The following is a 72,089-nucleotide window of genomic DNA, read 5'->3' as shown; positions in this document are numbered from 1 at the left end:
TGAGATGTACAGAAAATAAGTGATTCCTCACTGTCCCCTCCAAAGGAAGGGGCAATCATCACCTCCATTACACAACTGCTCTTCCCAGAGCTGACCACCTGAGTGCACAATTAGCTATAAACCTCCCACTTATTGGGACACGGGAAAACAAAATAGTGGGAAGACTAAGGCTGTTATTTTGTTCTTTCCTCTGTGGGGAGAGGAAGAATAGCCTCAGAGCTTTCCCACACCCAGGAAGATGAATATTTCCCTGGATCTTCTGAAGCAAAGACCTCAGTTTAGTACAACCATGCCTGCGTGTCTGAGGCTTATAAACCAATATTTGAATCCACATTATTGGTGATTGGCAAATCCAAACCTAAACACATTTTCTATCATCATGTGTGAAGTTATAAGCTATAGCCAAAATGAGGAACATCTTTTGCTTCACTGGGAGCAAAAGCATTCTGAAGTTGTTTTAGAAATATACATATATATCTTAGCTAGCATCCAACATCATCATCAAATAGAAAATGCATTTGTGACTTCAAGCAGATGGAGACACCTCCAGCCCACCCACCTACTGATGTCGCTTCATGGGGAAGACATGCAACGTGGTAGGAGTTCCAAATTGCCACCATCGGTTTGAAAGGGTCCCAAAGCTGAGAACACAGTGCAACGTGAAATATATTTGCAACCTATTGTCTATTCTGTGTGTCCAATTAGAGGAAATGGAAAATGAGAGTTCAGCCCTTGATTTCTCTTCCTCTTCCATCTGTCTGCCTTTTTACCAGTTGATGGGACACATCACCACGGCATCTAGGATCTTGGCACCATGGAGCAGGTGAGCCTGCTTACAAGGAAAAAAAGCCAGCCTGTCCTCAGCTTCCTCTCTGATCTGATGAGGAAAAATGGTTCTATTGTCTGTGACTCTAACGAACAGTGCAGAAATAATATCCAGGTAGACAAGAAATGAGCAATCAGCACCTCCAGCCAGGATAAATCATCTAAGATCAGGCATCAGACACACAAGGTCCCCACGACATTCATGCATCTTTCTGCCATCACAAGTTCAAACATGAGCTTCCCTTTTTCTTTAAACTTTTTATTTGGAGATAATTGTAGATTCACAAGCAGTCATAAGAAATAATACAGAAAGATCCCTGTACCATACCCGGTCTTCACCAGTTAGGTAACATCTGGCGAGGGTACTGACATTGATGTAATCCAGAAACATGCATTATGCTTTCAAAATCAGTGTAACCCTTTGAAAAAGGAGAGAATCCATAAAAATGTCTCAGATTGGACAAATAATCTTTAGGTGATGTTTTGTATATTTATGAACAGACTTCTTCATTTGTTGAGGGAGGCATGGCAGGCACTGTTAACTCACTGAACTGCCAGTTTTTTGACTGGATCAAAGATCTCTCTCACTGACAGCACTTTCTGTGGAGGAGCAATTTCTTTGAATTTTGTTTCATTTTAGGATTTCCTAAAATTAAGGTAATAGAGTGTCCAGAGTGGTATGAACCAACCCACAAGATGCAGAACAGAAATATGAAGCTTCTAAAGTTGAAAATTTGAGAAAAGAGCAAAGCAGCTGTCATGGAGAGGCAGAGATAGAGGACCAGAAAGGACAGGACAGAGAGAAGAGTGCTGATGTGCACGTGTGTGCAAGGGTTCCTGGGGCCTGTTGCTGTGTTTCTCATCTGTAAGGTGTGTCTCCCCAGGGAAAATATCAAGAGCAGAGAAGAAGTAAGGAAGATAAGTAATGGCAATGAGAACTCAGCGAAAAGAAAGGCAAACTGTAAAGCAGGTATTTCTTTGATTTGAGTGGTTGCATTTGGGGAGAAAAGGCCCAGGAAGGGTTCTTTGGAAAATATCCATCTATGTTTGTTGTGGAAAACAGCCATGCTAGATGCATATAGTGGTGACTCAAGTATCAGCCAAGGAACCAACTTGGATATACTCATCTTCAACCAGAAGACTGGGTGAGCAATGGTGGCAATCTTGGCACAGTAGAAAAGGCTGAGCCATGTGTCAAATCAAAGTCCCGATTCATTAATAAATGTGAGAATTACGAGCTTCTCAGCAAGCTGAGGGAATTCAATCAAGGAAACAACAGCCAGGTTAACATAGAAGATGGCTAGCTGCAGACAAATCCTGGAACTCGCCAGACAGGAAACAAGGAGATCCAATGAAATTATCTTTCTCTGCTTGATCAAGTGAGTGCCATTCACAACCACAATGATGCCATTTACTAAAACCCCAACGAGAAGTTGTGTCACTGCCAAACAAAGGTGGCTAGAGATCCGGAGGAAGATGGCGGAAGAGTAAGACGCAGAGATCACCTTCCTCCCCACAGATACATCAGAAATTCATCTACACGTGGAACAACTCCTACAGAACACCTACTGAACGCTGACATAAGACCTCAGACTCCCCCAAAGGCAAGAAACTCCCCACGTACCTGGGTAGGGCAAGAGAAAAAAGAATAAACAGAGACAAAAGGATATGGACGGGACCTGCACCAGTGGGAGGGAGCCGTGAAGGACGAAAGGTTTCCACACACTAGAAGACCCTTTGCGGGCGGAGACTGGGGGTGGCGGAGGGGGAAAGGTTCGGAGTAGCCGAGGAGAGCACAGCAACAGGGGTGCGAAGGGCAAGGCGGAGAGATTCCTCACAAAGGATCGGTGCCCTCAGGCACACACCAGCCCGAGAGGCGTGTCTGCTAGGCCGCCGGGGCGGGCGGGGCTGGGAGCTGAGGGTCGGGTATCGGGTTTTGGTCGGAGCGCAGGGAGAGGACTGAGGCTGGCGGCAGGAAGAGAGCCTGAAGGGGTTGGTGCGCTGCGGCTAGCGCGGAGGAAGTCCGGGGAAAAAGTCTGGAGCTGCTGAAGAGGCAAGAGACTTTTCCTTCCCTTTTGTTTCCTGGTGCGCGAGGAGAGGGCATTAAGAGCACTGCTTAAAGAAGCTCCAGAGACGGGCGCGAGCCGCGGCTGAAGGCGCGGACCCCAGAGACGGGCGTGGGATGCTGGGGCTGCTGCTGCCGCCACCACAAGGCCTGTGTGTGAGCGCAGGTCACTGTCCACCCACCCTTCCGGGGAGCCTGTGCAGCCCGCCACTGCCGGGGTCCCGGGACCCAGGGACGGCTTCCCCGGGAAAGCGCACGGAGCGCCTCAGGCTGCTGCAATGTCACGCCGGCCTCTGCCGCCACAGGCCCGCCGCGCACTGCGTGCCCCTCCCTCCCCTCGGCCGGAGTGAGCCAGAGCCCCCGAATCAGCGGCACCTTTAAGCCCGTCCTGTCTGAGCGAAGAACGGACACCCTCCGGCGACCTACGCACAGAGGTGGGGCCAAGTCCAAGGCTGAGACCCGGGAGATGGGAGAGCAGAGAAGAGACAGGGAAATCTCTCTGTGCAGCCTCGGAGGCAGCGGATTAAAGCTCCACGGTCCGCTTGATGTGCCCTGCATCTGTGGAGTGCATGAATGGACAGCGAATCATCCCAAATTGACGAGGTGGACTTTGAGGACAAGCTTTAAGATTTTTTCCCCGTTTCCTCTTTTTACAACGAATTATCCCAAATTGAGGAGGTGGACTTTGAATGCAAGATTTTCGATTTTTTCCCCCTGTTCTCTTTTTGTGAATGTGTATGTGTATGCTTCTGTGTGAGATTTTCTCTGTATAGCTTTGCTTCCACCATAGGTCCCAGGGTTCTATCCGTCCATTTTTTTTCAATAATTACTTTTTTATATTTAATAACGATACTATATTTTATACTTTATTCTATTTTATTTTATCTTCTCTCTTTCTTTTTTTCCTACCTTCCTTTCCTCCCTCCCTCCACCCCTTTCTTTCTTTCTTTCCTTCCTCCCTCCTGTCTGTCTTTCTTCCTTTCTTTCCTTCCTCCCTCTCTCCCTCCCTTCTCCCTTTCACTCTTTCTTATTCTTTCCTTCCTCCCTTCCTTGCTCCTTTCTTTCTTTCTTTCTTTCCGTCCTTCATCCCTCCCTCGCTCCTTTCTTTCTTCCTTCCTTCCTTCCTTCCTTCGTTCCTTTCTTTCCTTCTTCCTTTCTTTCTCTCTCTCTTTCTTTCTTCTACTAATTCTTTCTTCTACTTTTTCTCCCTTTTATTCTGAGCCGGGTACATGAAAGGCTCTTGGTGCTGCACCCAGGAGTCAGTGCAGTGCCTCTGAAGTGAGAGACCCAACTTCAGGACACGGGTCCACAAGAGACCTCCCAGCTCCACATAATATCAAGTGGCGAAAATCTCCCAGAGATCTCCATCTCAACACAAGCAACCAGATTCAGTCAACGACCAGCAAGCTACAGTGCTGGTCACCCTATTCCAAGCAAGTAGCAAGACAGAAACACAACCCCACCCATTAGCAGAGAGGCTGCCTGAAAACATAATAAGGTTACAGGCACCCCAAAACACACCACCAGACGTGGACCTGTCCACCAAAAAGACGAGGTCGAGCCTCAACCACCAGAACACAGGCACTAGTCCCACCCACCAGGAAGCCTACACAACCTACTGAACAACATAAGCCACTGGGGAGAGACACCAAAAACAATGGGAATTACGAATCTGCAGCCTGAAAAAGTAGACCCCAAACACAGTAAGATAAGCAAAATGAGAAGACAGAAAAACACACAGCAGGTGAAGGAGCAAGATAAAAACCTACCAGACCTAACAAATGAAGAGGTAATAGGCAGTCTACCTGAAAAAGAATTCAGAATAATGATAGTAAAGATGATCCAAGATTCTATTTCCAAGATCCAAAATCTTGGAAATAGAATAGACAAAATGCAAGAAACAGTTAACAAGGACCTAGAAGAACTAAAGATGAATCAAGCATCGATTAAAAACACAATAAATGAAATGAAAAATACTCTAGATGTGATCAATAGGAGAATAACTGAGGCAGAAGAATGGATAAGTGAGGTGGAAGATAAAATAGTGGAAATAACTGCTGCAGAGCAAAATAAAGAAAAAAGAATGAAAAGAACAGAGGACAGTCTCAGAGACCTCTGGGACAACATTAAATGCACCAACATTTGCATTATAAGGGTTCCAGAAGAAGAAGAGAAAAAGAAAGGGACTGAGAAAATATTTGAAGAGATTATAGTTGAAAACTTCCTAATATGGGAAAGGAAATAGTTAATCAAGTCCAGGAGGCACAGAGAGTCCCATACAGAATAAATCCAAGGAGAAATATGCCAAGACACATATGAATCAAACTGTCAAAAATTAAACACAAAGAAATCATATTAAAAGCAGCAAGGGAAAAACAACAAATAACACACAAGGGAATCCCCATCAGGTTAACAGCTGATCTCTCAGCAGAAACTCTACAAGCCAGAAGGGAGTGGCAGGACATAATTAAAGTGATGAAGGAGAAAAACCTGCAACCAAGATTACTCTACCCAGCAAGGATCTCATTCAGATTTGATGGAGAAATTAAAACGTTTACAGACAAGCAAAAGCTGAGAGAGTTCAGCACCACCAAACCAGCTTTACAACAAATGCTAAAGGAACTTCTCTAGGCAAGAAACACAACAGAAGGAAAATACCTACAATAACGAAGCCAAAACAATTAAGGATATGGGAATAGGAACATACATATCAATAATTACCTTAAATGTAAATGGACTAAATGCTCCCACCAAAAGACAAAGATTGGCTGAGTGGATACAAAAACAAGACCCATATATATGCTGTCTACAAGAGACCCAATTCAGACCTAGAGACACATACAGATTGAAAGTAAGGGGATGGAAAAAGATATTCCATGCAAATGGAAATCAAAAGAAAGCTGGAGTAGCAATTCTTATATCAGACAAAATAGACTTTAAAATAAAGACTATTAGAAGAGACAAAGAAGGACACTACATAATGATCAATGGATCGATCCAAGAAGAAGATATAACAATTGTAAATATTTATGCACCCAACATAGGAGCACCTCAATACATAAGGCAAATACTAACAGCCATAAAAGGGGAAATCAACAGTAACACACTCATAGTAGGGGACTTTAACACCCCACTTTCACCAATGGACAAATCGTCCAAAATGAAAATAAATAAGGAAACACAAGCTTTAAATGATGCATTACACAAGATGGACTTAATTGACATTTATAGGACATTCCATCCAAAAAGAACAGAATACACATTTTTCTAAAGTGCTCATGGAACATTCTCCAGGATAGATCATATCTTGGGTCACAAATCAAGCCTTGATAAGTTTAAGAAAACTGAAATCATATCAAGTATCTTTTCTGACCACAATGCTATGAGACTAGACATCAATTACAGGAAAAAGATCTGTAAAAAATACAAACACATAGAGGCTAAACAATACACTACTCAATAAGGAAGTGATCACTGAAGAAATCAAAGAGGAAATTAAAAAATACCTAGGAACAAATGACAATGGAGACATAACGACCCAAAACCTATGGGATGCAGTAAAAGCAGTTCTAAGGGGGAAGTTTATAGCAATACAATCCCACCTTAAGAAACAGGGAACATCTTCAATAAACAACCTGACCCTGCACCTAAAGCAATTAGAGGAAGAAGAACAAAAAACCCTCAAAGTTAGCAGAAGGAAAGAAATCATAAAGATCAGATCAGAAATAAATGAAAAAGAAATGAAGGAAACGATAGCAAAGATCAATAAAACTAAAATCTGGTTCTTTGAGAAGATAAACAAAATTGATAAATCATTAACCAGACTCATCAAGAAAAAAAGGGAGAAGACTCAAATCAATAGAATTAGAAACGAAAAAGGAGAAGTAACAACTGACACTGCAGAAATACAAAAGATCATGAGAGATTACTACAAGCAAATCTATGCCAATAAAATGGACAACCTGGAAGAAATGGACAAATTCTTAAAAATGCACAAGCTGCCAAGACTGACTCAGGAAGAAATAGAAAATATGAATAGACCAATCACAAGCACTGAAATTGAAACTGTGATTAAAAACCTTCCGACAAACCAAAGCCCAGGACCAGATGGCTTCACAGGTGAATTCTATCAAACATTTAGAGAAGAGCTAACACCTATCCTTCTCAAACTCTTCCAAAATATAGCAGAGGGAGTAGCACTCCCAAACTCATTCTACGAGACCACCATCACCTTGATAGCAAAACCAGGCAACGATGTCACAAAGAAAGAAAACTACAGGCCAATATCACTGATGAACATAGATGCAAAAATCCTCAACAAAATACTAGCAAATAGAATCCAACAGCACATTAAAAGGATCATACACCATGATCAAGTGAGGTTTATTCCAGGAATGCAAGGATTCTTCAATATACGCAAATCAATCAATGTGATAAACCATATTAACAAATTGAAGAAGAAAAACCATATGATCATCTCAATAGATGCAGAGAAAGCTTTCGACAGAATTCAACACCCATTTATGATAAAAACCCTGCAGAAAGTAGGCATAGAGGGAACTTTCCTCAACATAATAAAGGCCATATATGACAAACCCACAGCCAACATCATCCTCAATGGTAAAAAACTGAAACCATTTCCACTAAGATCAGGAACAAGACAAGGCTGCCCACTCTCACCACTCTTATTCAACTTAATTTTGGAAGCTTTAGCCACGGCAATCAGAGAAGAAAAGGAAATAAACGGAATCCAAATTGGAAAAGAAGAAGTAAAGCTGTCACTGTTTGCAGATGACATGATACTATACGTAGAGAATCCTAAAGATGCTACCAGAAAACTACTAGAGCTAATCAATGAATTTGGTAAAGCAGCAGGATACAAAATTAATGCACAGAAATCTCTGGCATTCCTGTACACTAATGATGAAAAATCTGAAAATGAAATCAAGAAAACACTCCTATTTACCATTGCAATAAAAAGAATAAAATATCTAGGAATAAACCTACCTAAGGATACAAATGACCTGTATGCAGAAAATTATAGGACACTGATGAAAGAAATTAAAGATGTTACAAATAGTTGGAGAGATATACCATGCTCCTGGATTAGAAGAATCAATATTGTGAGAATGACTCTACTACCCAAAGCAATCTACAGATTCAATGCAATCCCTATCAAACTACCACTGGCATTTTTCACAGAACTAGAACAAAAAATTTCAAAATTTGTTTGGAAAAACAAAAGACCCCGAATAGCCAAGCAATCTTGAGAACGAAAAATGGAGCTGGAGGAATCAGGCTCCCTGAGTTCAGACTATACTACAAAGATACAGTAATCAAGACAGTGTGGTACTGGCACAAAAACAGAAAGATAGATCAATGGAACAGGATAGAAAGCCCAGAGATAAACCCACGCACATATGGTCAACTTATCTTTGATAAAGGAGGCAGGAATGTACAGTGGAGAAAGGACAGCCTCTTCAATAAGTGATGCTGGGAAAACTGTACAGGGACATGTAAAAGTATGAGATTAGATCATTCCCTAACACCATACACAAAAATAAGTTCAAAATGGATTAAAGACCTAAATGTAAGGCCAGAAACTATCAAACTCTTAGAGGAAAACATAAGCAGAACACTCTATGACATACATTACAGCCAGATCCTTTTGGACCCACTTTCTAGAGAAATGGAAATAAAAACAAAGATAAACAAATGGTACCTAATGAAACTTCAAAGCTTTTGCACAGCAAAGGAAACCATAAACAAGACCAAAAGAGAACCCTCAGAATGGGAGAAAATATTTGCAAATGAAGCAACTGACAAAGGATTAATCTCCAAAATTTATAAGCTGCTCATGCAGCTCAATAACAAACAACCCAATCCAATAATGGGCAGAAGACCTAAATAGACATTTCTCCACAGAAGATATACAGACTGCCAACAAACACATGAAAGAATGCTCAACATCATTAATCATTAGAGAAATGCAAATCAAACCTACAATGAGATATCATCTCACACCAGTCAGAATGGCCATCATCAAGAAATCTAGAAACAATAAATGCTGGAGAGGGTGTGGAGAAAAGGGAACACTCTTGCACTGTTGGTGGGAATGTGAATTGGTACAGCCGCTATGGAGAACAGTATGGAGGTTCCTTAAAAAACTAAAAATAGAACTACCATGTGACCCAGCAATCCCACTGCTATGCATATACCCTGAGAAAACCATAATTCAAAAAGAGACATGTACCAAAATGTTCGTTGCAGCTCTATTCACAATAACCCAGAGATGGAAACAACCCAAGTGTCCATCATCGGATGAATGGATAAAGAAGATGTGGCACATATATACAATGGAATATTACTCAGCCATAAAAAGAAACGAAACTGAGCTATTTGTAATGAGGTGGATAGACCTAGAGTCTGTCATACAGATTGAAGTAAGTCAGAAAGAGAAAGACAAATACCGTATGCTAACACATATATATGGAATTTAAGGGAAAAAATGTCATGAAGAACTTAGTGGTAAAACAGGAATAGAGACACAGACCTACTAGGGGTGGGCTTGGGGATATGGGCGGGGGGCTGTGACGGGGCGGGGGAGAGACATGGACGTGTATACACTGCCGGGCGTGGGGTGGATGGATGGTGGGTTGTGGCCGCATTGTGCAGGGGGATCGGCTCGGTGCTTTGTGGACGCCTGGAGGGGTGGGATTGTGAGGGTGGGATGGAGGGAGACGCAGGAAGGAGGGGATGTGGGAACAGATGTGTATGTATGACTGATTCAATTTGTTGTAAAACAGAGACTAATAAAAAAATAATAATAATAAAAAAATAAAATAAATTAATTCATGGAAAGAGCTTAAAAAAAAAAAGGTGGCTAATGAGGTGAGACTCCAGCATTTAGAGAAGAAAAAGTCACCTACTGTAATAAATGATATAATTATAGATTTTTGGACAGTTTGGATTATTCAAGTTTTCTATTTTTCTTCAACTAGATTAGAATCCCTTTGGAGGACATGACTTTTAACAATAAAGGCAAGAGTTAGCAATGTAGTGGGCATTTGTTTGTATCACTGTTTTCTCAATTTAGTTCTGAGGCAGTAAAATAAGAAAGAGACTCTAGCAACAATTTGCTTCTTAATAATGGTGTTCGCATTTTCCAGGTCTACTTAGCTTTCAACTTCATTACAAGTAAATTGTGGAATCACCTTCAAGGATGGGAGAAGGGCTCCTCCACTACATAAGCAGTGGAGGTTTCTCAGTCCTTCATCTCTACCATGAATATTTAATTGTGCCTGCAGGTGTGATTCTACTTAACATTTGTGAGTCTTCCTTTTATTTTTTTTTAACATCTTTATTGGACTATAATTGCTTTACAAAGGTGTGTTAGTTTCTGCTGTATAACAAAGTGAGTCAGCTATACGTATACATGTATCCCCATATCCCCTCCCTACCCCACCCCTCTAGGTGGTCACAAAACACCGAGCGGATCTCTGTGTGCTATGTGGCTGTTTCCCACTAGCTATCTATTTTACATTTGGTAGTGTATATACGTCAATGCCACTCTCTCACTTCCTCGCAGCTTGCTCTTCCCCCTCCCCATGTCCTCAAGTCCATTCTCTACATCTGCGTCTTTATTCCTGTCCTGCTCCTAGGTTCTTCAGAACCTTTTTTTTTTTTTTTTTTAGATTCCATATACATGTGTTAGCATACGGTATTTGTTTTTCTCTTTCTGACTTACTTCACTCCAAGACAGACTCTAGGTCCATCCACCTCACTGCAAGTAATTCAATTTCATTTATTTTTATGGTTGAGTAATATTCCACTGTATATATGTGCCACATTTTCTTTATCCTTTCATCTGTCGATGGACACTTAGGTTGCTTCCATGTCCTGACTATTGTAAACAGTGTTGCAATGAACATTGGGGTGCATGTGTCTTTTTGAATTATGGTTTTCTCAGGATATATGCCCAGTAGTGGGATTGCTGGGTCATATGGTAGTTCTATTTTTAATTTTTTTAAGGAACCTCCATACAGTTCTCCATAGTGGCTGTATCAATGTACATTCCTACCAACAGTGCAAGAGGGTTCCCTTTTCTCCACACCCTCTCCAGCATTTATTGTTTGTAGATTTTTTTGATGATGGCCATTCTGACTGGTGTGGGGTGATAACTCACTGTAGTTTTGATTTGCATTTCTCTAATGATTAGTGATGTTGAGCATCCTTTCATGTGTTTGTTGGCAGTCTGTATATCTTCTTTGGAGAATTGTCTATTTAGGTCTTCTACCCATTTTTGGACTGGGTTGTTTGTTTTTTTGATATTGAGCTTCATACACTGTTTGTATATTTTGGAGATTAATCCTTTGTCAGTTGCTTCATTTGCAAATATTTTCTTCCATTCTTAGGGTTGTCTTTTCATCTTGTTTACGGTTTCCTTCAATGCCAAATGCTTTTAAATTTCATTAGGTCCCATTTGTTTATTTTTCTTTTATTTCCATTTCTCTAGGAGGTGGGTCAAAAAAGATCTTGCTGTGATGTATGTCATAGAGTGTTCTGCCTATGTTTTCCTCTAGGAGTTTGATAGTGTGTGGCCTTATGTTTAGGTCTTTAATCCATTTTGAGTTTATTTTTGTATTTGGTGTTAGGGAGTGTTCTAATTTCAATCTTTACATATAGCTGTCCAGTATTCCCAGCACCACTTATTGAAGAGGCTCTCTTTTCTCCATTGTATATTCTTTCCTCCTTTATCAAAGACAATGTGACCATATGTGCATGAGTTTATCTCTGGGATTCTATCCTGTTCCATTGATCTATATTTCTTTTTTTGTGTCAGTACCATACTGTCTGGATTACTATACCTTTTTAGTATAGTCTGAAGTCCAGGAGCCTGATTCCTCCAGCTCCATTTTTCTTTCTCAATATTTCTTTGGCTATTCAGGGTCTTCTGTGTTTCCATACAAATTGTGAATTTTTTTGTTCTAGTTCTGTGAAAAATGCCATTGGTAGTTTGATAGGGATTGCATTGAATCTGTAGACTGCTTTGGGTAGTATAGTCATTTTCACAATGTTGATTCTTCCAATCCAAAAACATGGTGTAACTTTCTATCTGTTTGTATCATCTTTAATTTCTTTCATCAGTGTCTTATAGGCCTTGTTTTTGTATCCATTTAGCCAGTCTATGTCTTTTGGTTGGAGCATTTAATCCATTTACATTTAAGCTAATTATCAATATGCATGTTCCTATTACCATTTTCTTAATTGTTTTGGGTTTGTTTTTGTAGGTCTTGTCCTTCTCTTGTGTTTCCTTCCTAAAGAAGTTCCTTTAGTATTTGTTGTAAAGCTGGTTTGGTGGTGCTCAATTTTCTTAGCTTTTGCTTTTCTGTTAAGGTTTTAATTTCTCCATTGAATCTGAGTGAGATCCTTGCTGGGTAGAGTAATCTTGGTTGTAGGTTTTTCCCTTTCATCACTTTAAATATGTCCTGCCACTCCCTTCTGGCTTGCAGAGTTTCTGCTGAAAGATCAGCTCTTAACCTTATGGCAATTCCCTTGAATGTTATTTGTTGCTGTTTCCTTGTTTCTTTTAATATTTTTTCTTTGTATTTAATTTTTGATAATTTGAGTAATATGTGTCTTGGTGTGTTTCTCCTAGGATTTATCCTGTATGGTGCTCTCTGCACTTTCTGGACTTGACTATTTCATTTCCCATATTAGGGAAGTTTTCAACTATAATCTCTTCAAATATTTTCTCACTCCCTTTCTTTTTCTCTTCTTCTGGGACCTCTATAATTTGAATGTTGGTGTGTTTAATGTTGTCTCAGAGGTATCTGAGACTGTCCTCAATTCTCTTCATTCTTTTTTCTTTATGCTGCTCTATTGTAGCTATTTCCACTATTTTATCTTCTGGGTTACTTATCTGTTCTTCTGCTTCAGTTATTCTGCTATTGATTCCTTCTAGAGAATTTTAAATTTCATTTATTGTGTTGTTCATCATTGTTGGTTTGCTCTTTTGTTCTTCTAGGTTCTTGGTTAATGTTTCTTGTATTTTCCCCATTCTATTTCCAAGATTTGGGACCATCTTTATTATCATTACTCTGAATTCTTTTTCAGGTAGACTGCCTACTTCCTCTTCATTTGTTGGGTCTGGTGGGTTTTTACCTTGCTCCTTCATCTGCTGTATATTTCTCTGTCTTCTCACTTTTCTTATCTTACTGTGTTTGGAGCCTCCTTTTTGCAGGCTGCAGATTCGTAGTTCCCATTGTTTTTGGTGTCTGCCCCCAGTGAGTAAGGTTGGTTCAGTGGGTTGTGTAGGCTTACTGGTGGAGGGGACTAGTGCCTGTGTCCTGGTGGATGAGGCTGGTTCTTGTCTTTCTGGTGGTCAGAGCCAAGGCCAGTGGTGTGTTTTGGGGTGTCTGTGCCCTTATTTTGATTTTAGGCAACCTCTCTGCTAATGGGTGGGGTTGTGTTCCTGTCTTGCTAGTTGTTTGGCATAGGGTGTCTAGCACTGGAGTTTGCTGATCATTGAGAGCAGCTGAGTTTTAGTGTTGAGACAAAGATCTCTAGGAGAGCTCTCACCGATTGATATTACAAGGGGCCAGGAGGTCTCTGGTGGACCATTGTTCTGAACTCAGCTCTCCCACTTCAGAGGCTCAGGCCTGACACCCAGCCAGAGCACCTGTCAGCCACACAGCTCAGAAGAAAAGGGAGCAAAAGAAAAAAAAAAAAAGAAAGAAAAAGTAAAGAAAAGAAAGTTATTAAAATAAAAAATATAGAAAAATTATTAAAATAAAACAAGTAATTAAAAAGAAGAAGAAGAAGAAGAAGAAGAGAGCAACCAAACCAAAAAAAACAAATCCACCAATGATAACAAGTGCTAAAAACTATACTGAAACAAACAAACAAAAATCCCCCTAAAAAGCAAATGAACAGACAAAACCCTAGAACAAATGGCAAAAGCAAAGCTATACAGACAAAATCACACAAAGAAGCATACACATAGACACTCACAAAAAGAGAAAAAGAAAAAACATATATATATATGGAAGAGAGCAACCAAATCAATAAATCTACCAATGATAATAAAGTCTAAATACTAAACTAAGATAAACATAAAACCAGAAACAAATTAGATGCAGAAAGCAAACCCTAAGTCTACAGTTGTTCTCAAAGTCCACCACCTCAATTTGGGATGATTTGTTTTCTATTCAGGTATTCCACAGATGCAGGTTACATCAAGTTGATTGTGGAGATTTAATTCACTGCTCCTGAGGCTGCTGGGAGAGATTTCTCTTTCTCTTCTTTTTTTGCACAGCTCCTGGGGTTCACCTTTGGATTTGAACCCACCTTGGCGTGTAGGGTGTCTGTTCTTCACTCAGACAGGACAGGGTTTAAGGAGCAGCTGATTCGGGGGCTCTGGCTCACTCAGGCCGCAGGGAGGGAGGGGTACAGAAAGCAGTGCAAGCCTGTGGCGGCAGGGGCCAACTCGACATTGCACCAGCCTGAGGCACACCGTGCATTCTCCCGGGGAAGTTGTCCCTGGATCACAGGACCCTGACAGTGGCAGGCTGCACAGGCTCCCGGGAGGGGAGGTGTGGATAGTGACCTGTGCTTGCACACAAGGCAGCATGAGCCTTAGCATCTCATGCCCGTCTCTGGGGTCCGTGCTTATAGCTGTGGCTCACACCCATCTCTGGAGCTCGTTTAGGTGGTGCTCTGAATCCCCTCTCCTCATGAACCCTGAAGCAATGGTGTCTTGCCCCTTAGGCAGCTCCAAACTCTTCCCTGGACTCCCTCCCGGCTAGCTGTGATGCATTAGCTCCCTTCAGGCTGTGTTCACACAGCCAAACCCAGTCCTCTCCATGGGATCTGACCTCCAAATCCCGAGCCTCAACTCCCAGGCCCCATCTGCCCCAGCGGGTGAGCAGAGAAGCCTCTTGGAATTTTGGGTGCTGGTCGGCCATGGTCCTCTGTGTGGGGATCTCTCCACTTTGCCCTCTGCACCCCTGTTGCTGCGCTGTCCTCCGTGGCTCTGAAGCTCCCCCCCCAGCACCCCCATCTCCACCAGTGAAGGGGCTTCCTAGTGTGTGGAAACATTTCCTCCTTCACAGCCTCCTCCCAGAGGTGCAGCTCCTGTCCCTATTCTTTTTTTTTTTTTTTTTTTTTTTTTTTTTTGTGGTACGTGGGCCTTTCACTGTTGTGGCCTCTCCTGTTGCGGAGCACAGGCTCCAGACACACAGACTCAGTGGCCATGGCTCACGGGACTAGCCACTCTGGGGCATGTGGGATCTCCCTGGACCGGGGCATGAACCTGTGTCGCCTGCATCGGCAGGCGGACTCTCAACCACTGCTCCACCAGGGAAGCCCTGTCCCTATTCTTTTACTCTGTTTTTTCTCTTTTCTTTTGCCGTACCCAGGTATGTGGGGAGTTTCTTGCATTTTTGGAAGTCTGAGATCTTCTGCCAGCATTCAGTAGGTGTTCTGTAGGAGTTGTTCCACATGTAGGTGTATTTCTGATGTTTTTGCGGGGCTGAAGGTGATCTCCACGTCTTACTCCTCCACCATCTTGAAGGTCCTGTCTGCGAGGCATTCTTTACAGAAAACTCTTTTTTGAAACCATCACTTGTGCTATAATTATGTAGTACAATCAGCATCACAGGCCTCCTAACTAGTAGTTCTCCAATATGCAATTGTTGAGCAATTTAGGACCACCTAAAATTTAAAACAGATATATACTAAAACATATGTGATAAAACACAAAGCATGACAAACCATAATGACAAAGTAATTAAGCTTACACGTCTGTGTACACAGTAGGTCAAAAGCTTAAAGGAAGGTAATATAAGAGCCATTCAGCACCATTCCCATCAGCAGCTAACCATCTGCAGGATAATACAGGGCTTGAAACATTTTCCCTACTAGTTTTTCAAAACTATGACAATTTTATGACATGAGCTGGTTGTTCCAGGAAAAATGTAATGATAAGAGTACATGATTCAATTTGTTGTTATAACTGTCTTATGGACTGTTTCTGGAAAAATTACATGAGCGTTTATTAAAATGTATTCTGTCTGAGGTGTTATGCTAAACCAGGCTTTCTCCATCTTGACACTGTTGACATTTGGGGCTGGATATTTAAGGGGAGTTGGTGGATGCTGTCCTGTGCAATATAGCATGTCTCCCAGCCTCTAAGCATTAGATGCCAGCAGTACACCACTTGCCCCAGGTGGGACAACCAAAAGTGATTCCAGACTTTGCCGAATGTTCCCTGAGTGGCAAAATCACCCCCCATTGAACACCACTGTCTTAACATGTGGGGACAAAGGTGGATACAACCGTTTCTGTCCTCAAAGCATTCAGAAACTAAAGGCAGATAAAAGCAAGTCACCTTGTACAGTGTGGCATAAAACAAAATTCAGTATTTGGAGAATTCACCAACAGAGCACAAAGTGGGGAGCGATATATTAAACCTTTGTGGAATGGAAGCTTTTCCAACAAGCAGTTGATCACAATGGACCCTGCAGAGTCCCAAATGGAGCATATGTCCCTTTGGATACTTGTTACTTTGTCTGAAGGTGTCCTAAAGGGCCCTTAGGCTGAATCTCACTTTTAGAAAACTGGAAGGGAAACCATATGAAACCATTTGAGGTGAGAGCAGGTGCCTAGGTTTCTTTGTGATTCTTCTCTGAATATGCAGTGTCTGTGCCACCTAGGACTCGACCCTGTTCTTTGTGCTACAACTTTGATGAGTTGTAGGGAACAGCCGTGAACATCAAGGAGGCATCGAGGGAGGTTGTTCATGGGTGGGTCCTATGAAAACTGATCCAGATCCAAGCACAACGATCAGGATAAGCCTTGTTCTTCTCCCTTGGGTGGAAAGAGAAAAATACTAAAAACTTTCCAATTTTACATTCTGCAGGCAGGAAAAGCGAAAAGGGCAGGGCATCGTTCTATGAAATGAGGAAGCTAGGAGCTCTCAAAACAGCAGCGACTACAGCTTCTGTGATTTCTCCATCAAACCTCCATTGCTGTGCCTGTCACTTTGCCTGCAAATGCTGGGTCCTTGTCTGTACCCTGCAGACTCTGGGAGGACTTATCTGGGTTTTCTTCTCATTCCCAGAATTCCTTCTCCCTTTTGGTGTTTGGCAGATGGTACATTTTTAAGTAGAACAAAACTCAATTATATTAGGGTCTTCATAGCAAAGGGAAGAGAAAAAATTATTACAAAGTCACTTTAAAAGAGGTCTTTTGTTTTCTAATTCTCTGTTCCTAAAGACGTCAGGTCACAGGACCAGCATGTGCCTCTTCCCTGTCGCCCCAGTCTTGCCATGATGTTTACATACTGAGCCCTTTGGCATGGTCTGCCCACTTCAGTTTCACAAAAAAGTCATGGTAACACTAAAGGGGAAAAATGTAAAAAAAGTTCTGTTCTGAGTCTAGACCAGCTATGTCATTTTTCAGCACCGACTCAAACCAGTGGAGGTAACGCACAGCACACCGAAGACTTAAAGGAAATAACCATGCTGGATTCTATGTATTCATGTGCTGTTTGTCTTTTGAATTCAAGCACCTGGAGGGGGTATTTGGTTCTCAAATATTCTATTATGACTTTTGTGAGAACTAGCTTGTGGAGTAGCAGTAATTCTTCATAGAAAACTGTATTTCACGTAGAACAGGTCTTCTGGCGCAGGAATCCCGAGGAGTAAAAAATAAAAATTCATGAGGCTTAAGCTACATTTTTTTTTCCATTCAATAATTTCCATCACCAGTCTCCTCAGTGAGCACACACAAAGGCTACTGAAGGCACATCAACTCGCCTGAGACGCACACTGGTTCCGTGGAAGGATGGGGGAATAAGAAACGTCTGTCCCAGGCGCGCAGCCTTCGTGCCGCTGTGGAACTGATGTCATTCAGCCCCAGAGGCTGCATTTCAGTGCTCGTGGGAAGACCTCTGAGGTCGCCTGGTGCAGCCTCCCCCTTAGAGTCCACCACATCAATCAAGTTAACCATGGTTGTTGGTTGTGCTCTTGTGCTAAGTGAGGGTGAGCTAAGTATTTTAATGAGCAATGCAACAAACCAAATAGAGGAAAATGGTCCTGAATGCAGAACCGCTTTGTGTCTTTGAAGCCATTTGTTTTAGTGAGAAGGACACATCAGAGAATTTCTGACTCTGAGATGAAAAACGTACAAAAGTCTGGCCTCACCTGTCAGTCATCAGCTCAGAATGGTGACAGTTTTACATGGACAAATGGCTCGGAACAGATGGAACAAATCCTGATGTGGAGGAATTCACATGATGATTACCCCATATTACCCTGATTAAATCTGCTCACTTGCACTCATCTGTAATGAGCAGTCATTAAAAGAGACAATACTAAATATTCTTGAGGTAACTGACAGGCGGAAAGGGTCGCTTATTTATATTCAAATCATTCAGCTCCTCCAAAGAAAGTGCTATTTTTTTTCACATGCAGTTAAATTGACATTGGCAAGCTTCTCACCAGGTAGAAGGCTATAATGATCATCCTTCTGCTTTCCAGCAAACACGGACATTTACTTTGGGATTAGTGTCATCATGAAAGTGAGCGATAGTTTTAATACCTTTCCTAAGTGGGTCTTCCCACTTCATTATCAAGGGAACAATTCCTGCTTTAAGGAACATGCATCTGTATTAACGTTATTGTATATTTAATAAGATTGTTCAAATAAGCAAGAAATAGACTGTGGGCAAACCAGGGCAGACATCCTTTCTGAACCTTCCCTGTAGAGAATAACTCAGCCCTTAGAAAGCCTAAATGGAATTTATTCCATCTAAAATTCACAACATTTTGGTTGAAAAGCTCCAGAGTCTTTCAGACTAAGAATTCTTTAAACCCATTCATCTGCTTCTCTCCACTTGAATTTGAGGTTGATCTTTAGGACTAAAATTTTTGTCTTTAATATTCAGGTCACTCCCAGATGCTTGTCCCTTCTCTGCTCTATTTATCCTGGTAATATATTTCTGTACTTTTCCTTACTCCTCTCAATGTCCTGAAATTTACTTGCATTGCAGCAAATAGAATAATGGAGCCATGTAATACACTGAATTTGTCTTACACATAAAGAACTCAAAGTGCTTTACAAGCAAGAATCCCTTGTTAGTTACAATGAGGAAAGGGATGCTGCACTTATATCACTTGAGTAACCGCTGGTTCTCATGATTTTGTCTTTAGCTCTGAACTGAGCTGGGGAATTTCAAATACTTCCTTGCTTCTTCCCTCCCTTCTCCCTTCCTCTCTCCCTCCTTCCCTCCTTATGTGTCAACACATATTTGTTGGGCTTGTTATGACTAGGCACTATTCTAAGCATGGAACATGTAGCAATGAACAAGACAGACAAAGTCTCTGTCATCTTGGACAGTACATCGTAGTTGGGAAGATGAGAATTGAGCAAATAAGGAAATAAATACTTCCAGGTAATGAAGAGAGAGGTGCATTATTAGAGAGCATGGTCAGGGAAGGTAGACTCCTCCAGAGAGGAAGTGATAACTGAAAAGAGAACTGAACGAGAAGCAATCGTCTATAGATATCGAGGGAATGAGCATTCCAAGTGGAGAGGGCAAGAGACAACAATGCCCCCTTGAATCAAAAAAAGAGCTTGAAATGTTCCAGAAAAACAAAGGCCCAAACTTTGCGGTGCCTGGAGAGCATGAGCAAAGGGAAGAGCCCAAGGAGGGGAGAAAAGAGGGGCAGGCAAGGCCAGATCATGGCAGGCTTTAGTAAGGACTAGGTTACATCCTCATGTGATGGGAAACCATTGCAAAGTTTGTGTGAGTGTATGTGTTTTGCAGGGGAGGGGGTGTATTTGTCATAATCAGATCTATGTTCTAAAACATTTAGTCTGACTGCTGTAAGAAAAGAAATGAGAAGAAAAAAGGAAAGTAAAGGAAAAGAAAAGAAAAGCATTTCCTCTGGAGAACAGACCTGGGAGTCAGGAAAGAGCTAGAGTGGGAACAGAAAGACCAGCCTGAAGGCTGCTGTGGTACACTAGGCAAGGGATGCTGTTGCCCCAGATGAGACTGGTAGAAGAGGGTGGAAAGAAATATCTGGATTTGAAATCTCATCAGGGATTTAAGATGGTTTTGATAGGGGGAGTAAGAGAAAGAGAGAAATCAAGAATACTTTGGGGTTGTTGGCATGCCCCACCAGTGACCAATGATGCCATTTTTCAAGAAGGGATGATTGAGGGGAAGTTAAAATCAAGAACTCTATTGTAGGCATTTTCAGCCTTAGGTGCCTATTCCAGGAAAAAATGTTACTAAGCAGTAGGTGATAAATTTGGAGTTTTGGGGGAGTCACAAGGGCTAGAAATATGCACTTGGAATTTACTTGCATGTCCATGAGGCTGGACAAGATTATGTAGGGAAGAGGTTGCCAACTGGAGTGTCCAAGTTCTATAAATAAGAAATTATTTTGTGCATTCAAGTCACTCCAACTCTCCTGTCTGATGCTATCTCTCTGGGGATGGAAGAGTAATGAGAGCAGAGTACGTGAGTTAATACTTGCAACCCTGAAATCAACCCTACCAGTCATGGGATCCTAATCTCATTATATATGGCTGATTCTATTTGCTGTTTAATTTAGAAATACCACTCCTTTATTTACAGGGAAGATTGGTCTGGAGATTTTTCTGGTGCTATATTTGATCAATTTGATTATCCATGTTATGCTAGATTTATCAAAAAGTTGTTAAGCTTTTCTTATTTTCTATGCACCAGAACAATTTAAATTGCATGGGAATTATCTGTTTCTTGGGGAATGGAAAGAATTCGGAGTGAAAGAATCTAAAGCCAGAAGCTTTTGGGAAAGGGCAGAATCCTTACCATTTATTTAGCTCTTAGAATGCTAAACAATTGACAGACACAGTATCAATTTGCCTTCTTGACCACTCTATGAAATCAACATTATCTCCACTTTACAGATGATTAAATTAAGGTGCACAGAGGATTGGAAATTGCCCAAAGACATGTAGTTAAAAAGTAACATTTCCAAGATGTGCACCCAAATCTGATATTAAATACTATTTGTGTCCTTAAACATTAAGCATCACTTCCTCCCATGTTAAAGCTCAGTGACAGTGAAAATGCCTTTGAGCGGTTCAGGGATAAAGGCTGGACAACGGCTATTTTTGGCCTTCCCTGCATTCATTCCCTCCTTTTTACCCTGACTTCCTTTGGAGGAACCAACACCCCCGCACTCCATCTTTGTTATGTCTCTTATTTGGGACTGTCCTCATCTCTGAATCCAGGAAGAAGCACATGACCAAGTGTTAACAGTTAACATAACCACTCACCTCACCAGGGGAGATCAATTCAAGGATGAGCATGAGGTCTAAAGTCATCAAGTCAGAACGAATCCCAGAATTTTTGATATAGCAGGCTGGGCAAAATAAGCCTCTCTGTCTGAGATGGGATGTTTGCCTGAAGCTGCTGGCAGCCAACTTGCCACCATGAGGAGGGACCTGAACCTGCCAAAGAATTGATTCTATGCAATGAACATCAGTGCCCAGAGAAGAGAGAGCAAGACCAGTGCTCAGAACTCGTCAGCCCCCAGAGTCAGCCCTCATATACTGTTGGCCTTGACATTTAAATGCACCTTTAAATTCCCAGTTTTTGCTGAAGAAAGCTTGAGGTAGGTTTTTCTCACACTGGATGTACTATAATATAATAGCTGTGGGCTATATAGAAAAGCAGAAATGTGCTTTTCATTTTTCACATTTAAGAATTAGAGCCAGAGAAGTGACTTTCCTACAGCCAGGCATTTAGTGATATTCCTAGGGCCCAAACCTGTGAAGTTAAAGTTGAGTGCTCTCTTCACTAAATTCAAAGTTTTTTCAAACATATTTGTAGGAAAATTGTTTAGAAAAAATAAAAAAATCTTTTCTGGGGTTTCCCTATACATTTTTTCCCCAATTTATTTCTTTATTTATTTTTGGATGCGTTGGGTTTTCGTTGCTGCGTGCAGGCTTTCTCTAGTTGCGGCAAGCAGGGGCTATTCTTCGTTGTGGTGCTTGGGCATCTCTTGTTGCAGTCCTCGGACTCTAGGCACTCGGGCTTCAGTAGTTGTGGTGCGTGGCCTCAGTAGTTGTGGCTTGGAGGCTCTAGAGCACAGGTTCTGTAGTTGTGGCACACAGGCTTAGTTGCTCCGCCACATGTGGGATCTTCCCGGACCAGGGCTCGAACCCGTGTTCCCTGCATTGGCAGGCAGATTCTTAACTACTGCACCATCAGGGAAGCCCTCCCTACACATTTAATGATTCCTTCCTCATCACAAACTCACTTGAACAGCTCAGGGTTTTATTGTGCTATAGGAAGAGTTCACAAAGCGTGAGGTTACCATATGGACATCAGTTTTATTCACTCCACACTACATAGACTGTCACTGGCATTGAACACTGAATGGCTATACTTTGTTCAGAGGACGCATGGTCCTATAGACTTTAATCTGCGTTGGCATGTATGTTGGTTGCAACCATCAGACTGGACACATGGATGAAGATGGTGCATATGATCTTGAAAACCATAGCGTGGTTTCTGCCCTGGTCCAGTCTTGAATGGTTCCCTTTTAACCTAGGAGCTGAGACTCTTTTTCCTGCTCCACAGAGAAAGGATATTACTTAGGAATTACAATGAAATCTAATTGAAATGAAATGGTAGGATTGGGCATTCTGGGTTTTCATGCATAAAGACTTGTTTATCCTTCTCACCCTCAAGACAGGCTTCCCCAGACATAATTTTATCAATTCTAGAAGACCCAGATTGTTGCTTCTTGCTTTGTTTCCCCAGCAGATGGGTGTAGGCTTCATGGTCTCCCATGTCCTGTGGTTTGGGGACACGGCTCACCCCCTGCATCCAAGAAGAGACATATATGTGTGGATATATATGGTGATACTCTAGAAACATCTGCTGAGTGAACAACAATGAAAAAATAGATAAACAAAGCTTCTCAGCTTTAGGAAGGTGTTGCTAGTCAGACTACAGTATTACATAATCTTTGTAATGGTTTTCCTCTGGCAGAGAATATTATTCCATCTACCCACCATAGTCTAGCATCTACCTGTTGTGAACATTTCTGGGACAAGTGAGTGGGATGAAAGATACAACCTGTGACTAGGAAATAGAATGGATTGCACTGATTCAGAGGGAGTGAAAAAAAAAAGAAAACATGAACTTGACTTTCTGAATTCAATACAATAAACTTAATACAGAACCACATCACGTCAGATCTGCAAAGGATATTAGTGCTTATTTGTGCCAACTCCTTATTGTATGAAGAAAGAGAAAGCAGAATCCCAGAAAAGATATACAATTCTCTTTGACTTATTCCAGGGAATAGTCAGATGTATTCCAGAAGAGTGGATACTGTGGATTTACTTCTCCTAGTTATGACTAGGGCAGCCTTCATGGGAGCAGGATGGAATAATGGTAGGACATTGATGAATGGGACATGGTGGCTATGGTCCTTCCAAGGCATGACTAACGACCATTTTTGGGGGGAAAGATGTGCAAACCCCCCATATATGTACCTGTATCCCACCAATGTTGACTGAAAAGTATAGACAGAGGGACTTGCAGTCTTTTCTCCAAATGTGAGAAAAAAAAAAAAAAACATTTAACAATGGTACCCAAGACTCTTCAGCCATTCATAGATTAAAATTGGTCCAACATAATTTAAATTGCAAGGTAATATATTAGAAATGGAAACCCAAAGGCAACCTTTCATTATAATTTTCTGTTGTCATTAATACTTACCCTTGTACATGTAAGGCTCCCTACATATGTAATAAATGATGATAGAGAATTTTCATTTTATGGAATATTATCCTTCCTCAATTACCCACCAATCTGAATATTGTCTTGTTATAGTTAAATCGATAATACCAATTTTTCAAATCTACTCTTCCTGCCAGGCACAAAACATGTTTTAGATAATCATAGATTCTACTATAGTAGAGGAGATTTGGGTAATGTTAACAATTAAGCAATCAGGAGTAGCTTAATTTTTTGTTAGGTTTAGGTGACTCTTTGTTAGATTTAGGTGACTCTTTTTTTCTAGTTATGGCTTAACACAGAGATTTACAAGACTTACTTCCTCCTAAGAATTCACACAATCATGAAGAAAGAAATTTTGGCTATAAAAACGAGATGAGATCAAATATACTCCAAGGTAATTGTTGTCAGAGATATTCCAAATGCATCATGCTTTGATCTAAAACAGAGAAAGTGAAAGTAAATATGACAGTGGATACACGGTGGTACGGAGCAGGGAAGGAGGGGAGAACAGCATGACACATGAGAGGAAAACATGATCTTAATTATATGGACTGTTAATTTATGCAGCTCAGATCTCTTGTGTTGACCTAGATTGCCAGGAACAGACATTTAGACCTCATTTTAGTTTCTAACCACTTTTAAAACTGATTTATAAAACCTATTTTCATGGCTTTTTACCCCCCAAATAATCGATCAGGTCTACAACAGAAGTGATCTGCATTGCTTCCACATCATTTCAGGTGGGCCGCAGTGTGACAGGAAGAGGCCAGAACCACACACTCTGTAAGGTTAGATGAAGCTCCCATGCATTGGGCCTTGGGGAATACGATGGTTACCCCAAGCAGAAGCAGAGGCCACCTACTTTCGCTAGGTCTCCATCAGCCCCATAATCGCCACTACTGGAAAGACAGCAGTAAGGAATGACACATACTTTGCAAAGCAGTGTCCTGGCAAAATGAAGAACTCAATTTCTTTTGACACCTCTGCCCTTTTCTGCTAGGGACTTGTAGCATCATATAGGAAGGATCTATAATAATGTTCTACACCCAGTGACATCTAGCAAACATTTGGATCTCAACCTCAATTCAGTGCTAGCAAGGCTGTCCACTCATGTAGACGGGGGCGGAGCAGCATCAGTACCAGAGCATCCTTGAAGGCTCTCCCTTCCAGCTTTTCTCCTCTGGAAAGCCCCTTCTCTATCAGCTCACTCCTGACTCTGATTTAAAACTCTTTTAGTTTGTGGTTCTGATAGTGAGTTTGTTGTGAGGTCCATAATTCCTCATTGCTAAAAGGGAGCTAGAAACACCTGCTTAATTCTGAGGGCCATCATCAAAAATGGACCTGACCAAAGCAGTGTAGGAATGATTTAACAACTGAAAGCTATCTTAAAGATCCATTAACTACTTCATTCAGCAAATGTATCAAGCACCTTGACACACAGAGGTCTTTGACATTGCACTTATTTTTTTGTCCACTGAACAAATACTTCCAGGGCACCTACTGTGTTATGTGTTTATTCATATGCCTCATTAGCAAAGTCTGGAAGCAGCAGAATGATTAAGTTAATATAACTACTCAAAAAACTGTTCACAGAAACAGACTCACAGACATAGAGAACAGACATGTGGTTGCCAAGGGGGCGGGGAAGGGATAGCTTGGGAGTCTGGGATTAACAGATGCAAACAATTACATATAGAATGGATAAACAACAAGGTTCTACTGTATAGCACAAGGAACTATGTTCAATATCCTGTGATAAACCATAAGGGAAGAGAATATGAAAAAGAATGTATATACATGTATAACTGAATCACTTTGCTCTACAGCAGAAATAAACACAACATTGTAAATCAATTGTATTTCAATAAAATAAATTAAAAAACAAAAACCAAAAAACTGTTCACGATTGCATTTGAAATAAGTTACTTGCCACTATTTTCTTTTAGAGGCCATAGTATGGCAAATGTTACGAGAGAAGTATAGTTAACAAGAGTTGGGAGTGTTTGCAAAAGATCTGTGTGAGAGCTTGCCGACTCCAATGTTGTAGCCTCAGTGTAGTGTCTCAGGGTTTCTCAAGCTACATCTTATCTTTCCAAACTACTCCTGGCTGATGCCTCTCTGGAATGTAACTATATCAGCTTCTAGTTTCCCAATTTCCTATAATTCAATCAAAAGTCAGCAGTCACATGTCCTAGGGCAAATTCTATCTCAAATGTGGATTTTTAATGACACACAAATATGCACTGCATGTTCCAGCAAGGTATTCTGCGCTATGCAAAAGTGTATTAAAAGTGGAGCCACATTTACATTTGTTTTGCACTTGTAACTGAAAAGGTCAAACTATGCAAACTGCATCCATTCTTGTCAATACTTTCAAGCAAATGAAAATTTTATTCAAGTAAAGTTAGATTCATGACTAACAGAAAAGCTAATATTCCTCATTTTGGAGCAAAGGCTGAATTTAAAAAAAAAATAATAGGCATTTATGTTTTATCTAAAGGTGAGAATACTTAACAAATATGCCTGTACGTTTTAAACCAGGTATAATAGCCTGCATATAAATATGCAATTAAAAAGCAGATTTAATTATAAGCAGTTTACAGCCCAAATGGAGATAGTTATACAGTCTGCAATTGGTGCTGGAAATTTTCATATGAAAAATAAAATTAGTAATAGAGGAATAAAAGACATTTAGTGATTTCCAAGGAGGCGTTTTAGAGACAGCCAATTCTTACCCAAGGTCTACAAATAAAGAGTACATCTGTAAGAAACTTTGTATTTTCTAAGTAAGGTGATAGAAAAAAATCTTTCCTAACATAGCTACAGAATTATCATCTTATTTTATACATTCTGGACTTATTTATAGCTGCTTCACCATAGGAAATTTTTTTCCAAATGAAAGAAATTGGATTTTTTAAAAAAAATCATCAACAGTGTTTGCCCCTGAAAACACTGAACACCAAATGGCGGGGGGGTGGGGGTGGGGGTGGGGGGGAAACAAAATAGCAATTTCACCTGTGCAGTGCATTTCCCATGTACGCTTGGCCGTATAGAGTGTATGGATCCATGTTGGCATTTCTATAGTGTTGCCTGGTTCCTCTATGAAGCTCCAGATCTGCCACATCAGGGATAATGGGAATTTATGCCTCTGGTTTTGCAAGGATTTTTGCTGGGTGTACTGCACCCCATGCCAGGATGGACCCTGTGGTGTGCAGGTGTTGCTATCCAGGTAGCCTGAGTTTAACATGCTTGGAACACTCCTATAGCCATACGATTCAGGCCCTCTCCTGGTTCAGGTCAAATGTCACTTCATCAAAAAGGCCTTATCTGATTTCCCAAACCCACACCATCATCACTCTTCACCCCCACCCCCGCTTCAGTCTCCTTTCCTTCCATAACACTTAGCACTATTGAACATATTAACTTTTTTTCTTTTAACATCCTTACTGGAGTATAATTGCTTTACGATGTTGTGTTAGTTTCTGCTGTATAACAAAGTGAATCAGCTGTATGTACACATATATCCCCATATCCCCTCCCTCTTGCATCTCTCTCCCACCCTCCCTATCCCACCCCTCTAGGTGGTCACAAAGCACCGAGCTGATCTCCCTGTGCTATGTGGCTGTTTCCCACTAGCTATTTTACATTTGGTAGTGTATATATATGTCCATGACATTCTCTCACTTCATCCCAGCTTACCCTTCCCCCTCCCCATGTCCTCAGGTCCATTCTCTGTGTCTGCATCTTTATTCCTGTCCTGCCCCTAGGTTCATCAGGACCTTTTTTTTAGATTCCATATATATGTGTTAGCATACGGTATTTGTTTTTCTCTTTCTGACTTACTTCACTCTGTATGACAGACTCTAAGTCCACCCACCACACTAAAATTAACTCAGTTTCGTTTCTTTTTATGGCTGAGTAATATTCCATTGTATATATGTGCCACGTCTTCTTTAACCATTCATCTGTTGATGGGTACTTAGGCTGCTTCCATGTCCTGGTTATTGTAAATAGAGCTGCAATGAACATTGTGGTACATGACTCTTTTTGAATTATGGTTTTCTCAGGGTACATGCCCAGTAGGGCAATTGCTGGCTCGTATGGTACTTATACTTTTAGTTTTTTAAGGAACGTCCATACTGTACTCCATAGTGGCTGTATCAATTTACATTCCCACCAACAGTGCAAGAGGGTTCCCCTTTCTTCACACTCTGTCCAGCATTTACTGTTTGTAGATTTTTTTTTTTTTTTTTTGCGGTACACGGTCCTCTCACTGTTGTGGCCTTTCCCAGTGCACAGCACAGGCTCCAGACGTGCAGGCTCAGCAGCCAAGACTCACGGGCCTAGCCGCTCCATGTCATGTGGGATCTTCCTGGACCGGGGCACAAACCCGTGTCCCCTGTATCGGCAGGTGGACTCTCAACCACTGCGCCACCAGGGAAGCCCTGTTTGTAGATTTTTTGATGATGGCCATTCTGACCAGTGTGAGGTGATACCTCATTGTAGTTTTGATTTGCACTTCTCTAATGATTAGTGATGTTGAGCATCCTTTCAAGTGTTTGTTGGTAATCTGTATATCTTCTTTGGAGAATTGTCTACTTAGCTCTTCTGCCCATTTTTGGATTGAGTTGTGTGTTTTCTTGATACTGAGCTTCATGAGCTGTTTGTATATTTTGGAGATTAAGCCTTTGTCCGTTGCTTCATTTGCAAATACTCTGTCCCATTCTGAGGGTTGTCTTTTCATCTTGTTTATGGTTTCCTCTGGTGTGCAAAAGCTTTTAAGTTTCATTAAGTCCCATTTGTTTATTTTTGTTTTTATTTCCAATTCTCTGGGAGGTGAGTCAGAAAGGATCTTGCTGTGATTTATGTCATAGAGTGTTCTGCCTAAGTTTTCCTCTAGGAATTTTATAGAGTCTGGCCTTACATTAATGTCTTTAATCAATTTTGAGTTTATTTTTGTGTACAGTTTTAGGAAATGTTCTAATTTCAATCTTTTGCATGTAGCTGCCCAGTTTTCCCAGCACCACTTATTGAAGAGGCTTTCTTTTCTCCGTTGTATATTCTTGCCTCCTTCATCAAAAATAAGGTGACCATATGTGTGGGGGTTTATCTCTGGACTTTCTATCCTGTTCCATTGATCTATATTTCTGTTTTGGGGCCAGTACCATACTGTCTTGATTACTGTAGCTTGGTAGTATAGTCTGAAACCCAGGAGCCTGATTCCTTCAGCTCCATTTTTCTTTCACAAGATTTCTTTGACTATTCGGAGTCTTTTGTGTTTCCATACAAATTGTGAAATTTTTTGTTCTAGTTCTGTGAAAAAGGCCATTGGTAGATTGATAGGGATTTCACTGAATCTGTAGATTGCTTTGGGTAGTATAGTCATTTTCACAAAATTGATTCTTCCAGTCTAAGAACATGGTATATCTCTCCATCTATTTGTATCATCTTTAATTTCTTTCATCAGTGTCTTATAATTTTCTGCATACAGACCTTTGTCTCCCTAGGTAGCTTTATTCCTAGATATTTTATTCTTTTTGTTGCAGTGGTAAATGAGAGTGTTTCCTTAATTTCTCTTTCAGATTTTTCATGATTAGTGTATAGGAATGCAAGAGATTTCTGTGCATTAATTTTGTATCTTGCTACTTTACCAAATTCATTGATTAGCTCTAGTAGTTTTCTCGTAGCATCTTAGGATTCTCTATGTACAGTATCATGTCATCTGCAAAGAGTGACTGTTTTACTTCTTCTTTTCCAATTTGGATTCCTTTTATTTCTTTTTCTTCTCTGATTGTTGTGGCTAAAACTTCCAAAGCTATGTTGAATAACAGTGGTGAGAGTGGGAAGCCTTTTCTTTTTCCTGATCTTCGTGGAAGTGGTTTCAGTTTTTCACCATTGAGGACAATGTTGGCTGTGGGTTTGTCACATATGGCCTTTTTTATGTTTAGGATAAAGTTCCCTCTATGCCTACTTTCTGGAGGGTTTTTTTTATCATAACTTGGTGTTGAATTTTGTTGAAAGCTTTCTCTGCATCTATTGAGATGATCATATGGTTTTGCTCCTTCAATTTGTTAACATGCTGTATTACATTGATTGATTTGCATATATTGAGGAATCCTTGCATTCCTGGGATAAATCCAACTTGATCATGGTGTATGATCCTTTTAATGTGCTGTTGGATTCTGTTTGCTAGTATTTTGTTGAGGATTTTGCATCTATATTTATCAGTGATATTGATATGTAGTTTTCTTTTTTTGTGACATCTTTGCCTGGTTTTGGTACCAGGGTGATGGTGGCGTCATAGAATGAGTTTGACAGTGTTCCTCCCTCTGCTATATTTTGGAAGAGTTTGAGAAGGATAGATGTTAGCTCTTCTCTAAATGGTTGATAGAATTCACCTGTGAAGCCATTTGGTCCTTGGCTTTTGTTTGTTGGAAGATTTTAAATCATAGCTTCAATTTCAGTGCTTGTGATTGGTCTGTTTATATTTTCTATTTCTTCCTGGTTCAGTCTCAGAAGGTTGTGCTTTTCTAAGAATTAGCCCATTTCTTCCAGTTTGTTCAGTTTTTTTGGCATATAGTTCCTTGTAGTAATTGCTCATGATTCTTTGTATTTCTGCAGTGTCAGTTGTTACTTCCCCTTTTTCAACTCTAATTCTGTTGATTTGAGTTTTCTCCCTTTTTTTCTTGATCAGTCTGGCTAAAGGTTTATCAATTTTGTTTAACTTCTCAAGGAGCCAGCTTTTAGTTTTATTGATCTTTGCTATTGTTTCCTTCATTTCTTTTGCATTTATTTCTGATATGATCCTTATGATTTCTTTCCTTCTGCTAACTTTGGTGTTTTTTTTTTTGTTTTGTTTTTCTTTCTAGAATTGCTTTAGGTGTAAGGTTAGGTTGTTTATTTGAGTTTTGCTTGTTTCTTGAGGTAGGATTGTATTGCTATGAACTTCCCTCTTAGAACTGCTTTTGCTACATCTCACAGGTATTGGGTCATCATGTTTCCATTGTCATTTGTTTCTAGGTATATTTTTAATTCCTCTTCAATTTCTTCACTGATCTCTTGGTTATTTAGTAGTGTATTGTTTAGCCTCCATGTGTTTGTATTTTTACAGTTTTTCTCCTGTAATTGATATCTAGACTCATAGCATTGTTGTCGGAAAAGATACTTGATACGCTTTCAATTTTCTTAAATTTACCATGTCTTGATTTGTGACCCAAGATATGATCTATCCTGGAGAATGTTCCATTAAGTACCTGAGAAGAAAGTGTGTTCTGTTGTTTTTGGATGGAATGTCCTATAAATATCAGTGAAGTACATCTTGTTTAAGGTATCATTTAAAGGTTGTGTCTCCTTATTTATTTTCACTTTGAATGATCTGTCCATTGGTGGAAGTGGGGAGTTAAAGTCCCCTACTATGAGTGTGTTACTGTCAATTTATCCTTCTATGGCTGTTAGCAGTTGCCTTATGTATTGAGGTGCTCCTATGTTGGATGCATAAATATTTACAATTGTTATATCTACTTCACGGATTGATCCTTGATCATCATGTAGTGTCCTTCTTTGTCTCTTGTAATAGTCTTTATATAAAGTGTATTTTGTCTGATATGAGAATTGCTACTCCAGCTTTCTTTTGGTTTCCATTTGCATGGAATATCTTTTTCCATCCCCTCACTTTCAGTCTGTATGTGTCCCTAGGTCTGAAGTGGGTCTCTTGTAGACAGCATATATATGGGTCTTGTTTTTTTATCCATTCAGCCAGTCTATATCTTATGGTTGGAGCATTTAATCCATTTAAATTTAAGGTAATTATTGATATGTATGTTCCCATTACCATTTTCTTAATCGTTTTGTGTTTGTTTTTGTAGGTCTTTTCCTTCACTTGTGTTTCCTGCCTAGAGAGGTTCCTTTGGCGTTTGTTGTAAAGCTGGTTTGGTGCTGTTGAATTCTCTTAACTTTTGCTTATATGTCAAGGTTTTAATTTCTCAATTGAATCTGAATGAGATCCTTGCTGGGTATAGTAATCTTGGTTGTAGGTTTTTCACTTTCATCACTTTAATTATGTCCTGCCAGTCTCTTCTGGCTTGCAGAGTTTCTGCTGAAAGATCAGCTGTTAACCTTCTGGGGATACCCTTGTATGTTATTTGTTGTTTTTCTCTTGCTGCTTTTAATATTTTTTCTTTGTATTTAATTTCTGACAGCTTGATTAATATGTGTCTTGGTGTGTTTCTCCTTGGATTTATCCTGTATGAACTCTGCTCTTTTTGGACTTGATTGACCTTTTCCTTTCCCATGTTAGGGAAGTTTTCAACTATAATCTCTTCTAATATTTTCTCATACCCTTTCTTTTTCTCTTCTTCTTCTGGGACCCCTAAAATTCAAATGTTGCTTTGTTTGATGTTGTCCAAGAGGTCTCTGAGACTGTCCTCAATTCTTTTTATTGTTTTTTCTTTATTCTGCTCTGTGGTAGTTATTTCTGCTATTTTATCTTCCAGGTCACTTATCTGTTCTTCTGCCTCAGTTATTCTGCTATTGATTCCTTCTAGAGAATTTTTTATTTCATTTATTGTGCTGTTCATCATTGTTCATTTGTTCTTTAGTTCTTTAGGTCCTTGTTAAACGTTTCTTGTATTATCTCCATTCTATTTCCAAGATTTTGGATCATCTTTACTATCATTGCTCTGAATTCTTTTTCAGGTAGACTGCCTATTTCCTCTTCATTTGTTTGGTCTGGTGGGTTTTTACCTTGCTCTTTCATCTGCTGTGTATTTCTCTGTCTTCTCATTTTGTTTAACTTACTGTGTTTGGGGTCTCCTTTTCGCAGGCTACAGCTTTATAGTTCCCATTGTTTTTGGTGTCTGCCTCCATTGGGTGAGGTTGGTTCAGTGGCTTGTATAGGCTTCCTGGTGGAGAGGACTGGTGCCTGTGATCTGGTGGGTTGGGCTGGATCTTGTCTTTCTGGTGGGCAGGGCCACATCCAGTGGTGTGTTTTGGTGTGTCTGTGAATTTAGCATGATTTTAGGCAGCCTCTCTGCTAATGGGTGAGGTTGTGTTCCTGCTTACTAGTTGTTTGGCATGGGGCATCCAGGACTGGAGCTTGCTGGCCGTTGGGTAGAGCTGGGTCTTAGCTTTGAGATGGAGATCTCTGGGAGAGCTCTTGCCAATTGATATTTCATGGGGCTAGGAGGTCTCTGGTGGTCCATGTCCTGAACTCAGGTCTCCCACCTCAGAGGCTCAGGCCTGATATCAGGCTGGAGCACCAAGACTCTATCAGCCACACAGCTCAGAGGAAAAGGGAGAAAGAAAGAAAGAAGAAAAAATTATTAACATAAAAATAATAATAATTTTTTTAAAAAAGAGAGCTACCAAACCAATAAACAAATCCACCAATGATAACAATTGCTAAAAACTAAACTATGATAAACATAAATCAGAAACAAATCACTTGCAGTCAGCAAACCCCAAGTCTACAGTTGTTCCTAAAGTCCACTACCTCAATTTTGGGATGTTTCATTGTCTATTCATGTATTCCACAGATGCAGGGTATATGAAACTGGTTTGTGTGGATTTAACCCACTGCCCCTGAGGCTGCATGCAGAGATTTCCCTTTCTCTTCTTTGTTCGCACAGCTACTGGGGTTCAGCTTTGGTTTTGGCCCCACCTCTGTGTGTAGGCTGCCTTCAGTGACTGTTCCTTGCCGAGACAGGAGGTGGTTAAAAGAGCCGCTGATTCGGGGGCTCTGGCTCACTCAGGCTGTGGGGAGGGAGGGGTACGGATGCGGGGCAAGCCTGCGGCGGCAGAGGCCAGCGTGATGTTGCAGCAGCCTGAGGCGCGCCGTGCGTTCTCCCGGGGACATTGTCCCTGGATCATGGGACCCTGGTAGTGGCAGGCTACACAGGCTCCTGGGGTGGAGGGGAGGTGTGGAGAGTGACCTGTGCTCGCACACAGGCTTCTTGGTGGTGGCAGCAGCAGCCCCAGCGTCCCACGCCCGTCTCCAGGGTCCGTGCCTTTAGCCGCGGTTCGCTCCCGTCTCTGGAGCTCCTTTAAGCAGCGCTCTGAATCCCCTCTCCTCGCGCACCAGGAAATAAAGAGAGAAGAAAAAGTCTTTTGCCTCGTCGGCAGCTCCAGACTTTTTCCCGGACTCCCTCCCGGCCAGCCGTGGCTCACTAACCCCCTTCAGGCTGTGTTCACGCCGCCAGCCCCAGTCCTCTCCCTGCGCTCCGACCGAAGCCCGAGCCTCAGCTCCCAGCCCCACCCGCCCCGGCGGGCAAGCAGACAAGCCTCTCGGGCTGGTGAGTGCAGGTCGGCACCGATCCTCTGTGCGGGAATCTCTCCGCTTTGCCCTCCGCACCCCTGTGGCTATGCTGTCCTCTGTGGCTCCAAAGCTTCCCCCCTCCTCCACCCGCAGTGTCTGCCCGTGAAGGGGCTTCTAGTGTGTGGAAACTTTTCCTCCTTCACGGCTCCCTCCCAGAGGTGCAGGTCCCGTCCCTATCCTTTTGTCTCTTTTTTTTTTTCTTTTTTCTTTTGCCCTACCCAGGTACGTGGGGAGTTTCTTGCCTTTGGGAAGTCTGAGGTCTTCTGCCAGTGTTCAGTAGGTGTTCTGTAGGAGTTGTTCCACTTGTAGATGTATTTTTTATGTATTTGTGGGGAGGAAGGTGATCTCCATGTCTTATTCCTCTGCCATCTTGAAGGTCCCCCCTGAACATATTTCATTATCTGTTCCACTTCCTAGAATCTAAAATTCCATTAACATGGAGAAAATTTTTGTTCAATGATGTATCCCCAGTTACTAGATAGTGCTTGATACGTAGAGTAGGTGCTAAAAATTCTTTGATGAATGGATGCATCATTATTTTTTTTTTTTTATTTTTTGCGGTACGCAGGCCTCTCACTGTTGTAGCCTCTCTCGTTGCGGAGAATAGGCTCCGGACGCGCAGGCTCAGCAGCCATGGCTCACGGGCCCAGCCGCTTCGCGGCATGTGAGATCTTCCCAGACCGGGGCACGAACCCATGTCCCCTGCATCGGCAGGTGGACTCTCAACCACTGTGCCACCAGGGAAGACCTATCATTAAATTTTTAAAATAAAAATACCTCTGTTCCTCAATGGCACTGTGGAAAGTCCACTAGAGAATGCTGCCTAAAGATTGTCTGGGTAATAATTCTTATAATGGCTACTGTTTGGAACACTTAGCAAATATCAAGATCACTTCTATGTGTTTCAGACAGACTCAGAGTCTGGAAAGTATCAGAAGATACTGTGCCGTGCCGTGGTGTGGAGAAATCCCAAACGGAAGAACTGAACATGCTCTCTCATCCGACTGATGCTCTTAGGGTGATTGATTTAGCAGGCTGGGTGAGGGGCAATGTTTCCAGTTTCATACATACATCTCTGAATTGAACCTCAATGCAGCTACTAGATTTCATTAACACAAATCTATGCAGAGACTTCTGTTTTAAATAATGGGGTCAATAATTTTTCACACAGGTACTGGTATGGAGGAGGATAAGGTCTTGGGTTAGAGAAGACAGCCAATCCAGAAACAGGCAGTGAAAATTTCCGGAAGAAAAGTGTGAAATAATTCCATAGTGTGTGACTTAAAATCACCCAACATGCTAAATTCCGAGCTGATAAACAAGATAAATTGGGAAGTGATTCACATTCATGAAGATTTTTCATCTTAATGCGGGCATATTTAATGGAGAAATCTGCAATAAATTTTAAAGCTTTCATCTTTTAAAGATTATAACCCAGACCCCAAATTTTAAGAATATATGTATAATATAAATACAGGTGAATTTATAGCTCATTCCCTTTGAGCGAGTGCAGCTCAGCTCTGTGTAGATATTGGTGTTTCTTAAGCAGCCCTGGTGAGGGTTCAGGAATAATGAACACTCTAGAGACCAGGAGCCAGGTTAGAATCCACAGGAGCTGTGGCCGGGGCTCTGCAACCCCCTAAGCCTCTCTACACACTCTCCTCCACTTCAGCTCCAGAGCGTCTTAGATGGAGTTTTGTGCTGGTCTCAGCCTATTGATAACCAGTGTTGGAGTTGGATGAGCCCTTGTGGTTCTTATGATTGCATCATATTTTTCAACAATAACCATCAGGACACTGAAAATGTAGAGGTTTTATTACTTACAAGAACTGGAAGTTACACAGCAGACCTGGGGCCACATTGCATTGTTGAAAGGGCATGGGTGGTGAGGTGAGCCTGAGGTTCTGATTTTATTGAGATGGAGGGTGGAGGTCTAGGGTTTCAAGGGTCCACTATTTATTGGGGAATTTAAAACATGAGAGAGGGAATGTATAGAACAGGAAGGGAAAAAAACAAGTAGCCCAAATGGTCAGTTATCTAAATCACCTGGGCTCTCTAAAACAAAGGACACTCAGAGCGAGGACGCAGCCTGATCTCCATCTAGTCCTGTGGCTACAATTGTGTTTACTCGAATTAGCTTTCTTTGAAGGGGATGCATCAACATCAAAGCTTAAGTCGGGCACTTGCATTACAAAAAAGGAAAAAACAAACGACTGTCCAAGCTTACACTACAGATGGGAAAGTTGTCTAGAACCTGGCAGTGAGCCTCTAGTTACTGGGTTTCCATATTCCCATCTGTACCAGTGGTGCCTGTTGAGTTTCTGGACTATCGCTTCTATGAACTTGATCTGATCCTAGTAATGACTAGCACGGTAACAGTCACTTCACTTGGAATGTCAGGAAGAAGTTTTGAGGTCAGTTGCTGAAGCAACCGATCTTCATATCAAAATGTGGCTTAATTGAAATAACTATATGTATAGTCACATGACTTTATATTATCATGCTAAGGCAGCAGTGTGGGACTGATTGGGTAGACATCATATCTCTCTTCTCCCCATGAGAAATATCTTTCCTACAAAATTCTGACTGCTAGGATTGTTACTGATCTTCTTATCATGTTGTTATGTCCTGCACAATGTCCGTAGCAGAGACCCGCAGTTCCCAGGAATATCTGAGACCCACTCTTCCTCTGACACAGCTGGACTACATTTCCCAGTGTTCCTTGCATGAGGTGTCTCCCTGTGATGGAGTTCAGGTCAGTGGAATATGACCAGGACAGATATGGGCCCCTCTGATGTCTAGCCTGTAAAAACTGCCCAAGCACTATCCTTACCCTCTTCTTCTTTGCCTGGCTGAATAGAAAGAGCTCCAAAAAGCCAGAGGAAGTTGGGCTAACGCGATGGAGGAATGTGGTTCCCTGAATGACTGCATGGAATGGTCATCCCCACTGCCACCTGCCCCCTTCAAACCCACAATGGGCAGAAATATGAGTGAGAAATAAACTTTTATTGCATTGAGCCGTCCAAATTTGGGGGATTGTTTGTTTCACAGTTAATATACCATGACTAATACAATGATCCTGAAAGGTTTTTTAGAACCTGGAATTCCTAGGATCTTTTTATGTTTTATTGGCTTTTTAAAAAGATTTATTTATACTGTGCTAAAATATATGTAACATAAAAGTTACCATTTTAACCATTTTTAAGTGTGCAGTTCAGTGGCCTTAAGTACATTCAGATTTTTGTGCAACCATCACCACCATCCATCTCCAGAACTTTCTTCCTCTTGCAAAACTGAAACTCTGCACCCATTAAACACCTTCCCATCCCCGCCCCCTCAGCCCCTGGCAACCACCATCTACTTTCTGTTTCTATGCTCCTCATTTGAGTGGAATCATATAGTATTTGTCCTTTTTACATAGCATATTTCACATAGCATAATGTCCTCTTCTAGGTCCCTCCTTATTGTAACAAGTGTCAGAATTTTCTTCCTTTTTAAGGCTGAATGATATTCTGTTGTGTGTAGAGATTACATTTTGTTTATCTGTTCCTCTGTTGCTTTCACCATTCAGCCATTGTGAATAATGCTGCTATAAGCATGGGTGGACAGATATCTGTTCTTGTCCTTGCTTTCCATTCTTTGGGGTATATACCCAGAAGTGGAATTGCTGGATCATATGCTAGTTCTATGTTTCATTTTTTGAAGAACTGCCAGACTGTCTTCCAAGGCAGCTGCACCATTTTATGTTCCCCCAACACGGCACAAGGGATCCAATTTCTCTACATCTGCACTAACTCTCCTTTCTATTTGGATTTCCTAGGATTTTAACATCCAGCACATGTGAAGGGAAAAAACAACATGCTATTACATCAGTTACTGTCTTAAATTTTAATCAATATCTCTGAAAATTAGTCCCCAAATAAGAGCTATTCCTAAATAGTCAAAGTCCACTGTTCTTTCCTTGATGTGGAACACAGCCACTCTTTCTCCCCAAACCAAGCCTCATGGTCCTATGGTGACTTCTGAGCATGAAGTAAAGTTGCAGGTAGGTTTGTGGTTAGTCAGTGATCTCCAGGTAACAACTTGCTCCATCCGTGGATGACGTCCAACAAGGTCTGGATCTGACAGCTCAGCTAGGCTGTTTTGGTCATATGCCTTGAGAGTTTTGTAACCTTATCTGGAGCAAATTAACAAGAAATGTAAATTCCCTTCCAAAAATAGATTCCAGGAAATCGAGAACTTTTAAAATTACTTTCCATAGGAATTTCCATAGTGCCTGAAGGTCTAATTAAAAGGACTCCTGAACTTCAACTCAGTATGGAATTCAAAACAAAACCAAAAATTCCTTCCTGCATTTGCTGTGTAGAAAATACACCTGTTTCTTTAAAAAGTAATATTTTTATTATAGGCATATATACACTACTATGTATAAAATAGATAATCAACAAGAACCTACTGTATAGCACAGGGAACTCTACTCGATACTCTGTAATAGCTTATATGGGAAAAGAATCTGAAAAGGAATAGACATATGTATGTATATATATAACTAAATCAATTTGCTGTACACTTGAAACTAACACAACATTGTAAGTGAACTATACTCCAATATTAAAAAAAAAAAAAAAAAAAAAAAAAAAGATGGCCAGCATCTATGTTACAGGGGTTCCAGAAAGAAGAAAAGGAAAACCAAAGAAAAGGCAATTATCAAAGAAATTATACAAAGTTTCCCATTGCCAAAATGGCCAAAATTGAAATGGCCTGTTGCAGGGTGACTGGGATGAATAGGAAAAGACCCTGCAACATGATGCATCACCATGAAATTTGGAACAAGTATAAACAGAAACTCCTAAAAAGTTCCAAAGTTGGGGGAAGGGACAGGTGACTTGAAAGGAATGAAAACTAGACTGGCATTAGTAACACTAGATGCTAGAAGTCAGAGGTATATAGGAGAAATCCTGAGAAAAGGAATTGCTGGCAAAAAGTGTATGAAATTTTAAAAAATTTATTGATGTTGCCAAAGTGTTCTCCCAAAATGCTTACCTAATTTACATTCCCCAAACTAGTGTGGAAAAATACGCATTTCCCTGCAGTCTCACCTATACTGAACAACTATTGTCTTTTAAGTTTTTCTTTTGATTTAACTTCAGTCTGACATATGATAACAATTGTTTTAATTTGCATTTACATGACTACTAGTGAGACTGCACATTAAAAAATACTTGAGTGTAAAATAATAATAATACTTTGAGTTGTTATTCCCTTGGGCAAACATTTACAGAAGCCTGGAAAAATCTCTTAATTTTATTCTCTATCCCTCCATCACTCCTTGACTTATAAAAATCGAATTTTTAGGGAAATAATCTTAAACTTCAAGGAAAACTAAAAGTATAAATGAAGCCAGAAACCTTTTGGAACAACAGTGACAGAAAAGAGTAAAGAGGAGTGAATTTCACTCTCAGATATTGAAATGTATTATGAAGCGACAGTGACTAAAATGGAGCAGCACTGGCCTCAGAAAACCAGAGAATAAATGGATAGTCCAGAAAAAGAAAAATGTATATAAAAGCATTTGGGTATTTAAAGCGATGGAGGGACTGTGGACTATTTGATGCACATTGTTGAGGTAAGTGGCTAAGCCCCCATGGAGACACAAAGTCAGATTCCTATTGCCTCAGAATTTACATGGAAATTAATTAATAATGAAACAAGTGGTGAAAATGTGGAAAAAAGCGTCTTGCTGGTGGGAGTGAAAATGATATGGCTAGTCTGGAAGATAGTTTGTCAGCTTGTTATAATTAGACATACACAGTGATCCAGTAATTTCATTCCTATCTCTTTATTTACCAAAAGAGATAAAGCATATATCCACAGAAAGACTTGTACAAAGAATGTTCATAGCAGCTTTCTCATAATAGCCAAAAACATGAAAGAAATCAAATGTCCACCAAGAGACATTTGGATGAATAGATAACTACACTGAAATATAGTCAAGCAATGGATTACTGTTCAGAATTAAAAGGAACAAAGTACTACCCTGTGCAACCACACGGATGGATATCAAAAACATTATCTTGGGTAGAAAGAGTAAATACTGTGTGACTGTATTTACATGAAGTTCTAGAATAAGCAAAAGGAGTCTCTGATGCTAGAACTCAGAACAGTGGTGGTCCATGGTCAGAGCATGGTGTGTGGAGATAATTGGCTAGTACAGGACAGGAGGGCGCTTTTTGTAATGAGAGAAATATTCCACAGCTACATCGCAGTGGTGGTTACATGGTGCATAGATTTGTCAAAACTCATCAAACTACAAACTTCATAATATGACAATTATATCTTAATAAAATTATTAAGTAGAGGAGGGTTAAATATTGAAAAGAAAGGCTGACAAATATGACTTTAAATTTCTGTGGGATCAAAAAAAAAAACAATAAACAATATTAAAAGATGAGTAACAACCAGAAAAAAGAACTTTATATATAAGAGACTGAGTGGATACTTTATTTTAGAAAGAAATCTCAAAACTAAAAAGACAAAAAAAAATCCACTGAATGAACAAAAATTATAAAATAGGCAATTTATTAAAGCAGTATATAGGCCCTAAACACTATTTTAAATGTGTGATTGACCAAAGGTTAATATAACTCTAAAAGTGTTCTTAGAAGAGCAAAAAACACCAAACCCTTGGATGTTTAAGCAAAATATATGAATAAGCAGTTCACAAGAAAGATATACATATATGACCAATAAGTATTTTAAAAGTTCAACTTGTCTAGAAATCAAGGAAATACAAATTAAAACAACTGCATGCCTTGTCCTGACCTTGCCCTGTTTCCTCCTGACACTGGGTTTCCATTCTTTCTCCAGGACCACCATTTCCCAACTTGAAGTCTGGGTAACTCCTATTAATCCTCAAGATCTCAATTCAGATGTCACTTCTTTGACAGTTTCTCCTGACTCCCAATTCTGATGAGGGACCCTGGCTCTGCAATGCTGTGCCATGCCTGCTCCCTTGCAGGGCATTCACCTTACTGCACTTAATGTGCAGCTTTCTTCTGACAGTCACTGTGATAATATATTCTGTAAGGACAGTGATAGAGCCTGAGTGCCTGGGACATAAAGGTTCCTAATCAATATTTCTTGAAAGTTTCATTGACTGAGAGTGCACTTTTAAATTGGGAAAGATTAAAATGAAGCACAATATCCAGTGTTGGAAAAATTTTAAATTAAGGCACTTGTACCCACTACCGGTGGAAGCAGAAACAGGTATAATTTGGGGAGGAGGGAGGTAATTTGGCAACATTTAATATAAGCCCTTAGAAGCCTTTGCCTTTTTGATCTAGCAAGTCAGCCTTTAAGAATGTGTTCTAAAGAAATTATCAGATGTGTCCATGAATATTGGAACATGAGATTTCATTGCTCATTGGTTATAAGATGAAAAAACATATTTTAAAAATACCTAAAAGAGTAATTAAATAAATCAGGAATTACAATCAAATACAATTCAATAATTAACAGTGATATACAACCTATAATTATTGGTGTTAAAAACTCATTCACAATATGTTAAGTTTTAAAACCCAGTTAAAAAAAGAATTTAGTATAATCTAAATTCAATTTAAAATATATATACAGACAAACCTGCAGAACCATACATCTAAAAAATTAATTGGCATTTTCTCCAGACAATGGAATTATGGGTGAACTTTTTCCTTTTGCTAATCTGGTGTTTTCTAATTTTTATTTCAATGAACATGACTTATTTGTGCAATTTTAAAGAACCAAAACATTAACCTTGTGCTTTGGAAGCTCTGTTATCTTTACAGTGACGGGCTTCACCTTGAAGTTCAATCTCTCAGTATTGAAATGAAAAACAGATGACTGAGATCCTCTCTCTTCTTAAAAGTTTTATTTGCCTCTACTACAAATATTCCTGCCCTAATTGGTCTGAACACTGGCCTACACTTTGCCTATGTTACCCTAGCAGGACAAGAGACTGGGATGATGTTTAGAAAGAAAGTTTCAAAGACAAAAGTGACCTTAAAAACCCACAGGCCAGTGGTGGTGAAGAAATGTCCATCAGATACATTCAATGGTGTGGTCGAGGCCTTGGAGATACAAGCCCATTCTTCCTGGTGCCATATCTAGGGTTCCTCAGCCTTCAATCACCACCATTCAGAGGCTGAGCTGTCAGCAAATCAGAACCAGTAAAGCAGACACTTGTATATTCTTTCTATCAGCCCTGGAAGGAAAGCAATAATAATAGCAAACACTTAGCACATTCTTCCTATTTGCCAGGTACCGTTCAGAACACACTTTACCTGGGCTGACTTGGTTAACCCTCATAACAACCCTGGGAGGTAAGAACCATTATTAAACCCATTTTACAGATGAGAAACTTGAGTCTCAGAGAGGTTATAAGTAATTTCCCCAGAATATCCAGCCTGCAGTGGAATAGCCAAAATACAGACCAAGGCAGTTTGGCCCTAGAATCCATGCTTTTAACCATTTGATGCACAGAAGAATCACCCAAAAGATTCATTAAAACCATTTCCTGGACTCTGTCCTCAGAGAGTCTGATTCAGTAGCCTGAACCTGCATGTGAACCTGCATGTCTGTCAAGCTCCCAGGTGGTGCCAATACTTCGGTCTGAGACCCACAACCTGAGTAGCTCTGCAGACACGAAGGGTTGCAACAAAGTGCACAGCTACTTCCAGAAAGTAGCTGTACTTTCTGGCATTAAATCTAGTAAACAATTAATAATGGATGAGTTACCCACGGATCAAATTAATTTACCTCAAATGACTTCCTATTGATATAGCAGTGATTGGCAGCAAAGTTGGTTGATAATCCAGTTTAAAAACTGTTAGTTCTTCAACTACATTGCGGCAAGTATGAGATGATGCCTTCCCGTGAGAAGCCTGCTGGGAGTCCAGAGCAATGGAAAACCGAGGGGTATCACTTACTGTAAAACTGCCTGAACAGCACAACATGGCCTTCTAATCACTAGAGCCTCGTTTTCAGAAGTCATAGAAGACACAATATGAATACAACATCCCACAAAGCCCTCATGCTCCCTTTGCTCTTGGTCTACATCTGTTTTTCCTGGAGAGGTTGCCTTGGATACAAGTATCCTTACGCCTACAAAGTCTACCGCCTGTGGCAAATTAGCAAATCGGCATTCAGTTTAATAAATCTGCCTGCTATTAACTTTCCTGCATGGCTCAAACTCCCAAAGATTTCATGGAGATTTGATAATCTCTGTGAAAACCGACAAAACTAGTCCCTGGACTCTCAAATTGGACAGCTGAATCCAGACTTGTGGTGACTATTGTGGGGGCACAGGGACCGCCCTGAACTCCTGCCCCAGGGGAAGGAGAGCTTCCTTCTTGCTAAAGACACTGGGACTGCAGTGACTGAGGCTGGCTTCTGGAAAGCCACCTGGACTTCCCTAATTATGTCTAACACTCAAGACCTAGACCAGCTGCCCTCCAGGAAGGATGACAGTACTTCATCCTTAATAACGATCTCAGGCTTGACCTTCCACTGTTTAGAACAATCAGCCAGGGCAGTAGCGTGTGACTGCTTTCATCCTGCTGGGAGGTCTTCCATCCCTGTGAGCACCCTGGAGAGCTACCATGATGGTGACCAGTGGACAGAACCATATGACATCATTTGGCTCCACAATCAGGTCTATCTGATGTATAAGAATTTTGTGAGTGAGCACATATCTAGTGATGGCTCCATGGCACAACAATCCAAAGCTATTAGAAGGAAAAACACATGACATGAACATTTTGTTAGGTCATAAGGGGTCAGGCCCAATAGAAGATCTTCATTTTATTACTGGATTCCCTTTTGTACTTATCATCCTGCCTCTGAACGAAATCCAGACAATGGTCCCAAATAAATTCCCTTGCTATTTGCACTCTCCATTCACCTATGCTTACCTTGAAAGAGGGGGACCAGTCTGGGTCAGAACCATTCCCCACAAAGTCAGGAGAGGAGACCGTGGGACGTCCTTCAGGTCATCTCACTCTGCAGTGAAGAGACTCAGACGTCAAGACTCAGATTCACCTTGAGTCCCGAATTCACCAGCGAGCCTCTCAAGACTGGGGAATGAAAAGCACTAAGCATTCATCTACGAAGGAATTCCCACATAGAAGGAGGTAGTTAAACATGCTTTCTAAGAATAAATAAAAGGTATTATGGAAAAGTCCGATATATTTCTAAACAAATTGGCAAAAAATAAGGACTACACATGAAGCTCATTTTTCCTTACGCAGAGCATGCCCTAGCATTCACGGAATTCCCCAGATTCCCTAATCCATTCCCCAAACTGCCCAGACTGGGAGGTGAGACCCAGTCGTCATGAGGTATTTAAGACCTACACCTCTAATCATCCTATGCCTCTCTGTAGGCTGTGAGGGGCTGAATGATGCCCCACCCTTGACAACAATGCCTACGTCCTGATCCCTGGAACCTGTGAATATGTCACCTTACGTGGTGAAATGGACTTTACAGATGTGATTAAGGGACATATCTGGAGATGGGAAAATTACCCTGATTATCTGGGTGGGTCCAATGTAATTGCATGAGTTAAAATTGGAAGAGGAAGGCAGGGGAGTGAGTCAGAGAGATGGCAGCACGAGGAGGACCTAGAGGTAGGGAGAGCAAGGCAAGATCTGAGAGAGGCCTCTGGGAAGTAAGGGCGGCTCCCCGCTGACAGCCGGCAAGGCAATGGGACCTCAGTCCTACAAACTCTAGGAACTGAATTATGCCAACGCCTGAATGCGCAAGGGAACAGGTTCTTCCCTAGAGCCTCCAGAAGGGAACTCACCCTGATGACACCTGGATTGGAGCCCAGTGAGACCCACACTGGACTGGACTTCTGACCTCCAGAACTGGAAGATAATAGATGTGTGTAGTTTTAACCCATGTCGTCTGTGTTTATTAGGTATAGCAGCAACAGAAAATGAATACATAATTTTCATGCAAATTTCCTTTGTAATTAAAACCTTTCCAATAGTTAAAACATGGAAGCAACCTAAGTGTCCATCGACAGATGAATGGATAAAGAAGATGTGGCACATATATACAATGGAATATTATTCAGCCATAAAAAAGAATGTTACTCAGCCATAAAAGAGAATGAAATAATGCCATTTGCAGCAACATGGATGGACCTAGAGATTATCACACACAGTGAAGTAATTCAGACAGAGAAAGACAAATATCATATGATATCATTTATAAGTGGAATCTAAAAAATGAACTTATTTACAAAATAGAAATAGACTCACAGACATAGAAAACATACTTATGGTTACTAATTGGGAAGGGTGGGGAGGAATAAATTAGGAATTTGGGATTAAAATATACACACTACTGTATATAAAATAGATAACCAACAAGGACTTCCTGTCTAGCACAGGGAACTGTACTCAATATCTTGTAATAAGCTATAATAGAAAAGAATCTGAAAAAATAATATATATCTATATACATATATATGTAAAACTGAATCACTTTGCTATACACCTGAAACTTGCACAACATTGTAAATCAACTATCTTTCAATTAAAAAGAAAAACCAAAAACTTTCCACTTTAACCAATCCTATTCTTTCCAGTTGAAGACTTTAATCAGCCTGAACTCTGGTTCTGTCTTGTAAACCAATCCCCTTCCTCAGTTGAGATAATTTAGAAATGTTTTTATAATTTTTATACTAACTTTTCAAATATATTAAAAGCATCAGTGGATTTCCATGCTGCATTTTAGCCCAAGTGATTCCAGCTTGACTAATCACAGCAGTGTCAGTTAGGAGTGATGTAATCCTGAACTCCAAAAGGAGAATGGACGCTATCTTTCCTGACCCTGAAGGTGGTCTTAATCACGTCTGGCAATGACTGCATAGTGTATTCTGGAATGCATCAGGGCGTAGAGGGAAAAACAAAGATACTGATCTTCTAACCTCACAATCTGGTTTTAATATAATTTGTCTGCAGAAGAATCAACTATTAGAGAGTGATTTCCTCAAGTCCAAATTTTAAGACCCCTTTAATCTAGCCATCTGCTAAGATTACCTTGATAGGAATGAGGGAAATTTCAGTGAACATATGAATTTCTTTGTTTATAAAGTAAAAACTGAATCACATTCTTGACCCAGTCTGCTGATAAAAATTATGTTGACATATACACATCGGTACATGTGTATATGTATATACTTAATGTATATATAGATTTATACTATACACACACAATGATACATATGTGTATGCATATATATAATATAGTCACATTTATATTACATGCAAACACATAACTACCCACACGCATTAATCAGGAGAAGCTAGTTTAAGCTGCATCTGTTATCCATTGCCACATACAAACTACACTACCGTAGTGGCTCAAAACAACAAAATTGTATTCACTCGCAGTTCTGTGGGCCAGTGGTTTGGACTGGGCTCAGCTGGCAGCTCTTCTGTGAGTTTTGTCTGGGGTCACCCATGTAGTTCAGTCTTCTGTGGCCCATCCAGGGCTGAATGGTCCAAGGCATGTCTATTCCCATGCCTGGAGGTGGATCTTGGCTGTCAGCCAGGTCTCTCTCTGCACATGGTCCCTCCCTATGGATGCTGGCTACACAGGGTGGTCCAAAGGCAGCATGGAGGTCGAGCAGAAGTTACGAGGCCTCAAGAGGCCTTTGTTGGGGACTCCCTCAATGTTACGTCTCAGTTTATTCATCAAAGAAAGTCACAAGCTCTGCCCAGTTTTGGGGGCTGGAGAAAGAAAATGTACCCCCTGATGAGAAGAGCAACAATTCACATTGTGAAGGTGATGGAGGAATTTATGGCTATTTTCGTAAGCTATCGTAACCCCCAAATCTCAAAGGTTTATTTTTACTAACGCTGCCCACCTTGGTCTGCTAGGGGCTCTGCTCCACATTATTCCTCATAAGGAGGTGTGGGGTGATGGATTTCTTCCTCAGTGCAGAGCACACTGAATTGGTTACCATAGCTGAGGGAAAGATACCAGTCAGGTGTCTTGCAGGCAATTAAATGCTCTGTCAAGGAGTGACATGAGTCACCTTCAACCAGTCACGGTCCGAAGTAAGTTACAAGGCTACACCTGACCTCAGAGGAATGGGAGGCAAAGTCCTTATCATGTGCCTACAAAGAGGGGAACTCAAATATGAGCAAACATATATGTTAATAAGCATCACAACATATATGCACACACACATACATGCATACACTGTCAATCAGTTAGTTTCACACAGACATCTCAAATATTTGGAAGTGTCCAGAATGCTATCAGTGTTCTGGAAATTATATCTTCTATCTGTTGAGAAAGAAAAATAACAAAATTGGTAGTATTTTTGTCTTTTCTGTAAGAAATTTTGGTAGGAAGACTAATTCTCTCTTGTTTGTTCCAGAGATAATGATGAAAATGGAATTTACTTGTCAATATCCAATTACCTTTGATCAGATATGGAAGGATTTTACCCACAATCTGACTAAAAAGATATTTTCCATTTTGTAGTAAGTCTTTAGACATTCCAAGCTACGGTAGTTCGGGTGTTCACAAGTGTTCAGTCTCTTTCTCTTTCTGAGTGCTGGTTAGTCCCCCATCCAAGTAAAATTAAATGCTGTCGTGTGACTTGATTTGGCCAATGAAATTCCAGTTTATATTTGCATACGATTCTACATTACAAAGCATTATTATAAATATTTTAACAAAGTTATCAAGACAATAATTAGAAGTTAGCTTGCTCTCATGCAAACTTTGCTAAGTAAAGATGATTCTAAAAAAAAAAACATATGTGCTTTTAAAAAAAAGGCAAACAAAATACTGAATCACCTCGACCACCAGTTAGAATTGTTGGACCCAACTAATGGTAATATTTTTAAAAAATTTGAAATGAAGGTAGAAAATAGTTTGTATTTTTAGTTGTATTTTTTCTTAATATTTTATTATTTTTCATGTTGGAATCTTTACAAGTCTGGAATGTAGTAGGAGGAGAGGTTTATAAATCCTAGTTGCATATAATGGCCCAACTTTTTTCAGGGACTTAATCTTTACTTCCTTCTTCTAAGAATGAGCTTTTCTCTTCATGCAGAAGATTATACTAATATTTAACTGAAATCTAAATTAGAGAATTTTTTTTAACTTTAAATGCTACCCCTATAAATTAGCCACATTTGGTTTGCTCTCTTTTTCCTAGTATAATTCCACATTTATTTAAGAAGGTTTATGCTATTTCTCACTAGGTTTTAGGTAATAGTCCATCTAAGGATTTGAGTGTCCAACACCAGGAAAGATATGCCCAAGTCTTACCCCCTAGGACCTGTGAATGTGACTATTTGGATCAAGAGTCTTTGCAAGTGTAACTGAGTTGAGGGTTTTGAGATGAGATCACCCTGGATTGCCCAGCTGGGCCCCAAATCCAATAACTAGTGTCCTGATAAGAGACAGAAGGAAAGAGGAGAAGGCCATGTGAAGACAGAGGCAGAGATTGGAGCAAAGTATATACAAGCCACGGAAAGCCAAGGACTGCCAGCTGCACCAGAAGCCAGGAGAGAGGTAAGGAAAGATTTTCCCTCAGAGCCACCAGCAGAGACCAATATTGCCAAAACCTTGATTTCAGACTTCTCACCTTCAGAACTGTAGGAGAATAAATTTCTTTTGTTCTAAGCCGCCCAATTTGGGGTGATTTTTTGTGGCAGTCCTAGGAAGATAAGAAGACCCTCCATGTCTCTCAGGATTGCCTTCCCCCCTACATTTTTCTTTTTCTTTTTTTTTTTTTTTTTTTTTGGCGTTTCCCAACAAGGCAGCAGAACCATAATCTCTGAATTAATGCTGTTTAAAATCTCAGTGATTTCATTTCACAAGACTTCCTTTGAGTTCTGTAGAAAAGTGATGGTTATCATACCACATATACCAGGTGTCAATCACAGATGTGAACGTGCATCTTGTTTTTTACACAGACTTTTTTAGCTCTCATTTGTACATACAGAGTAAATGGTACAGAACTGAAATAAAAATGAGCCCTGTGTTGGTCCTGCCCCTGACAGTTGGTTGTGTGAACATATGGGCTATAAACTACTCTATATATTCTATACTGATTTCCTTTTTTTATTTTTGCTCCTATTTTGTTTTCCAGGATTGAAAGTTGCCTCCAAAAGATGCTACAGTCTGAGATCAGTTAATGTTCTTCTGCCTATTAAAATGCAAATTCATACTTCTGCACAAGTGATAGATTTGGGTAAACTGTAGAGTTTTCTCCTCTCAGTTCTTTACTGGTTTAATTGTAATCTGGATTGTCTATCAAAACTCAGCCTACCTCTCAAAGTTCAATTAAAATGCCATTTCCCTTGTTTAGTTTCTCTCTTTCACTCTTAACTCTTACAATCTATTTTTTATACCTGTGAAATGCAGCCACATTTATTGAACTCTTACTAAGTGTCAGGTGCTATGCCAGACTGTCATGTAATGATTTCATTTATTCTTCAAAGAACACACCTACCATAAAGCCCTCTTTATAGATGAGGAAACAAATCATCAGCGTTCAGGAACTTGTCTGAGGTCATTGTATTAGTATGTTATTGCTGTGTAACAAAGTTCCACAAACTTAGCCACTTGAAACACCAATTTATTATTTCACAGTTCTTTGGTCAGAAGCCCAACACAGCAGGACTGGTTATTTGGCTTGGAATCCTTCAAGGCTAAAAATCAAGGTGTTGGCCAGGCTGTGCTCCTTTCTGGAGGCTCTCTGGTAGGCCCTGCTTCCAAGCTCAGGCCCATTGTTGGCAGAATTCAGTTCCTTGTAGTTGTAGGACTGAGGTCCCCATTTCCTTGACACCCAGCCTCCTCCATCTTCATGTCAGCAACAGCACATTGTGTACTTCTTGTACTTTGAATCTTTTCAACTTCTCTCCTGCCTCTGCTTTTAAGACCTCCTGGGATTACACTGGGCCCTCCTAGATAATCCAGGATAATCTCACTATTTTAAGGTCAACTGATTAGTAATCCTGATTACATTTCAAATTCCCCTTGCTGTGTATGGTAACGTATTCATGGGTGTGGTATCTCATCATTTTCAGTCCTGGAGATTAGGATTGGAATGTTCTTAGGGATATAATTCTCCCTACCCATATTTTTCATAGCTTGTAAGGGACAGACCAAGGTTGTAAACCCAAATCTGTTTTATTCTTTGACCTATGCCCCACTTCCTCCTTAAACTTACCTTAACCTAGATCTGAGCTGTGGAAATACAAACAGTAAACTCTGAGGATGCTAGTGAGATGGTAGAGTGTAATGTCTAAAACCACAGGCTCTAGGTCGTCCTGTCTGGAGTCAAATACTCAGTCCCCTCATCTGTAGGATGGGTGTAATATCAATATCCACCTCTAAGGGTTGTTATGAGAATTAAGTGACTTAATATTTGTAAAAGCCTGAGAACATTGCCTGGCATATGGCAAACATTGTAGAAGTGATTTTAAATAAATAAAAATAAATGAACATAAGGTGGGAGAGAGAAAGAGACAGGACAACAATTGAGATGTGATTTTCCCCATGTTATTACACCATGATAGTTTATAACTTGTTAAAAAGTTGAAGTATTTGTGATTGTAACACCACCCTACTTTTCAGCTAATACTGTAAGATGTATCTTCACCAAGTTTCAACCTACTTTTGGGGATAAGGAATATGATTTCTACACATTAGATGCTCACTAATCACTTGAGGAGTTGAAATGGATTCAGGAAAATTATATAAAAGGGACTTCATGATTTTTTTTTGATGCTGCCTATTTCCAGACAGGTTATTAAGTGGGAAAAGAATTGTAAAAAGATATTTTTTATGTTCTTAAAAAAGTTTCATTTTAGAAAGGATTTGGAGAGATTTATTGAAGCAGCTGCTCTGACTGAGAGCAAAATCACAACATAGTTAATAAATAGTTAAAACAATCTCTGTGATTGAAAGACCCTTGTTATAACTATGGTGTTATAGCTGACATAGCCGCCGATGTCCTCCATGGACAGCTTTGATGTATAATATGAAGATATCTACAAAGCTTGCATCTGCCCTACAATTCCATGTCCCCTAATTGACCACAGCTATGGAAACTGCTCTTAATGTCTAACAAAATATCTTTATTAATACTCATGATATCTGAGAAGGATAAGTCTTCAGCTGTGAATTAGCACCTGGTAATTTATCAGGTGATTGAGAGAAAAATAAGAACTATTCCATTCTTGGAACTGATGTTTAGAAAAAAAAAACAGATTTTTCCCAATGAAATTATATGTTATATTTTCATACTAGCATATTTACAGTATAAATATACTGGTAAAACCTTAACACTAAATAATAGTAAAATAAAAATAGGTTACATGTCTTCAACTCACTAGAGAGTGAAAAAATATCTAGATCAACAGATGAGAGGCAACAAAAAAAGGAAACAGGAAGCAAAAAGAAAGAAAGCAGAAGAGCTAACATATCAGTTACAACAATAAATATGAGTTGAACTCAATTCTAAAACAAAAGATTCAGAGAGTCACAGAACAAATTCTACTATATGCTACTCAAAAAGAGACACACTTAAAACAATATATGGTTTAAAAATAAAATGATGGGAAAATATGTAAGGGAAGTGAAATTAAACAAAGAGAAGTAGGAATAACAATATTAATTAAAAAGTCAATTTCAAGGCAATTTTTTAAATGGTCAATTTATGTAGTTAATTGATATGTCCCAAAATAGAAATTCATGAGACATGAAATATTTGTATTGACTTCTAGAGTTCATTTTTCCTATAAATATTTAATGCATGTCTACCATGTGCCTGGCATTGTGTTCGAAATTGAAAACACACATTTTTAACAGATGTGAGTATAGTCTCTGCTTTAAAAATTTAAGCTTAAAAAAACTAAATTAATGTACTAATAATTTAAATATACATGTAGGAGAAAGAGATTGGAAGGAGATACAAAAAATGTTAAGTGTGTAGGCATTATGATTTCTTTTTTATTTACATGTTGTTTATGCTTTCATCTACTTTACAATTTTTCTACACTAAAAATACTATAAAATCATCATATGATACTTGTGCTCCTAACCACTGCTCATGGCTTGCCCTTGCCTCCAGCCTCTCTGCCCAACTCAGAGAATGCTTGGAGATTCTCCTGGGATTGCTTCACTCAGTTCTGAGGAGAGATGGTCCCTCACAAAAGATGACATCAGCAATTACGCTCCTTTTTCAAAGTTTCTGGTATCAGGATGGCTTTTTCTCCTGGTTTTCAATGCTGACTGAGATTGAGAGTAGACATACATATAACAAAAATATGGAGTAGCCCCAATAATTGTATTTTACCTACAACCTATGTCAGACCCTACAGAAGAGTCAAGCCAATACTTTCATACCATTAATCTTGAATAGAATATTATACTATGAAACATTTCAGATATTCAAAAAAGTATGAAGAATACTATAATGATCAACAATGTCCCAACAGCATAGTTTAAGAAACAAATGAGGGCTTCCCTGGTGGCACAGTGGTTGAGAGTCCGCCTGCCAATGCAGGGGACATGGGTTCGTGCCCTGGTCCGGGAAGATCCCACATGCCATGAAGCGGCTGGGTCCGTGAGCCATGGCCACTGAGCCTGCGCGTCCAGAGCCTGTGCTCTGCAATGGGAGAGGCCACAGCAGTGAGAAGCCTGCATACCACAAAAAAAAAAGAAACAAATGAGTACATTTCCACTTAAACATCCTACATATTCCTAGAACATATATGCCAAAGACTGAATTAATCTTAATCCAGTATTACATACATATAAGAATTATATATGGTTAGGAGCATTGATCCTGGGGCCAGGTGGTCTGGATTTAAATCTAGTTCCTGCTGTACAACTAGGTAGCTTTAAATAAGTTACTTAATTTCTTCATGTCTCTGTTCCTCATTCATAATTTGAGAATAATAATGGTATCTACCTCATAAAGATTCATAAATATTGAGTTTAATATATGTAAATGCATTCAGGATAATTCTTAATACTTCTAAGAGTTTCCTCTCTTGATGAATGGTGCTGCTTCACTGCCTCACTGTCCAAGCCAGCTACGTTATACTTGCTGATAGTCGCCAGGTTCTACAGATCGGTCATTTTTCTTGAATCCATCTTCTCTTTTAAATTCCCCCTTCCACAATTTTGAAAATCATTTCTTAATTGGGCTACTGCAATACTGCCTCCCTTTCTACTTCTACTCCTTTTCTCATGTAACTCAGAAATTCATCATTTAAAAATTAAATTATGAGAATAAGGCAAGGATGTCATCTGTCACCACTCCCATTCAACTTCATCCTGGGAAACCTAGGTAGTGCAATAAGACAAGAAAAGAAAAGGTAAGTGAATTAGGAAGGAATAATTAAAACTGTCTTTGTTCACTGATGACATGATTGTTTGTGTAGAAAATCTCCCAAATAAGTCAACAAAAATACTCCTGAGACTAACTAGTGATTATAGAAAAGTTGCAGGATACAAGGCTAATGTTCAAAAGTCAATTGCTTTCCTATATCCTAGTAATAAATAATTGGAATTTGAACTTTAAAAAAAATTACTTAGCACCAAAATAAGATACTTAGGTATAAATCTAGCAAAATGTGTATAGGATACAGAACACTACAAAACTGTGATGAGAGAAATCAAAGAATCTATATATAAATGGGGACATATTTCATGTTTTCAGGTTAGACAACTCAATATTATTACTATATCCATATTTCCCAACATGATATATAGATTCCACACAATCCCAGTCAAAATATCAGCAAGCTATGTAGTGGATATCAACAAACTGGTTTCAAACTTTATAGGAAAGGCTAAAGATCCAGAACACTCAACACAATACTGAAGAAGAAAAAAGTTGGAGGACTGACACTACCTGACTTTAGCACTTACTATAAAGCTACAGTAATCAAGACAGAGTAGTGAAAGAGTAGATATACAGATCAACAGAATAGTATGGAGGACCCAGAAATAGACCCATATAAATATCATTAGTTGATTTTTGACAAAGAAGCAAGGGTAACTTAACAGGGAAAGAACAGTGTTTTCAACAAATGATGCTTGTACAATTGGGCATTCACATTGCAGAAAAAGTGAATTAGACAAAGACATACTACTTTCATAAAAATTAACACATATAGATCATAAATCTAAATACAAAATACAATGCTATAAAACTTCTGGAAGAAAACATAGGAGAAAATATGTGACTGAGCTTAGCAAAAAATTTAAGATATAACAACAACAGTATAATACATGAGAAAAAAAATTGATAAATTAGACCTTACTGAAGTTAAAATTTTGGATATATGAAAGACACAGTTAAGAGAATTAAAAGACAAGCCACAGACTGGAAGAAAATATTTCCAAAAAACTTATTTGATAAAGGACTGTTATCTGAAATGTATAGAGAACTCTTAAAACTAAACTATAACAGAAGGAACAACCCAATTAAAAAATGAGCAAAGGTCTGAACAGACACCTCACCAAAGGAGATATACAGATTGAAAATAAACATATGTAAAGATTCTCAACATCATTTCTCATTAGGGGAGTGGAAATTAAACCAGGTAGATACCACTACACATTTATTATAACATACAAAATCCAAAAACTATGAATACTGAGTTCTGGAAAGGGTGCAGAACAATAGGAACTCTCATTCATTGCTGGTGGGAATGTGAAATAATACTGCCACTTTGGAAGGCAGATTGGCAGTTCCTTACAAAGTTAAATGCTAAACATAGTCTTGCCATATGATCCAGCAATTGTGCTCCTAAGCACTTACCCAACTGACTTGAAAACTTATGTCCACACAAAAACCTGCATATGAATATTTATAGCAGCTTTATTATAATCACCAGAAGCTGGAAGCAACCAAGATTCTTTCAACTGGTGAAAGGATAAACTGTGGTACATCCATACAGTGGAATGCTATTCAGAAATAAAAATAAATGAGCTATCAAGTTACAAAAAGACAAGCAGCAACTTTAAATGCACATTGCTAAGGGAAAGAAGCCAGTCTGAAAAGGCAAGATACTGTATGATTTCAACTATATGACATTATGGTAAATGCAAAACTATAAAGGCCATAAAATGACCAGTGGTTGCCAGGAGCTCAGGGAGAGGGATAGAAGATTAAATGGATGAAGTGCAGGAAACTTTTAGGACAATAAGACTATTTTTATGAAAACATAATGATGAATATATGATGTTATGCATTTGTCAAAATCCATAGAATTTTACTGGATAAAGAGTGAACCTTAGTGTATGAAAATGTTAACAAATCACTTGGAATGTTGGGCTATCCTAATAAGAGATACAGAATGTGACAAGAGCATCTAAATCTATTACAAATGTATATAATTTCTCCTCGCCCTCATTAAAAGGGGCGAGGAGAAAAGTTGCTGACCTAAGTGACTTTGGAAATGAGCAGAATCTCTAAAACTAAAGGCCAAAGGAACTGCTCATAAACACAGTACTCTAGTTGATAAAGTTGTTTCCCATGGGGTGTGGGTTAACATTGATACAGCTCTACATGCACCCTAGAATTAAACAAATAAGTAAATGAATGGCAAGTGATGGGAGGCAGGTTTCTCACTGTAGGACTGAGAATTTACAGGTGAGCACAGGGAGGAGGTTAGAATGTTGCCTGCGGAACTGGATTAGAGATGGAGACAGGAGTGTGAACTTATGTTTAGCCTAATACAAATGTAAATTGTTACATACAGAAATATTTATAGCTATGTGCATACATGAAGGTTAATATATACCCATTTATTTCCTTGTTCTGTCAGCTGAGAGAGCCTAAAAGAAACAACACCCTAGGAGCAATGAACACCTCTAGCACCCAAATCTTGGTATCTGATACCATCTTCCAATAGAAGGAATCTGGGCTCCTTGAAGAAATGGCTGGTTCTAGAACTGGGGCAGGGAAAATACAAGGTAAGCCTGGAGCATCTTGTAGTCCCAGATAATGAGAAAGTACCAAAAAGAAAACACCTTCATGATGCGTTATGTCAATAAGACATAGGTGCCACTCGAAGAGTTCCCAGTAAACAAAGCTGGAGAGTGTGAGCAATAAAATTAATAAGCACTGAATAGTAAAATACATAAAATAAGGTAGCCTCTGAAGAGTAAAATAAATATTCATGAGTCGGTACTGATAAAAATGATTGAATAAAATTGTAAATGGGAGGAAGAGACCAATCTCCTATGCAGCGTATTTCCAAATATCTTATGTAGATACTCGGTCCCCAAGGAGCAAAACTCCTACTCCTTAAGTGTGAATCGTGCATAATAACTACCTTCCAAAGAGCACAGTTTGGAAAGGGGTTGGGGGAAGAGTAACTTCACCATAGAGAAACTTGAAACATACTAGTTCAAGGTCAATAACAACAGTCATAAGTCATGTTGATATTATGTACCCTCAATATTATGGGATGAAAATGGCACTTTCCCTCTGTGGTCTTTCTCCCAATAACCAATAATCCCAGTCTTATCAGGATAAGAATTCCAGGTAAATCCCAATATTGGGGCATCCTACAAAATATCTGACCAGTACTCCCCAAAGCTGTCAGTCATCAAAAATAAGGAAAGGGCTTCCCTGGTGGCACAGTGGTTGAGAGTCTGCCTGCCGATGCAGGGGACACGGGTTTGTGCCCCGGTCCGGGAAGGTCCCACATGCCGCGAAGCGGCTAGGCCCGTGAGCCATGGCCGCTGAGCCTGCATGTCTGTAGCCTGTGCTCCGCAATGGGAGAGGCCACAACAGTGAGAGGCCCGCATACTGCAAAAAAAAATAATAATAATAAGGAAAGTCTCAGAAATAGCCAGAGCCAAGAGAAACCTAAGAAGACATGACAACTAAATCTAACGTGGCATCCTGGATAGGATCCTGGAACAACAACAAAAAAAAGGATATTAGGTACAAATGAAGGAAATATGAATAAAGTATGGCTTTTAATAAATAATAATATATCAATATTGGTTAATTAATTGTAACCAATGTACTATGCTAATGTAATATGTTAATAATGGGGAAGATTGGTAGGGAAAATATGGGAGTCTTCTATAATATGTTCTCAATTTTTCTTTACATTTAAAACTATTCTAAAAATTTAAGTCTGTTAAAATTGTAAATTAGATCATGAAAATTCCCTTTAAGTTCTTTAATATCTCCAGTCACTTGCAGGATAAGATCGAAACTCCATCCTTAGCACTGAATTCCATCACTTATTTTCTCCTCTTTCCAACACACGCTCCGTTTCACACTTGTGGGAGATTTTCATGGTTCAGCAACAACCAAAACAAACAAACAAACAAAAAAAAATCATCACTCTCTTCCACAGTTCCTTACGTGCAACTGGAAATTCCTTTACTCCAGATATTTCCTGACAAATGGCTCATCTTTGAAGATTCAGCTTAGCTGTCCCATCCTTAGAGAAGTCTTCCCTGGCCTCTCCAAAATGGACTGAGTGGATGCACCTTCTATGTGAAGTTTGGCTCTTAGGGAGTGCAATTTTTTGTATAGCCTTGTTACTTGCTACTCAGTGTGGTCCATGGACCAACAGCATAGGCATCACATGGGAGCTCATTAAAAATTCAGAATCTCACCTCACCCTAAGCCTACAAAATCAGAATCTGCATTTTAACAAGATCTCCAGATGATTTGTAGCCATATTACAGTTGGAAGTGCTTTGAGCATCCAAAATTTAGGTCTCTCCAAGCCCTTCACATGTGGTTCTCTGAATTTTTTTAATTGTCTGTATCCTTTCCAAGTTATGAAATCATTGAGGACAGGGGCCATGTTTCATTTGTTTTTTCTTTATCTCCAATATTATCACAGCATCTGGGGCATTCATGGGAACAGAACTGAATTAATGACTGGCTCAAGGACACATTAAATGAGAGGCTGTATTGGAAAGATATGTTTTATAGGTTAATACCTAACACTCCATTTATCCTTGTCAAAATTTAGGAACCACTGAGAGACAGGCCACGGGTCAGGCAGATGATGTACAAAACATCAAACTTATTTCTGATAAAGCTGGTTTGGGAGAACATGAGTTTGCTCTACAGCTAGGCAGCTTCTTTACACCTTGCCCAGAATTAAGCAGACGTAAAGCTTATCCAAGCTTCCCCTTAGAGAATGGGGATCTGCTCTTATAAAACATTAAGGCATGGAGGCACAGACCTGTATTGTTCCCTCTCCAGGCAGAGTCCAAAGAATAGAAACAGAGGTGCCTGTTCAACCTGGTCAGGGTCTTCTTTCTAATTCTCAGGCAGCCCTGCTCTCTCCATCCTGTAGTGAAAAGTGAGCAGGTTACCCTGATGAAGTGATAAGTACTGCTACCCACAGTGGGAAATTCAGAGGAAAAAAGGAAAGAACAAGGATTATGAGAGAAAACAGAAATATAATACATGAGCTAAGATCCTGAAGACCTAAGAATCACGGAGTGAAGATGGTGCAACTGACACGCATATAGAATTCTGAAGGGCTTGACTTGGCTGAAGTTTGCCTTCTTTAGGACGAGACCCTCAGACCTGCTCCACTGTGAACCAAACTAGATCTGAACTGTCTCCATGTGGTTTCCAGGTAAGCCAAGGGTGGTCTAAAATGCCTGGCTCAGCATCCAGCCCCAACTAGTCACACCAAACTGAAGGGAATGAAGGTCACTATTGTTCCACTTCTTTCAGTGAGCTCACTTTCCAAAATCTCTTCCTCTATGGACTGGAAAATTACATAATATGACACATAATGACATCGTGAATCCATTTGATAAGGATGAACTCTAAACAACCAACCAACAGAAATAAGTTGAATTTTGAGATGACCAGGGACATGGAAAGATCCTTGAATGTAGTCTAATACAAAACTACAAGAGCTCAGAACCATGTCATTTGAAATATTATTTATTCTTTGCCTTTTGTACAATTGAACTCACAAAATTTGTGTTTTTCCCTAAAATCTTTGGTTTATATGTACTATAGTATCATATGCATTATAAAAATGTAATATTATAATGTCATATTATTATCATCCTCCATCAGGCAGAATACCATACACTGTAAGCTTCCAAGTCTTTTTGGAAAGCCTTTTACACAATGATTTAAGACCCATGTGTATGTTATCTTAAAAAATTAAGATGATGATACTCACTAGTCATATACATTTAAAAAAAACACAATACAGTTTGGCAGCCACAATTTTGGAAGGTTTGAGTACTGATATAATTACCCTGGGGGACCAGAGTCCTCCTGAGGCACAAGGGGCTTTAAACACAACTCAGCAAACCATTCTTATGCTCAGGCAAACATCCAGTGGTAGTTTCTAGTTCTGTTAGAAAGAAATCTATGTTAGGAATATAGGATGTAAATGCTTAGAATTCATGACCATATACCCCTAGCTACTGCCCCGGGCAGACATCACTAATTGATCACAGCAGTCTTCTGTCTCAACCTAGATGGAGCCTTCTCAACCCAGAGCTTGAGGCAGCCACGATTAATTGATTGGAGTTTGCACATGAAATGAAAACTATCTGCTTTCCAGAGTTGGGACCTTCCTCTCTCACCCACTCTTCCCCCCATACACAGAGCTGCATGTACATGCCTCAGCAGCTTCTGCTTTTGCTCTGATTTTTTCAGAATGTCAGCTCAAGCTCTATATGCCTTACTGTCATATTGCCAGCATCTAGCCAAGTGCGTAGCACATTTTTGTTATAACATTAGAAGAATAGGTCAAGGGAGGTGCCAAAAACTGAAACAGGGACTAGAGAGAAGAGCAGGCCTGACCTAAGCCCAGAACAAGCTCAGTTTGAACTGAGTGAGTCTGAGGTTTTGGTAGGACATCCCTGCCACCCTCCTCCGCTGCAATCTACACCCCAAAGGACAGAAACTTTGGAGGGTTCAGAACGGCCTCTGCAGCTCATACATGTCCAGACTGTATTTGCTGAAAGTAGGGTGAATTCACAGGGCACATGCACGAGGTCTTTGCATGTGTGGGTCTGGAGAACAAAGGTAGACTGGATCTGCACCAGGGATAGATATGAGAGGCATCAAGGTAAAGTGCACAGGCAAATCTACAGGGAACGGGCCCTATAACATAACCTGGTAATATTCTCTTCTGATGAAAGCAGTAGAGAGCAGTTTTATCATTTAAGCAATCAAAGGGGAGACTATAAGAAAAAAAGTGGACTTTTGCTCTTTGAAATGGATTAATTGACCACACAATACAACCTTACAGAAGCATAGAAAACACTTCATCTTGACTAAAATATGTCAAGGAAAAACACTGTTGGAGTGCTAAAGTTACAATAATTAATATTTGTATATTATATCTATAACATAGTTATATATTTATAGTAATCTCTATTACATACCACATTTTATACTATTGTATTATGTTATATTATAAATATACTCACAAAAATGAAACTGGACAAAATGTCTCTTGGGAATCAAGTACGCTGGAACCACAAGCCCACTGGGGTTAGTCACATATTTAACAACTGGGCTGAAGTCTGGGCATATTAGTTTTGTTGTTATATATTAGCATCAGGTCTTGTAGGACTGTGTATAGTGCTGGTGCAAACCACCCAGCCAGAGCTGATGGCAGTTGATAAATGACATATACTAGTATAATTCATACTATAGGGTGCCAAGGAAGAAGCCTAATTATTTCTACAAATCATTTTCAAGGAAACATAGTGCATTGTCCTATATGTAGAATTAAGTATTTCTATGTAATGCAGGCAAACTTTACAGATCACGCCACTTTGATTGTGTCTTTTAAACAGCAATTGAATGACTCTGTTTCATAAAATCTTCAATTCCTAAATTTACTCATCAGCACCTCAAAAACAGATAACTGTCCTGAATGCCAGAGTGTCATCAGGAAGACAAAGCTGTTGCCACTGGGAAAAATGTAAAAAAAAAAAAATTCTTATTCTTGAGGAAAGAAAAAAGAATGTTGATCCAGCAGTCCTTACTGTTATCACTAGGCATTTCCCAGAGACTAGATTACCAGATGGGAGATCTGGTCCATGGTGAACTCCTTCCTAGGGGCCATTAATCCTGAGAAATTCCTTGAGACTTTGCTTTGTCATGTTATTAATCACACACAGACCTGTAGTGTGATGTTCAGGGTAACTTTATTTACAAGAGTAGCAAGAAAAAAGAGAGAAGGAAGGAAGGAAGGAAGGAACGAAGGAAGGAAGGGAAGAAGGGAGGGAGGGAAAAAATAGAAGCAAAGAAAAGAAATCATCTAAAGGTCCAATGTATGAGGAAATGGCCAAACAAATAACATTATATCCATGTACTGGAAACTAGCAACTATATGCCTGGGAAAATTTGCTTTTCAAAAAACTTAATGCTATGGAGAAATTCTCCTAATAAAATGTTAACTTTTGAAAGTAGAATTTAATGTAGTATATACCACAAAATTCCAATTTTATTTTAAAACACTTGTTACTATAAAAATGAACCTAAACATTAATAGTAATTCTATCTTGGTAATAGTTTAATGGATTATTTTTATATCCTTCTACCTGTTTTTCTGTATTGTTATTATTCTGTATTACCCATCAGTATAAATATCTAGTTACCATTTGTGTGTGTATTTTTCACACATATAAAATATTCAACAAAAATTTTAAATCATGATGTTTTTGTATAGACAAGAGAAAGATAACTTGAGTTATTAATATATAATTCAAATACATGCCCTAATATATGATGTACTTTAATTCGGAGTCACTAACTTATCATGCCTTTAAAAAAAAACCACAGAACAAATGGCACTTGCTTTGGTGTGTCAATTTACAGAGCCTGCCGTATCTAATGATCTCTCAGAAGCCAGGGCATTATGACATAACAGTACATCACTGGAAATGAGTCTTAAAAGCATAAGTATTTACAGGCTGCAGAGAATTCTATCCATGGTTTTGTTGCTTATACTAAACTATTGCCAGATGAAACAAGGGCCACCAGTGAAAGGGGAAGCATGGATGCTTTCACTCTACTTGGGAAAGGTTTTTGACTTTCAGGTGATGCTGGTGTCCTTATGCAGTTCTATCTTGTGATCCTCCTGCCAGTGAGAATCCCAGGAGAACTGCTTAATGAGACTGATGGACTGTGGTGGGGAGTGGAAGGGCCAGGCAAAGCATGCTCTGGGCTCAGATGAAGGTTTAAGGATCCCAACATGGATCTGTCCTTTCTGCTCTCTACTGTCCTACTCTAGCCAACAGAGTCATTTGTGCCTGCAGCATATTCCTCAGCATCTCCAAGGGCCATGCACAGAACAGGGCAGAAATGGTTATCCAACGACAGTAAATTTCCTGGTGTCACCAGCTCCATCCTTGTATTTCTCTAAAGCTTCAAGAAGGCAGAGTTGGTGTCACGTCCTCCTTTACGGCTCTCTGAAGCACTTGCAGAGACAGCTCGCCTGCAGTAGGTCTTCAATTAGCACTTGCTTTGTTTAACTCTAATTGAATGGGGCACTGAGGAATAGAAGGTGAGAGCCCTTCTATAGGTGAGAATCGATGGGGAACTTCGTGCATAGCTTGGTGCTGGATGTGCCTAGGTCCAATCAAAAGAGGCACTGCGAGAAATCCCCAGAGTCACGGACATGGGAGAACGGACTCTTGCATAGAGAAAAAAGTAACCAAAAACTTATTTCAAAACAAAGCAGCAAATTAACCATTGCCCCATGCCTGGGAGATTTGAGTACCAAAAACCTCAGAACAAAGACGTAATTTTTCATCCTATCCTTAGATAACTATGCTAAGTGATATTAATTATCTATCAATAGAAAGCTGGGAACCCTTTAAACCATTAATGGAGTGACCTTTACAAAGCTTCAATATTCTTGCCATGTACGGACGGTTGATTTATCACCTGTGCAGGTTAAATGAAGTCTTACATGGTTATAGGAAAATGTGTCCTTTTCAGAAATAGAGCGATTCTAAAAGTCTACTGTATAAAGAATAATCTGTTGGGATTGTTTTTAAAAATAGAGATTCCCAGATATCTCTCAAAGATTCTGATTGAATAAATCTGAGACAAGGCTGGGATTTGCATTTTCTACAATTACCATAGGTGAGTTGGACGCAGGTATTTCTTTCCTTTTTTTAAAATTAATTTTTATTGGCATATAGTTGATTTTACAATGTTGTGTTAGTTTCTGCTGTAAAGCAAAGTGAATTAGTTATACATATACATATATCCAGTCGTTTTTAGATTCTTTTCCCATATAGGTCATTATAGAGTATTGAGCAGGGTTCCCTGTCCTATACAGTAGGTACTTATTAGTTATCTATTGTATATATAGTAGTGTGTATATGTCAAAACCAATCTCCCAATTTATCCCTCCACCTTCACCCCTTGGTAACCATAAGTTTGTTTTCTACATCTGTGACTCTGTTTCTGTTTTGTAAATAAGTATATCTGTACCATTTTTTTAGATTCCATTTGTCATACGATATTGCTTATATGTGGATGCGTGTATTTCTGATGTACGTTGGACAATGGAGACAGAAGAAAGAGACAGACAGACTTTGGTGTTAAGTAGATGCCCATTTCCACACACTTCTGGGGGCAGGGGTGAGTCCCCTAAGTTCTGGAAGTCTCAGCGTCTGCCTCTTTATTATGGGGATCACATCAAACGCCATGAAATGCTAGGAATGTGATGAACCTCGCCCAGTAGATGTTCCATAGGGTATCATTCCCACCAGGTCCAGAAGCCCACTGTGTATCACACTGTAAAAACTGTGGCTGTAGGAAGGCAAATCAGGGCAAAATGGAGAACTTGAGGGCCTTTCCATGTTGTCAGCTTCATGCCTGGGGACTGGCTGCTTCAGCACAGGACACAGATCACTTAGAACTGGACACTGGGAAAAAGTGCTCAGCAAAGATGGCCCTGACCATCATTACATGGGCATCACCTGCATCTGCTAATATAGGGCATTTAAAAGCTTAAGCTAACTAAGGTGCCCCTGCAAACTGTTCCAGGACCACTCTGAACAGAGAACTCTGATTCCTGCCCATTTACTTACTTTTATGAACCCTATTGCTTTGTTCTGGCCTGGCCAGGCTCCTTCTATCTATCTATCTATCTATCTATCTATCCTGTGACCTTTAACATTTTTGCCCATGTACTTAATTAATCACTCCTGTAAAAATATCCAAATATCCAATGGACTCCAGATACCTAGGGGTGATCCTTCTCAAAGTGTAGTCCCCAGACCAGTAGTATCAGAATTTCTTGGGAACATGTTAGAAATGCAAATTTGCAGTTCCATCCCAGACCTACTGAATTTGAAACTCTAGGAGTGTTTAAGAAGCCATCCAGATGATTCTGGTACATTTTCAAGATTGAAAGCTATTGTATAGGGAGTTAACACCTACCATCATCCATTTAAATTTACATATATAACAATAAGCTCTTTTTTAACAGTTGGAAAATTTATCTCATTCTTTTTTCTCCTTGGGCTCTTCTTCCATAGATTTTTATTGTAGTGTAATACAATTTTTAGGCTGGAGAGTCTTTTATGGGTTACTCGATCATACTTCTCTGGAATAAATATAGATAGATAGATAGATACATAGATACATAGATAGATATAGAGATACATATAAAGTATCTTCAAAAATTTCCTCAGTCTATGAGTTTCTAAATGTTAAAGATTTCCTCTATTATTATAATTTACATTACAATAAATAATTGAGAAAAACTATATGATACCAACTTTGATATTATTCACCAAAAACAAAATAGTATTACAGATTCTTCTCTTAATGTGATGAGTGATGGTCTTTTATTCTCACATATAGAATGAGCTAGGAATCCTCATCAATTCTATTCTTATTTAATGTCAAATGTTGAAAACTATGTTTGTAAAAATAAGTAGATGGGAATAGAAAGAGTTTTGTTAAAACATTTTCACTCAATTCATTGAAATTTGTCTAAATTTTGTGATCAAAACAATATAGTAATATGGCATTAAAAATTATCTTTAATAACCTAATAACATGACTAGGACCTTCTCTACATTGAAAGCAAAGGATTTGAACCCATCTAACTGGTAAAAGAATTTGTTACCTTATTATCACTACATTATTATAATTTCTGGAATACACATTCCAAAAAAAAAAAGTTAGCAAGATTTATCAAATGACTTTCCTGAAGAAGCACTTTGTTTAATTTGATATACTCATAAGCATTTGGGAAAATAAGATTTTATGAATTATATTATTGCATAATAATTTAAAAATAAAATGCCCAGGTTTGTGAGTCTGACTACACAGCTTGTGCACTGACCAACTTAAGGGGATAACATTTGCAGAGACTCTTAACACAAGTGGCAGCCCTGGATAGACACAAAGTCGTGGCCCTCAAATGCTTTTGTCTTATCAGGTGCTTTAAATCTATTCTCATTAAAATTAAGGACATAACTCAGCTTGTGGAAAATTGCCTTCCTATTATCTAATGAGTCAAATGAGTCATTGTCAACCCAGTCAAGTCAGCCTTAATTTCTGTCAGGGAAAAAGAAAAGTCTGCCTTCATTTTCAGTTAAAAGTGTTGATGCCTCCCTTGACCAACCATCTTACTTCTGAACTCTAAAGTGGAGACGGAGAGGTAGATAAATAAGGCAGAGATGCCCACTGAGGTTGTTGACCATGTGCAATAAGACACAACTGGCTTCAGTTCCAACACCTTTGCCTCCATCGTGCTGTGACTCATCCCCCTGAGCAAGCCATCCTCTGCCAACAATCGAGAAATAAAAGGGAGGTCATGAAAAAATGAACGAAGAAAACCCTTCTCACTACCCATGCTACAATATAGCTGAACTCAGATCCTTCAAAACCAGGCCAAAGCCCTTTCCTCCAATACCATACTTCATTTTTTCCAGAAATGTGTGTAACCCCAGGAGATAACTCAGTCCTGTGCGTGGGGGGAAGGGGGTGTGTGCACTGCAGTGGGTTGAATGGTGTCCCCCCAAAAGGTATGTCCACATCCCAAACTCTGGGACCTGGGAATGGGACCGTATTTGTAATGATGTTAAGGATCCAAGATGAGATCATCCTGGAATACGTTGATGTACCCTAGATTCACAAGTGTCTTTGGAAGAGACACACAGAAGGAGACAGACACACAGGAAACAGGAGAAAGCCACGTGAAGACAGAGGCAGAGACTGGAGTGATGCAGCCACAAGCCAAGAACGCCTGGGGCCACCAGGAGCTGGGAGAGGTGAGGAAGGAACACCCCCAGAGGCTTTAGAGGGAGCACAGTCCTGCCAGCACTTTGATTTTATACCTCCAGCTTCCAGAACTGTGAGAGAATACGTTTCTGTGGTCAGAAGACTCCCAGTTGTGGTATCTTGTCCCAGCAGCCCCAAGAAACAGCACCCACACTCTTCGATTGTATGAGGCTTGCCAGTGCCACTCTTCCTAAATGTGCAGAGCTTGCTGTCTCCGAGCTTCTGGGAAGATTCCAGGAGTGTGAGAAATGTGTCTTTAGTCTGTATTATAGGTGATTTTCAAAGGGGAAGAGAAAGTAATGCTGGCATGACTATGGAAGATGTGAAGCAAAGTCATGTTCTAGACTCAACCAGTGTGGGCCAATGTTCTAGTCAGGGAACAGGCAGGACGAGGGAGCCCTGCGATGCTGATTACTTGGTGAAACAAAATGAGTTGTCCAGTGCTTTGTTTGAGGTCTTTTCTTAGTTTCTGATTCTACCAATAGGACTTACTCAGCTTAGACTTAAAAAAAATGTCTACAGCTTACCTATCCCTTAAATACGAAGCTGAGATTCAGGTAGGGGCAGATCAGATGATACTTTCCAGGAGGATTAAACAGGGGTGAAGTGCAGCCCCCCATGGCCCTTTCTCTGGGACTTGAATGCCTCGGGGCCATGGCCAGAGATGCCGCCTGTGGGCCATCCTTTCTCTATTGTTTGGAGGGGGTGGACTCTAAAATATGACACAAATGAACCTATCTGTGAAACAGAAACTGAATCACGGACATATAGAACAGACTGCTAGTTGCCAGCGGGGAGGGGGTGAGGGAGGGCTGGAGTGGGAGGCAGGGGTTAGAGGATGTAAGCTTTTATATGTAGAATGGATACACAATAAGGTCCTACTGTGTATCACAGAGAACTATATTCAATATCCTGTGACAAACCATAATAGAAAAGAATATTAAAAAAGAATGTATATATGTATAACGGAATCAGTTTGTTGTTCAGCAGTAATTAACACAACTTTGTAAATCAACTATACTTCAATAAAAAAAGAATAAGTCTGGTCTCAGTCCTCAGCTATTTCTCATTCTCATGAAGAAGAGCAGTGGCCTTATACCTGGGCTTTGTCCTTAGCTTCCACGTCACACTGAGCCCAACTCCAGTGATTATCAGAGCTTGTGTTTCTTCTCTGGTTGTCAAGGACACCAGCCTTCTAGGTGCCAGGCAGGTGTACCTTGGCCTCCAGCCAAGGGTTACCAATACCTCAACTCAGAGAAAAAATATTGGCATAGGGTTGCCTGAGAATCAGAGACCATCCTTCCTCCAGACTGGTGATTCTTAAGAAGTGTGGGTCACTGTTCCAGAGCCTGCTGACCTTATGGAATTTCATAAGGCTACACACTCAATTTTTGCATACACACTCAATTTTATGGGGGTTATAGTCCATTCCTATAAAACGCAATGATTTTATATATTAAGCTTTTATTCTTGAATTAACTCAGACTATCAAAGAGCTTAGTCACGTAGTTTCGTTACCTGTTAAGATGCTCAAACCAAATAGCACTTTGGTTTGATGCCATTTGTTTCCAGTAAGGGATACTGAACCAAAGCGTGGTTCTTACTTGATTTGTGGTCCAACTATAGTGGACTCTGTAGCTCATGACATCATAGGGCACTGTCTCCATGAAACAATGAGAGGACTGAAAAGGGCTGTGCCTCCCTTGAATAACATGTTTATATTTTATGGACGCCAAGAATTACATGGCAAACATGTTCTCTCTGTGTGACCTGGAGCTGGCTTTGCAGCTCACCTCTTCATCCATAAGCCTCATCCTGGCCCCATCTTACTTTTTTTTTCTTTACCCTGACTTTCTCACTTATTTTTAAAAACTTATTTACCAAGAAATACGACATTCACTGAGGACACGTGAGACCCATGTTAAAGGAAGAATCATTTCTCTTGCCTGTGTGGACTTGTTGAATTCAGAAGCCATTTCCCTCCCCACCCAGCTATTTCCACAAGAAGAGCTTTGAAAGGCTGTTACCCATCAGTGCATGAGCCCTGGGCTTGAGCAAAACACAAAGTTGATGGTGAATCAGAGATGGCCGTCTGCCTTCAGTCCTCCAAATGAAAAATAAATATATATAAACTTAAATACAGATAGATACATTGTACAATGATGATTTAAAACAATTGGCTTCTTCAGGCATTTTACAAATCTTCCTCAAACCTTTTTCAATACAGAGGCACAATAAAGAGGCAAATACCTTTCTTAAATTTCTTGTTATCTGTATCCCTTGCTCGGTGGTAGCACGATCTCTGTTGTGATGCTTTCTGTTGCCAAACTGAGTTTGCTGACTACATTGTCTTTTTTAAAAAATAAGTTTTATCACACAGCCAGCAGTTAATCAATGCATGGGTCCATTTGGAGTTTGGTTTGTATGTAGTGTTAGCTATCATACAGCAGTTTAAATAACATGGCCAGTTCTTTTTTTTTTTTATCGGAGTATAGCTGATTTACAGTGTTGTGTTAGTTTCAGGTGTACAACAAAGTGAATCAGTTATACATACGTATAACCACTCGCTTTTTTTTTTTTTTTTTAAGATTCTTTCCCATATAGGCCATTACAGATCACTGAGTGGAGTTCCCTGTGCTATTCAGCAGGTTCTTTTTTTTTTTAATTTTATTTATTTTTGCCTGCATTGGGTCTTTGTTGCTGTACAGTCTTTCTCTAGTTGCAGCGATCAGGGGCTACTCTTTGATGTGGTGTGCGGGCTTCTCATTGCAGTGGCTTCTCTTGTTGCAGAGCATGGGCTCTAGGTGTGTGGGCTTCAGTAGTTGTGGCTCGTGGTCTCTAGAGCACAGGCTCAGTAGTTGTGGCTCGTGGGCTCAGTTGTTGTGGCTCGCAGGCTCTGGAGTGTAGGCTCAGTAATTGTGGCGCACGGGCTTAGTTGCTCTGCGGCGTGTGGGATCTTCCCAGGCCAGGGCTCGAACCCATATCCCCTGAATTGGCAGGCTGATTCTTAACCACTGAGCCACCAGGGAAGTCCTGACAGCAGGTTCTTATTAGTTACCTATTTTATATATAGTAGTGTATATATGTCAGTCCCAATCTCCCAATTTATGCCTCCCCCTGCCTTATCCCCTGGTAACCATAAATTTGTTTTTTATATAACATGGTCAGTTTTATGCTCAAGAACAATTTAGAGTGCAATACATTTTGATAGAATTAAACCAGTTATTATGACTCAATAGCCCTCACCTCCAAGATTCAAACATAGACTATCTTCAAAGAAATTACTAGCTTTATTATTTTTCCCCTGTGTGGCATCAATTTTAACAAAGCTATTCCAGCCCTAGTTTTACCATGCAAGGAAACTGCTTCTTAGTAATTCACAAAGGAAGATTTACAACTAATTAGGTACCCTTTGCCAAAATTAAGACATAAATGAATCACAAAATCAACCCTTTTAAGTGCAGCGTCTAAAGATGTTTGCAGCTGTTGACAATAAGAAAGCAGATGATAAATTGTAACAAGTGGAAAAAACAAAATCAAACAAGTTTTTAATTCACAAAAATATGGAAGAAATTAAGCTGAGATCAAAGGAAATTTAAGTAGTTGCAAATCAAACAAGAGATGAACCCACAGTGATTTCTTGTCTTTGGCTTAAGGGCCACCAAACTAAGGCCTTGAAACTAATATTTTCTTCCAAAAATAAAGGTAAAAAGAATAAGAAGAAGGAATTGTGTTACCCTACTTATAAAATAAAACTTTTTATTAATTTTGGTTTCCAACATTTTAATAGGTGTCATTTAGTGTTTGAAGTATATTACTTCTTCTTGCCACCCGTAAATCTGTGAAGGGAAAAGTTAAAGGGCTAATTTCTTTCTAATGGGTTTATGTTGTTTGATCTTAATTTTACATCTTTTTCTATTATGTCATTTTAAATCTAGTTTTGTAAGTGATGATGTTTTGGCAGAAAGTTGTGACAGTTACAACAGAAGCACTGAAGAGGATGGGATGTGAAAATTAACTTGAAAATCAGTAAAACAATTATTCTTTAGCTCTTTCTCACATATGGATTAGTTAGGTTAACTTTGATCATTACTATCCTATGGGAGTCATTCCATAAATTTATCTCTTTTTTAGTAGTTGTCTTTACAATTCACTGAATTTTCAATTTTCCATCATGTTACTTCACTAGTTCACCATTAAAGGACTTTTCTCAATTCCATGACATTGTTCAGAGTTTTATTCTTGTGCTCTGGAGGTAGACTAAGTAACATGTAAAATTCTTTCTAGTTCCAGTGTATGGTCAGCAGTGCTGATTCCAGAGTTAAACTGTCTGGATGCTCTGACAACTGTTTACCTGCTGTGTGGCTTAGGGGCAGAGTCACCTCTCTGTGACCCTTTCCTCATCTGTAAACAGGAGGGAATAATACTATCTATTACACAGAGTGTATTAATAAAGTAATTCAGTAATTCACGCCTGCTGCTCAGGCAAGCTCTTAACAAAATCATTTCTGTCATTGCTGTTTTTACTGTAACTAGTAGTAATATCATTATTGTTTTTATTGTTTCAGTTTGTCATCTCATGATAGCCCTGAGAAAGCCTCAAGAAAGCCACAATTCCTCTCTCAATAAAACAGCTTTGAAGATACAAGGGAACATGAAAACTCATAAACTAGATCTACATCTGACAGAGTTACATTTCTATTTTGAGCATTTGGAAAAAGTTTGCATCAATCCTGAGGCATATGGAACTGGTTTGAGATAAATTTGGGCCAAAGGAAAGTCTGTATGATCTTCCATATTCCCTACAGGGTGAACTAAAGAGGGTGGAGGAAAGCCCAACCTAGATGCTGGATATTGAAGCTGTAAAGGTCGACAGAACCTCCCTCTGAATATCTAGAAAGCTGTGTGGGTGCCCCCAAGGGGATGGAGAGTAAGGCTGTCTGGAGCTCAGATACTCAAACTTAGAGAAATGGCGGGTCTCCATGACTACAGCTGAGGATGACCACAGGAAGAAAAGACCCTCACACTCAAGCAGCTCCTGTGAGAAATACCCTCAGGATGAGCAGGGGGAATGGCATCTTGAAGATGCAACGGGGGAAAGACCACAGTCAAATATTTACCATAGCAATTGAAGCATCATTCAGGAAATGGAGTGTGAGGGAGACAAAACAAGTAGGAAGCTAGAAGATGTCACTGCTGAGAAACAGCAAGGAGAAGAACACAAAGATGAAGGTTTCAGTGAAAAAGACACTGGATGAAATAAAGAGAGATTACCTGAAAAGTTTTTAAGTGAACTACATAAAATATACACTAAAGAAAGTAATAAGCCACAATAATGAGGTAGAAAATAATTATATAGTGGATGAATTTAAGTGGGCAGCTGACACTACAGAAGAAAACAAATGCAAGACAAAAAATAATAATTTAATGACAATAATTTATTTTGAAAGTCTCAGGATATATTACTAAAGGCAGACGGAGAGTAGAACTTTTGTGATTTTTTCCTATTACCTGGTGGAGTCAAGGTAAAGGAGAGATTTTAGTCTTCCCTTTGAAAATAGGAGGTTAAAAAACTTTTGTAAATACATCAAAATTTAAAATAACCTATATAACCATTGGCTTAAAATAAAATCAAAATCACAAGCTATAAACATAATAATAATAATAATGAGAATAGACCATATAAAACGTTAAAGCATATTGCCAAGTATGTAATCAGAGGAAAGTTCACAGCTTTAAATGCTTTCATTACC

The sequence above is a fragment of the Hyperoodon ampullatus genome (assembly GCF_949752795.1).
Source record: "Hyperoodon ampullatus genome assembly, chromosome: 4".
NCBI lineage: Eukaryota > Metazoa > Chordata > Mammalia > Artiodactyla > Ziphiidae > Hyperoodon > Hyperoodon ampullatus.
Note: the sequence above shows the minus strand (reverse complement) of the source record.